This window comes from Phaseolus vulgaris, chromosome 9 (genome assembly GCF_000499845.2).
Source record: "Phaseolus vulgaris cultivar G19833 chromosome 9, P. vulgaris v2.0, whole genome shotgun sequence".
Classification (NCBI taxonomy): domain Eukaryota; kingdom Viridiplantae; phylum Streptophyta; class Magnoliopsida; order Fabales; family Fabaceae; genus Phaseolus; species Phaseolus vulgaris.
Window position 1 is genome coordinate 2112178 of NC_023751.2, and position 71804 is coordinate 2183981.

The window sequence follows — 71804 nt, forward strand, 5'->3', positions numbered from 1 at the left end:
ATTTAAAAATACCTTTGAAAATATGTGTCTTGTTGAACAACCTCAAAGCCTTACCTTTTGTAAAGGAACACTTGCAAGCCTAAGTGAAAAAGAAGAGTCTTTAAAAGAAGCTTGCATAGATAAAAATGAAATAGATTATTTCTCATATGTGCTAGGATATCACCAAGTGAATGTCAAGTTTTTTATAAGCATCTACAAAAACAATTTTTTATGTGAAGTAGTGCCTAAAGAAACTTGTCATGTCTTATTGAGACAACCATTGCAAAGTGTACAAATCCTTATAAACAATGGTTGTCACAACGAGACTATCCTTACACATAAGAGAAAAAGTCTTCATGAAGGAGAACTCATGGGACAAATTAGAGTTGATAAAACTCTAGAGCTTTTAAAAGGAAAACTTTTGTCCCCCATGAGAAAAGAAGTTCAAAGACATTACCTTAGGTACAATTCTTGTTTTCAAACTACGCCCAAGGCAATGTCTCATAAACTCTATACTCCTTCACCTTTTGCAAATGATCCTTGGGAAGATATAAATTTCATATTAAAACTCCCTAGGACAACAAAAGGTTGTGATTCAATCTTCATGGTTATGGATAAACTCTTCTCTAGAGAAGTCATACATCTTCATGGTTTATCTTCAAGCATAGTGTTGAATAGAGTTCCAAATTTCGCAAACCATGATTTGAGGATTTCCTTTGGAAAACTTCCAACTAAATTGCACACTTTAAATTCTTATCATCCTCAAACGCATGGTCAAAATATATTTGAAAATCTAGCTCTTTCTACTATGCCTAGAATAATCATGAAGTGCACACACAACTCTAGAGGTGAGCAAACATACCATAAAGTAGTTCACAAAACTACTTATATTTCTACTTTTAAAGTTATGTGTGGGTTCAATCATCTTTCTCCTTTTAAGTTGTTACCATCTTCTATAGGATTTATGCCTAAAGAGAAAGTAACCACAAATGAACATTTTAAAATACATAAGATGATTAGACACCACACACAACCATTAAAAGAGAAACTTTGTCCAAGGTTTCCAAAACCAAAAGAAAAGCAAAAATGGCAACCTAGTAATATTAATTTGCAAACTAACACCTATGCCTTATTTGATTATTTCTATAGGTGGACGTTTGATCCAGGAGGACAAGCTTTGGCGAAGCAAAAGGTTGCTATCCGAGATCAAGTCTGTAGATATGAGGATAGATCTTCTCAAGAAGGAGGAGATGATGGACACCATCCAGCCACAACCATCCCTTAGCCATGAAGAAGAAGAAGCAATGGATTTGAGGACAAATCCTTTTCAAGAGGGAGGGGATGATGGAAGAGGCCCAAGCACAAGCCCACATGCAAGCCCACCAAAGGGTAGATTTGGGCCAACCATAGAGTTATGGCCAAGAGGATCCAAGAAGACGTTCTTTTACATGTTCAAATGCCATAAACTCTAGTGTAGAGTAGACTTTAATTTCTTGTCAAAATTAGCATAGGAACTTTATTTGTAATTTTCTTAGAATTAATTTTGGCACCTAAAACACCAACCTAGGTAAACTTAGAGTTTCTAAAAAAACCTCTAAATTTACCAAGGCCGGTCTAGAAAGCCCATGGAGGGGGTGAGCATAAAAACTAGACACACCCCTCCCCATGTGCTCATTTGTGCACCCATGTGCCATGTGCACCCATGTGCTTCACATTTACATTTCATTTGGCTAGCATTAGGGTTGCATTATGGTCCTCCTTAGCCTATAAAAGGAGGAGCCTACACCTTGTATTTTCAAGTTTATTGTGAGTAAAGTTACGCTGCCATTTTGTGCCAAGCTTTGCTTCTCCCTAGAATTCTAGGCTCTAAACTTCATCTCCTTCACCTCTCCTTGGGTTGGCCGAACCTCCCTAGCTTCATACATATCATGCACCTTCAAGATCAACACCACTCTTAGGAGGATCTTGCTCACACACCTTCATAGCTTCCGCACCACTTTTTCTTACATGATTCAAGAAGACCTTCATGAAATGTCATCAGAGAGTGTGTTTCTTGAGGTGTTCAAGGTCATTCTCTTGGTTGTGGTGTAAGTGATCAAGGTGTGATTGCTTAGTGGATATCCTCAGGGTTTCTGAGAAGACTGGATGTAGCTCTAGTTTTGAGTGAACCAGTATAAACAACTGTGTACAATATCTCTATCCCTATCTCTTTAAATTCAGTTTGTTTGTTGTTTGCTGGTATAAACAACCGATTGTTTCGAAGAAACAACCGATTGTTTTTCCTGGTATTATAGTTTTGCTTGCTGTTTTGGCTAACTGAATTGTTGAATCAATTGATTTCTGAAATAAGTTCATTCTAGCTTTGAAAATTTTGCGAAAACCCCTTTAAACCATTCACTCCCCCCCCCTCTAGTTTAAAGCCATCTTTTCTAACATTTCTTTCCATTGTTGAGAACGAAACAGCTACAGCCAAAAACTCTGAGATGATTGATGTTAGGCTTCCTTCCATTGAAGAGTTCATATGGAGTCTTCTTCAGAATAGGCCTAATAAGCACTCTATTCATCACATAACAAGAAGTACTCACTGCATCAGCCCAAAAGTACTTAGGAAGAGATGATTCACTAAGCATTGTCCTTGCTAGCTCTTGAAGAGACTGTTCTTCCTCTCTACCACACCATTCTGTTGTGGAGTTCTTGGAGCAGAGAAATTATGCAGAATCTCCATCTTTTCACAGAACTTGTTGAACTTCTCATTTTGGAATTCTCCTCCATGATCACTTCTAATAGAGCCTATGTTGCTTTTCTTTGTATTTTGCAACCTTCTTGCTAACTTCTTGAATGCAGAAAAGGCATCACTCTTTCATTCCAAGAAAAGAGTCCAAGTGAACCTAGAAAAGTCATCAAAAATAACAAGAGCATAGTAATTTCCACCAAGGCTCATAGTTCTTGATGGTCCAAAGAGATCCATGTGAAGAAGCTCAAGGGGTTTTAAAAAAGAAACAACGTTTTTTATTTTAAAAGAACTTTTCACTTGTTTCTCTTTTTGGCAAGCTTCACAAATATGGTCCCTCTCAAACTTGAGCTTTGGTAGCCCAATCACAAGATCCCTTGAAATTAACTTGTTCAAGTGATTCATGTGAATATGAGCAACTCTTCTATGTCAAAGCCAAGATTCATCTTGCTTGGATAGAAGACAACCAATTGAACATGGTGAAGAGATATCTAGAAGATACACATTATTGACTCTCTTACCTACCAACATTACCTCTTTGGTGTTGGGTAGACAGATTTCACATGTGTTTGTCTTGAACATCACTTGATATCCCTTGTCTCATAGTTGGCTAATGCTCAGCAGATTGTGCTTTAGTCATTCAACATAGAGCACATCATAGATGACCAAGATGTCTTTGTCTCCTATGGATCTTCTCCCAAGAATCCTTCCCTTGTTGTTGTCCTCATAGGTGACATGCCCTTCTTGCTTAAAGGAGATGCTCAGGAACTTTGATTTGTCCCTAGTCATGTGCTTAGAGCATCCACTATCCAAGTACCATTGTTGCTTGCTCTCCTCCAAGTTTTCCTACAAAGAAGATTTTCAAGTACAAAGATTTGGTCCCCTTATGAATGTGGGTCCATTTGGTTTACATTTATTAATTGAACCTTTACTGCACTTAGGAATCCACTTCATAAAGCCCCAAGGAACAACATATTTTCTGATTTTACAGAACCTCACAGAATGACCTCTTTTCATGCAATAGAAGCATGTAACAATCGGTTGTTTCGATGGTCCAATCGATTGTTTTTCTGAAATTTTCGAAAATGATTTTGAAAATCTATCTTGTTTGTTTTGTGGGCTAACACCCAATCCAGCTTTGCCAAAGACACAGTTTTGAGACGCCAAGACATTCTCAAAGTTGGATTGACCTTTAGAAAGCTTATCCACAGTTTTAACAAGATAGTGGACCTTTTTTTCAAGATTTTCGCAATTTTCACAAACAAGAGTATCACACTTGCAAGAGGAGTTTTTGTAAACAATTTCAAGGTTTTCAAAATCTATTTTTGAATTTTCTAATTCCTCTTCCAGTGATTTTACTCTGTTTTCAAGCCAGCTATTCATTCCCTTTAACCGATCGTTCAAGAGAGTCAATCGGTTGGCTTCTTCATGCGTTTCTTGAAAGGCTTGAAGCAATTGACTATAATTTTCAGAGTTTGAGGAGTTAGATGAACTTACACTACTTGAGTCATCTTCCTTTCTGGCCATGAAGCAGAGGTTGAGGCTTTTCTTGTTTTGCCTTCTTTTCCTTCTTGCTTGACTCTTTGACCTTGCCTCCTTTGGTTCATTATTTCCATGAGCAGCCTTGAGTGTGTCTCACATCTCTTTAGCAGTTTTGCATTTTGATACCCTGAAAAACTCATTAGTATCTAGTGCAGAAGCTATTATGTTTTGAGCAGAACAATCAAGCTTGGCCATTTTACATTCATCATTGGTCCATTGAGACCAAGGTTTTGCAATTAAAGAACCATTCTTTTTAAACTTTGGAATGAAAGGACCATTCTCAATTGAATCCCAAATTCCTTGATCAATAGATTCCACAAAGATTTTCATTTTGGCTTCCCAATACTTGTAGTTCAATCCACAGAATAAAGGTGGTTTGTAGATTGAAGCACCTTCCTCAAAAGATTGTTTTCGAGCCATAGAAAAAAAGATTTTTGGATCAACTTGAATAACTTTCAAGAACCAAGCTCTTGATGCCAATTATTAGAATATATGACCTTAAACGAGAAGGGGAGTGAATTGTTTAAGAGGGATTTTCGCAAACTTTGAAGGTATAATGAAAATCAATGCTGAATTACAGAGAAAAGAATCAAGGAAACAAATACCCAAAACTGTTTTAAGATGATATCAAAAAAATAATTTTTCTTTTAAAAAGATAGAGAGAGCTTATGCTTTGGATTCAATCAAGAGTGGATTACATATTAAATCTACCCCAGATCCTATCTAAAGACAACATAGCAACAACAAGCACAGCCTAGCCTTCATCATCCTTCAAAGGGTCTGGATTCTTCAAAGCTTGAACACCACTTGGTTCAACAATTAGTTCCCTTTATATAGGTTGAAACTAGGGTTTTCCTTTGTTCTGTTACACGTATCTAGGGTTCCTTGAAGAATGTCCCTGCGCCGCTATTACGCAATCTTAGCATAATCTAGCACATAAGACTTCCGTTAACTGGAGTGCAACGACTAACAGAATGGCCGCCTGGGTACCAACTTGTGCATCAAATCTCTGGGGCCATCTGTTTTGTGGGTGCCCTAAGTATTCACATGCCATGCATGCAGCTTCCCTTGGAAACTCTAACCCTCACGAGCCTTAGCGCCTTCAAGGACTATTTACTCGTGTCGCGCCTGAATGCGCTATACACACCACCTGCATGGATCCCTCGTGTCTTAGGGCTTCCTCTTATATCTGATGTTTTAGCTGGTAACTAGTATAACTCTAGGGCCCACCTTACGTGGCCAATCATAACTTCTCAAAACACCGACGTTCGATCTCTCCCTCTATTGGCGAGGTCCGATGTCGATCCCTAACGTTGATGTCTGAGGACTGGTCGGTACATATAACATAAAATAAGTTAGGATTTGTGTTTATTTAGGATTTTGGATATTCTAGAAAAAAATTATTTCAAATTTTCATTTAGGTATGACATTAAATAATTTAGGATTTGTATTTAATTAGGATTTTGAATAATTTAGGAATTTAATTTATTTCAAATTTGTATTTAATTAAAATATTAAATTATTTAAATTTTGTATATATTTAGGATTTTGAAAATTTTAGAAATATTATTTATGTAGCAAATAAAGTAATTTGAAATTTGTATATATTTAGAACTTTGAATGACATAGAAATTTAATTAATTTAGATTTTTATTTAGGAATAACATTAAATAATTTAAGAATTTTATTAATTTTCAATTTATATTTAAGAATGACATTAAATTTTTTGGACTTATATATTTATTTAGGATTTTGAAAAACTTAGAAAATTTTTATTTATTTGATATTTTTATTTAAGAATAATATTGAATTATTTAGGATATATATTTATTTAGAATTTTGAATAATTTAGGAAAATTTTTTTTAATTAAAAGTGACATTAAAATTTAGTGAATTTATATTTATCTAGCATTTTGAAAAACTTATTTATTTTATTTATTTTAGATTTTTATTTAAGAATAATATTGAATTATTTAGGATATATATTTATTTAGAATTTTGAATAATTTAGGAATTTTTTTTAAATTAAAAGTGACATTAAAATTTAGTGAATTTATATTTATCTAGCATTTTGAAAAACTTATTTATTTTATTTATTTTAGATTTTTATTTAAGTAAGAAAAAAAATAATTTAAGATTTTGAAATGACAATTTTTTTATATTTTATTTAAGTATGACATATAATAAGTTAGCATTTGTTTATTTAGGATTTTGAACAGTTTAAAAAACTATTTATTTTAGATTTTCATTTAAGTAGGACATAAAATAATTTTGGATTTATGTTTATTTAGGATTTTGAATAATTTAGAAATTTAATTTATTTAATATTTTTATTTAAGTAGGACATTATATAATTTAGATTTTGTATTTATATAGGATTTTGAAAATTTTAAAAATATTATTTATTTTGGATTAGTATTTAAGTAGGAAATAACATCATTTAAGAATGACATTAAATTATTTAGAATATGTATTTATTTAAGATTTTGAATAATTTAGGAATTTTAATAATTTTTAAGAATGATATTAAATTATTTAGAATATGTATTTATTTAAGATTTTAAATAATTTAAAAATATTAATAATTTTTTTATTTAAGAATAACATTAAATGTGCTCTTTACATGATGATTTTTTCTTTCTTGTACTCAAGAACTGGTCCATTGACAAACCCTTCAATGGCAGTTTTCATTGTCATAGTAAGACCCTTCAGAATAAGCCACCCAGAATAAGCCCCCAGTTTCCTTAAAATATATTGTAGGTCAAATTTTCTATGTTTTCCAAACTGCCACCGTAATAAAGATTAGAATTTGATTCTTGTAAATGATAAGAGGAATGAACACCACCACCACATGTAGAGTCAATGATAGTGCCAACACTCCTTTGGGAATTTTTTTTCCTACAGATAATTACTTTTCAATAGCTCCAATACCTCAATTTTCATGTTTCTGATAAGAACTTCATCAAAAACAATAAATGATGGAACCATAAACATAAACATATTGAGAAAAAAAAAAACACTTCCAAAGTTGGATAAGAAGTCCAAATTAGTTGCAAAAGAGATGAACATAATATTGTGAAAAGATAAAGTAAGATGAACCCTAAATATAGATAACCAAAAAGATTTAAAAAAATGGAGCAAAGAAACTATAAAAAAATATGAAGAGGATCGACCGAAACATCAAAATCAAGAACTTTCATAAAAAAAACTCAAAAAAATCATGTTTATGGTGCGAAAAAACATAACAAACAGAGAAACAACAATATCAAGAACATGAAGCAAAGAAATCGTAAAAGATATGAAGAGAAACAGCAGAAACATCAAAAGCAAATGAACGTTCATATAAAAACCCCCAGAAAAATAAATTTTTATTGGCACAAAAAACATAACAAACAGAGAAGCACCAATATGAAGAAACACCAATATGAAAAACACTGAAGCAAAGAAACCGTAAAAGAGATGAAGAGAATATGCAGAAACATTAAAAGCAAGGAACTTTAATAACAAAACCCAAAAGATATGAAGAGAATCGACCGAAACATCAAAATCAAGAACTTTCATAAAAAAAACCCCAAAAAATCATTTTTATGGTGCGAAAAAACGTAACAAACATAGAAGCAACAATATCAAGAACATGAAGCAAAGAAACCGTAAAAGATATGAAGAGAATCGGCAGAAACATCAAAAGCAAATGAACGTTCATATAAAAACCTCCAGAAAAATTAAATTTTATCGGCAAAAAATATAACAAATAGAGAAACACCAATATGAAGAACACTAAAGCAAAGAAAACGAAAAATAGACAAAGAGAATCGGCAGAAACATCAAAAGCAAGGATCTTTCCTAAGAAAACTGAAAAAAAAAAACATTTTTATAGTGCGAAAAACGTAACAAACAGAGAAGCAACAATATCAAGAACACCGAAGTAAAAAAAAAACTTAAAGGAGATGAAGACAATAAACAGAAACATCAAACAATCTAAAAAAATGATTAAATAATTATATGTTCTTTGAAAAAGTTAAAAGTTGAGAGTTTTTCTCAGAAACCCGAATATCAGAGAAGAAGATAAGAAACATAAAATGAAGAACATCAAAGTAACTGCAAAAAAAACACAAAATATCTCAAAAAAATAATTAAATAATTACATGTTCTTTGGAAAAGTTAAAAGTTGAGAGTTTTCCTCATAAACCCAAAGAACAAAGAAAAAGATAAGAATCAGAAGACGAAGAACATCAAAATAACTGCAGAAAATGCAAAATATCTCAAAAAATGTGTTTAATAATTACATGTTCTTTGAAAAAGTTAAAAGTTGTGAGTTTTCCTCATAAACCCGAAGAACAGAAAAGAAGATAAGAAACAAAAAACAAAGAACATCAAATAACTGCAGAAAACACATCAAAAAATGATTTAATAATTACCTATTCTTTGAAAAAGTTAAAAGTTATGAGCTTTCTTCAAAATTCCAAAGAACAGAGAAGAAGATGGGAAAAAGAAAACCAAGAACATCAAAATAACCGTAGAAAAAGTAAAAAAGAAAAACATTTTGCAGAAAAATATGAAGAGGTATGATATGGATGCACCAAAAATGAAAAGAAATGATAAAAGACTAACCTTTTATTCGGAAGAATGAAAGACGAAATGAGAAATGAAGATTTTCTGTTTATAGGAACTTATATAACCTCAAAAAGTCATTTTCAAATTCAAAAATCGCGCCATAAGAAACATACCTAAAAGAAGATATTTACGGTGATGGTAAGGCAACGAACAGAACGTGCGTAAGAGTGGTCAAATCGATGAAAATAGAGGATAGTAAGCTGAGATTTTTGGAAGGAATGGAGAAGAGAAGTGTTTTAGGAAAGTAGGAACTAAAGGATTGAGGGGAAGAGGGTGTATATCACACAAATTGTGCCATTTGTTATCCTTTTCATTAGTTCCTTCCTTGAGATATTTCTACATTTGGTAAATTTTGTTTTTTTATTTTTTGTTGGTTGATTTACGTATGATTGACAAGTGGCTAATATTACCTGTGAGTGATTCATAAGTATCAATAATTTTATAAGCATTTGAAAGATTTAACATCAGACGACAGAGGGAGACATATATGCAAACAAGAAAGAGTAGTTGGCGGCAATGTACAAGGTGTGCCAGAATGCACTCTTCAAAAATCGCCACATGAATGTGCTGTCACTTTTTCACTGAATCGCAGATAACTCAAACACTTTATCACAAAATAATTTATTTATCACTATATTTTACAGAACGTAATAAATATAGAACAGATTGCTTGAAACTAACACAAACTTCACGCACACCGTTGTTAAAATATATTCCTTCTGACACAAATAATTCAAAATGCATGATTGATTCAAGGATAAAAAAAATTAATTAGTTTAGCCATATATAATAATATTATTTAAAAATTCTTCATTCTTTTTCATTATATTATTTTTTAATGAAAATGTTTTAACCAAGATTAATAAAGTTAAGTAATGTTAACTGATTTTTGCTTACATTGACTTCGTTTACAAAAAGTTCATTGGAATGATATATATTTCCAAAATTAACCAGTAACAAGCCATTCAAATTTAAAAATAATAGTTGCATAATAAATGGGGAAAATCTAGGAAAAAGAAAGTGAGTGACAGTTCAACTAAAGAAAACTAGTATCAGTGTCAAGGAAAAATAAGAACACCATTAAAAAATGCATTTAAGAGAATCCCAAATCTGACACAAATAATTAATAAAGTAGCAGAACAAGGGGTAGGGGGGTGTGAAGTGTGAAGTGTGAAGTGGAACTTCTTTCCAGTAGTAGAATCCATAGTTGCTGGTGGTGGAGAGTGTTTCAGATCATAGATTACACCGAAGAAGAGAACCTCAACCAACGGCTAAACCTTGCTCTTTTTTATAACATTTCCCTCCACTCAGCTAGCTAAAGCCTAAGCCTAAAGACATGGAAACCATTACCATTTCAGTTTCCAAGTTACTGACATTGTTTTTCACTCTCTTGTTTGTGGGGTCTCAGCTGATACACTGCAATGTCACCTACGACAGAAAGTCTCTTCTCATCAAAGGCCAAAGGAGAATCCTCATTTCTGGCTCCATCCACTATCCCAGAAGCACCCCTGATGTATGTCTCTCATTTTCTATACTCTTTTATGTGTTTCAAATGCTTTGTTTGCTTCAAATGTATGTGGTTTCAGATGTGGGAGGATCTAATTAGGAAAGCCAAACATGGAGGCCTTGATGTCATAGACACTTATGTCTTCTGGGATGTCCATGAACCATCTCCTGGCAATGTACTACTCTGGATCTTCCTTTCTCCCCATTAATCAACCTTAATTTAAAAAAAAATAACATTTTTTTGGTTCTTTGTGAATTTTTTATATGTTGGGTTGCAGTATAATTTTGAAGGAAGGTATGATCTAGTACGGTTTATTAAGACGGTGCAGAAGGTGGGACTTTATGCCAACCTTCGAATTGGACCTTACGTGTGCGCTGAGTGGAACTTTGGGTACATTTTGTTTCCATAATCCATATCTCTCTATCTCTCTGTTAATGTGAGATTTGGTTGTGATTCATAATCTCGTTCTTTAATGGTGTACTTTAGAGGAATTCCTGTATGGTTGAAGTATGTTCCTGGTATAAGCTTTAGAACGGATAATGAGCCTTTCAAGGTTGGATTTGCATCTCATTCTCATGGCTTCTCTCCGTTGATTCATGTCTTGGATAATCTGACTTTGCTGTTTTTCATTCTTAGGCAGCAATGCAAGGTTTCACGCAGAAAATTGTCCAGATGATGAAGAGTGAGAAGTTGTTTCAGTCTCAGGGTGGTCCAATAATTCTCTCTCAGGTATGCGATTCACTTCATTGTGTGGTATAAGTGAAGAAATACTCAAAAAAACTGGCCTGGCACTCACGTGCATTCATACCAATGAATTGTTATTTCAGGAGACATCTTAAACTGTGTTTTTTTCTCCAATTCTCTCGTGTTTTTTAGATTGAGAATGAGTACGGACCAGAGAGCAGGGCAATGGGAGCTGCTGGTCGTGCATACTTAAACTGGGCTGCAAGCATGGCTGTTGGATTGGGGACAGGAGTGCCCTGGGTGATGTGCAAGCAAAATGATGCCCCAGATCCTGTGGTAAGTCCTCTCCCTCTCTTGCTTGTCTCGTTTGCTTTATTGTTAATTTGTTTGAGGGTTGAATATGATCTATCCAATTTTCCGTTACAGATCAATTCATGTAATGGTTTTTACTGTGATGATTTCACTCCAAATAAACCTTACAAGCCTAGCATGTGGACTGAGTCTTGGAGTGGCTGGTAAGCTGTACAGTGTAATTTGAAGTTGTTTCTGTAACTTAAGATTCGGTTGGGTGATTTTTTCCTATGATCACAAGGTTTACAGATTTTGGTGGCCCAATTCACCAGCGACCGGTTCAGGATCTATCATTTGCAGTTGCTCGTTTCATTCAACAGGGTGGCTCATATGTGAATTATTACATGGTTGGCCACCTTCTATGTTTTTCTTATTATTTTTATATAAAAAAATCTCTCAATTTCTTGGATAAGGCTCAGTTCTTTTTCCCTCTTGTGATGAAACATTGGCTGACTTACTTTAAAATCTGAATTTCGCCTATGTTCTTAATGAAAATTGATAGTATCATGGAGGAACTAACTTTGGACGATCAGCTGGAGGCCCATTCATTACTACAAGCTATGACTATGACGCTCCAATTGATGAATATGGTGAGAAAACTAAGCTTATATTGAGTTTTTTTATTTATTATTTGTTTGCTCCGTGATTCATTGCCACTTATAGATATAGTTACTGCTGGGCTGTGAATCGCAGTTCTTCTGTTGAAGTGTATTTTATAATGGCATCCCCCAGCCTATGAAGTAATGTATCATCATTCTTCAGTAAAAGCATTTATACATATGATCTTTAAATCAAATTATCTATTGTACTATTTCAGTATTTTCTTCTCTCATAGAGACATTTAAAATGCACGAACTGGCACTGGATTATGTTCCATAAGTTGCGGCCACAAAGATAGTTCAATATTATATTTTGTTGCATCCTGACCCAATGTACCTTGTTGTGTTTAGGTTTGATCAGGCAACCAAAATATAGTCACTTGAAGGAGCTTCATAGAGCTATCAAGCGGTGTGAACATGCTTTGGTTTCTTCGGATCCCACAGTTGCATCGTTAGGAAATCTACAGCAGGCAAGTTGCCTCTGTTGTGAAGCAATTGTTCTCTTGACATTTTGTGCTTGTTTATAGATAAGTTAGCCCTGTCTCTATGTGCTTGGAAATTTTCCAGGCTCATGTATACTCTTCAGGTACTGGAACGTGTGCAGCTTTTCTAGCAAACTATAATGCAAAGTCTGCTGCCACGGTGACATTCAATAACAGGAACTATGATTTACCTCCTTGGTCCATAAGCATCCTTCCTGATTGCAAAACTGATGTATTTAATACTGCAAAAGTAAGAATACTTCACGAGACCTTTTAAAGCTATGAAGTGTGATGAAAACATTTGTTGCCCGTCAGTACTATTTCTTGTCAGCCTTTCCCTATCTTCATAAAGAAATTGACTGGATTGTTATGTCTTCATGAAGGTGAAAGTTCAAACTTCACAGGTAAAAATGCTTCCTTACAATACTAAGTTGTTCTCATGGGAGAGCTATGATGAAGATCTATCTTCTCTGGCCGAGAGTTCAAGGATTACATCTCCTGGACTCTTAGAACAACTCAATGTTACCAGGGACAGCAGTGACTACCTATGGTACATAACCAGGTAAGTTGCTTGATTTTTAAAAAGCTACCAAATGAATTGAATTCTGGGGTTGTCTGCATAATGACAAAATAAATTATGCAATGCCTATAGTAACACGATGCTGATTTATGACGAAGAAATTGCTTTTTTATTTTTCAAGAAGTTCCTGAACTTAGCCACTTTTGGCATATTTCAGATTTAAATTACTTATCAGATAGATTCTGTTATCCTACCTTGTCAGCTTCAGCATTTAATCTTACTGTTTTTTTCTGGTTGGCATGCTGCAGCATTGACATAAGTTCATCAGAAACCTTTCTTCGAGATGGACAAAAACCCAGCATTAACGTGCAGTCTGCAGGACATGCTGTTCATGTGTTCGTTAATGGGCAATTTTCAGGTTTTTCCAATCGTAGTTGAATGTGAAGTTATTTTGTTAAGAAATCGCAATTTTGCATATTGAATGATTCCGAGTTAAGCTGTAGGTGAACGGTTTCCTTTACAGGGTCGGCTTTTGGGACAAGGGAGCAGAGAAGTTGCACATTTAATGGACCTGTAGATCTCCACGCTGGAACAAATAAAATTGCTCTTCTCAGCGTGACTGTTGGATTACCTGTTAGTACTTACTTAGTACCATGCTTGTAAATCCAACTTGCAGTGGACTATTATTTTCTAGTTAGTATTTTTAGTACATTGTTTTGCTTGACCATTATGTTACTGGTCATTGATTGATTTTCCGTTTTTTCATTGGAAGAATGTTGGTCGGCATTATGAAACATGGGAGACAGGGATCACTGGTCCAGTTATGCTACATGGTCTTGACCAGGGACAGAAAGATTTAACATGGAATAAGTGGTCATATAAGGTCTGAAGCACTCAAATTTGTTAGTCTGACATGTGTGTTTGTAAGTTTCAATTAATGGGACCAGAAAATGTTTTCTAATTACAATAGGTTGGCCTAAGAGGAGAGGATATGAATTTGGTGTCTCCCAATGGAGTCTCGTCTGTTGATTGGGTCCAAGAATCACAAGGTACACAAAGTCGGTCGCAATTGAAATGGTACAAGGTGAGAGAACAGTTACTGGTTTACATAATAAGATATGAGTTATTCATACAATACAACAGTTTATTTTCATGTGTATTTCTTTTTTCACGTCATTCATTACATTTCACATTTCTCTATCTTGGTTGTAAGACTTGTTCCTTTAAAACTTGATAGAAATAAAAACTGTTGCATGTGCTATAGTCTTCAACTAGAAGCTTACTATTAACTTGGGACCTCCAGGCATATTTTGATGCACCCGGCGGAAAGGAACCACTGGCTCTGGACCTAGAAAGCATGGGTAAGGGTCAAGTATGGATCAACAGGCAGAGCATAGGGAGATATTGGATGGCTTATGCAAAGGGTGATTGTAATTCTTGCACATATTCTGGGGCCTTTCGCCCTGTAAAGTGCCAACTTGGTTGTGGCCAACCCACTCAACGATGGTACTGCTTTTCTGTAAAGGATGATATCATATAAATTATTAACTTGCTTTACTTTGTCTTTAGCATTTTGCTACTGTTTAGAGCCGTTGAACTTGTGGAGTCTGACATATCAATGTCACGTGCAGAGTGAAAGAATAGTGCGCGGCCTTTTATCTTTTTGTGTGTTTATCTTTTGGTCGTGTCAGTATCATTACCCTCCAGATACGAGTAATGATAATGCCACAACATTTTTTTGTAGTGTGCCAGATCCAATGCTACTAAATATTATTTTGTGAGAGGTTAATGATTTGACCAGTTTTGTGTTTGGAATTTGGCAGGTATCACGTTCCAAGGTCCTGGCTGAAGCCAACGAAGAACTTGATAGTAGTGTTTGAAGAATTAGGCGGAAATCCATGGAAAATATCTTTGGTGAAGAGAATGGTACATACTCCGGCAGTTCATGGGCAGTGAACCCAATTCAGGGAATTAAAGAGCCTCTGTGAATTCTATGGCTTTCGTTGGGATTGGTTGAAACAATAAGTCATCTTGGGAATAAATCAGCTTCTGTTGGCAGTGGCATGGTTTTTCAACGCTACAATACAAGTGTTTATCGTTAGTTCTATGGTTCCCAACACCCACTTTTCTTGATCTTGCGTTGAAAAAGGAGCACCGTGATTCGTGCAAGCAAAAGATGTACTCGGATTATCTGTAATTTATTCTTTTCAACTACAACCTATGTATTTTCACTAAGTTATTGTTGTGTTTATTAAAAGGACCAATTGAATATGTTTATCGTGAATATATCAGGGGAATGAGTCAAATAAAAATGAGTCATATAATTAAGAAGAAACTGGTTATTATCCTCACTTTGCTTTGCATTTTGTGTTGGTTTAACTAGAATTTTTGTGTACTCCATGCTCCCAAATAGAGTTTAAGATTTGATGGTTCATTTTCCTATCAATTTGTTCGCATCCAAAATGAAAATAAAAATAAAGAGTGAAATAAAATTGAAAAAAACACCACATCATGCTTCACAATGATGCGGGAGTTTGCAATGATTCAGATCAATTTTAGTTAGCAAGCACTCTGTTGAATTCATACAAAGTATAAGTAGTCGTAAAATAAATACATATGTGAGAAGAATGCATGTTGTGATACAAAGTTCCATAAAAAATATTCTTACATTTATTGTATATAAGAACATTCTTCTAACGTTTTTTTTACTCCCCGCATGGTTTGAAGCAATCATATTGTAACAAGACAAACATATTGTAACAACTTCTAACTACAACTATGTCTTGTTGGTTCCCTATAGTTCATTGTAATTTGTAATTCCTTCTTAGTTATAAGTTGAATTGCATCACAATCTAATCTTTTACATATTAAGTCAACATCTAAAATTAAAATTATTACTATTAATGGTGACATTGCATCACAATCTATGCAGTTTCTCTTACTAGGTTACTAGGTTTCAGATCCGGATCTTCCTTCTCCTAGGTTCATTAGCTAAAAGAGTTTCAGATGGGACACTGCAACAATTTCATTCATTTACACATAACCCAGTTCATGTTTTACTAACTCCATATCCAAGCTGAAATCATCCAAACAGACTCAAAAACAGTAAAAGCACACTGACTCGAATAAATATAGTTATTATTATTCTCAACACATTCATTCATATGGAACTTTCTGCACCACCACCACTGGTTGCATGTTTGGCTATTGCCAGTTGCAGCTCATCTTTCTTGGCTCCCACAACCTTGTCCACCAGCTTTCCCTCTTTCAAGAACAAGAAGGTTGGCATAGCCTCCACCTTCCACTCTGTTGAAACAGACTGAAGAAACCAAAGTGATTGCAATATTAAGTTAAGGAAATTCCTCAAAGTACTTTAGGATTGATTCAGGGTAAAAAATAAGTAAAATCATGTTCTGTGGAAGATTTAGATATTCATATTCACCTCCAGTTCATCCACATCCACCTTGAGAAAGGTCACATGGGGAAGCTTTTTAGCAATCTCCGCCAGAATTGGAGCAATGAATCGGCATGGACCGCACCAAGAAGCAGTAAAGTCCACCACAATCTATTAACCAAATATCCTTTCAGTATTTTTAATAGTTTAAAATTGCTTATGAAAAGATAAACCATTTTAAAGAATCACAAATCATGCTAATAATGACACAGATCAAAGATAAATCATTTTAAAGAATCACAAATCATGCTAATGACACAGATCTTCAACAACCAAATAAATCACAAAGACAGCTAAAGATTTCACTAACAAAGGGCACCTTCAGGGGATCACCATCCTCTGCAGCTACTTTTAAACAGCAACAGCCCAGACTTATAAAGCACATGCAAATTCAAACTTCAATCACAGGCATTTCATTTTATTAAACATATCAATCAACACCTTTCAAAATACAAAATTCGAAAAATCAAAGTAGATTTAGTAACTTTTGGATAGACGACCACAGAAAAAGCTAATAAACAACAAATTATATTTCTAAAAAGCACACTCATGACAAGAATTCAAACAAAGGAGGCAATATGACAAAATTAAAAAAAAAAGAAAAAAAAGGGTGAAATACAATTATAAAAAAAAACAGGGAAACAGCTATGGAAGACACAATACAATGATCACTAACCAACCAATAGCGATTTCACAAAAACAGAAGAGATGTATAGTCCTTTAAGGCAAGAAAGACAAGGGAATTTTCTTATTGGAAAACCCTAATGTTCATTGTGCCTGTGCAAATTATCACATAACAAGGGGGGAATGAAACTAGAGAAGAAGTTAAGAGTAAAAATTAACCAGTTTTTTAGATTCTTCTCCCTTCTTGAGATGTTCATTCCACGCACTAACGGTGTGGACACCAATAACTTGTCCCTCTTCAGCCATTCTTCTTTTTCTCTTCCTCTTTCTTCACAATCACCACACTTTGGATTCCTTTTTCTTTTATAGAGCAGTAGAGAAGAAGAACCTGCATCTTTATATTTATATATAATAGTTATCGTATTATTAAAATGTTAGTAAAACTCCGTGTTCACGCGCTTGTGGCGAGTTCACATTTGAGTGACGCATGTACCCATGTCAAGGGCTACCTAGTAATTTGTTGTGTGACTCAGAGGTGACATCATCCATTAAGGCACGGACAAGAGATAATTACAAAAGGCCAACTCAAATTCTTACACCTATTTCTTTGTGATTCTGATTATTTTATTCATATTATTTATTACTGAAACGTGTGTCAGATTTTAATCTCAAACTATCTCTATATCCTATTAATGGCCCTGCAAAAATAAATATAAAAAAAATATTATTTTTATTTTAATATAATACTTATTTACTTTTATTGTATCTATATCATATTATAAACTTTCTCTGTTGAGAACTTTGTGTTGAAACATTTAGTATCTCTTTTATTAACAATACTCTCTTAGTTTAAATAACTATATGCTGATACATAACTAACAACAACCTACTTAACAAAATAAAGTCAAATGGTAACTTGATTATGAATAAAGGATAACATAAATAAGAAAAAATAACTAATGAAAATAAATGTTCTTGAAGTTTAACCCTTAAATAAGTTAGGTTGTGTTTTTAAAAGAAGATAAATACTATCTTTTTTTTTATTTCTCAAACTAAATGTTATTGTTATTGCACGGATAAGAGGTGAGTATTAGAATAATTGTAGATGTTAACTCTAATGACTTTGGGTATGCTAGTAGGTTTTCTTGGGTTAGTTGTGAGTCGAGTGTCGAGTCGAGGGTTCAGTTGGAGTTGTCGACTCTTAAGTTCTCGATCCTTGCAAAAAATGTGAGTGGTAATGGTTTGAGTATGCGTGGGTGGATAGTTGGATTCGGGATTTTTTCGACATGTCTCTCATTTGAGTCATTTGCGTTAAGTGTGTTTCAGATGAGATACTATCCTTGTAAGTGCAAGACTTTGAACGTCGTCTGTCTTGGTTGAGAAAATTTGGCCTTTGATTTCTTTTATTTTTATTATTGCTTAACAAGAGATATATATATGTTGTTTCCCTACAAATTTGTTGATGTTCATGATATGTCTCTTTTCGTCTTGGTTTGTTATTTTAATGTTGATGTGAGTTGACTTGTTTTTTGTGTAGGTATAATGGTGGGCATGGGTCTTGACGAGTAGAGGAATTGTAGGTCTTGTTGAGAATAAGAATTATTTTAAAGAGTTGAGGATGTGGAGGTAGGCGAAGACGGTCAAAAAGGATGGAAGGGTGATTGTTCTCGAGGTTGCGAAGCCGATTACTATGGTGTTGGCTATTGAGGTTCGACGTCTCCCTACAAATCCAAAGAAGAACGAGAAAAAGAGAAGGTCTCTAAAAGTCAATGCATCGTAATTTGTCCTGCTCATCTTCGGATATAACAAGGTTAACAAATTAGCATACAGGACATAATAAAGTTATAAAAAGTTAAAATTGGTTTTAATCCTTGAACTTTATGCTGACGTGGATAATGAATCATCATTACTATGAACGTTCCAATATTATAATATACTTCACATTCATACTGAAGTCTTATGCAAGGTCAAAAAAAAGTTAATCGCGGTTAATAATTATTTTCAATAATTTTTCGTACTATAAAAATCTAGAAAGTCTAAAATTTCAATTAATGAAATAAATAATTTTTTATAATAATATGAAAAAAATATATTTAATTCTAATTTAAAATATTTACTCAACGAAGGTCAAATTACAATTCTTTTAATAAGTCTTTGTAAATGGTACAACTTTTTATCAAAAAAAACAAAGTATCATTTCCCTGATCTATCGTGTCTACATTATAAAAAACAATGAAAAACTGAATTTAATTTCAACTAATATTATAGATAATAAAAAATGAAAAAAAATTAGAAACTAAATATTTTATGTGAAAGAAAACTTGAAAAATTGACTCAAAACGAAATATAATTCATTGCGTTGTTTTATTTCAAACCGACCGTATATTATGCTATAGGATGATAGATTACTGTGATTTTTTTTCTCATTTTAAAGTTAGTTTGTAATAATAATAATAACAACATCACAAATAATATTAATATTAAAAATATAAATTTAAAATTAAATACTCTAAAAATACTTTTATCTTATTTTTCAACTAATTCACGATTGTTTTCATACACTTCTCTCTTATTTATGTGTTAACTGGAACAGAAGAATTTCAATTAGTTGAAAATGTCAAAATAGCATTAATAAAATTATAATTGGAGTATTAAAAATGATGTAATAATAGATGAGTATGTAAGAAAAGAATGCATATGTTGAAGGCTGGCATTAGAATTCAAGTATAGAATGTTACGTGTGAATAGATGAAATCAGTTAATTATATATGATTTTATTTTATTCATTAAAATATTGACATGACACTTCAACATCCAATCTTGTTTAACTTATTTTTGTATGAAAATATTATAATTCATTAAAGAAGGCTTCCACCCCTACGTTTTACTTCAAATAGTCACAATTTTCTAAATTTCGAAACTGATATTGACCTTTTATATAAAAAGACACTGTGGTTATCGGAAGTAGGGATATGAGAGTGTGCTATGGATTCATCAATTCGAAACTGAATCATTTTTTTTTTCAGATGAGAGGGTGTTCTGGAAGCAATTTTTACATAAATTATTGATTTTCGAATTATTGAATTTGGAAGCCTAATTCTGTTACGGATTGGTGGATCAGAATGTTTTTTTTTTTAATTATGAATTTCTGAATCCGGAATGCATATTTCTGTTATGGATTGGTGGATCAGAATGTTTTTTTTTAATGATGGATTTTTTAATGTGAAATGCATATTTTAAATTACGGATTGGTGGATCCGAAATTTTACCGGAAGTTTCAATCTGAAGTTTTTTCAGATTCCATAATCCATAATACAAAAAAATAAATACAGTTCAAATGCATTTTAGGATTTTTTAAAAAATAATAGGGACAGTTTGGTCTTTGCATAACATTGTGGGGGTGTATAAAACGAATGTACGGGTGCAGGAAGAAACTGCCTTCATTAAAAGGTTGAGGAGATTTTAAATTAAAGTAGTGGGCCGAAGCATTAGATTAGGCCCAATCTAATATCTGGGGCCTGATTTGCCTTGATCTAATATGGCACGTGGAATATACAGAACCACAAAAAGAAATCTTGTGTCATCTGCTTAATCTTCATTATTATGTCATCCACATAATCTCACATTGAGCAGCTATAGCAAAATCTAACTCCAGCACTGTGAAGTTCAGAACAGATTTATAACAGAAAAGAGTAATAATAAAATTAGAGAAGGTCCAATAATAACCACACAACAAAACCTTTTGTGTACATTCACTTCCACTTCTGCGTTTTCTTCTCTTATATTCTATTCTAAATTTCTCATTGGAAGAAATGGCATTCCCGCAGCTTATCCCTTCTCCTTCTTCTTATTCTTTACCTCACAAACCCTCCTTAAACCCTATAACACTCTCCCTAAACCCTAAATCCCCAACCTCTCCGCACCATCTCAATCTCGCCGTTCTCCGCCACCGCTGCCGGAAGCCTAATTCCACTCTCCGCTGCTCCGCGTCTTCCTTCTCCGAGAAGCACCACACGAACTCCCCCAACTCCGATGATGTCGTTGAGCTTCCTCTCTTCCCTCTCCCTCTGGTCCTTTTCCCCGGTGCCATCCTCCCCTTGCAGATCTTCGAGTTCCGCTACCGCATCATGATGCACACACTCCTCCACACAGACCTCCGCTTCGGCGTCATCTATACCGACGCTGTCTCCGGTACCGCCGCCGTCGGTTGCGTCGGCGAAGTCATCAAGCATGAGAGCCTCGTGGATGACCGTTTCTTCCTCATCTGCAAGGGCCAGGAGCGCTTCCGCGTGAACAGTTTGGTCCGTACGAAACCGTATCTGGTCGCGCAGGTGACGTGGCTCGAGGACCGGCCATCTCCCTCCACCGACCTTGATCTGGACGGTCTCGCCACCGAGGTGGAGACCTACATGAGGGACGTTATCCGGTTATCCAACCGGTTGGGAGGGAAACCGGAGAAGGAGGTTGGGGATTTGAGAAGAAACCTGTTTCCAACGCCGTTCTCGTTCTTCGTTGGGAGCACCTTCGAGGGCGCGCCAAGGGAGCAACAAGCCCTGCTTGAATTGGAGGACACCGCGGCCAGATTGACGAGGGAGAAGGAAACATTGAAGAACACTCTCAATTACCTCACTGCTGCTTCTGCTGTTAAAGATGTTTTTCCCTCTTCTTCCAGTTCTTCTTGATTGGTGACTTATACTCTATACCCAATGTATTGTTGCTTTTAAGTGTAACTTCGTGGCAACATATTGAGAAAATAGTTGTAAATTGTTTTCGTGCGTAAAGTCTGCTTGCTTTTTTGTTCTTTACTGTCATACCTATTATATTGCTTGAGTAGATAAAGATAGTAGATACCATCTGATATGCGCGATTCAGTACAAGTAGTGCTGCTGGCTAATAGAATATTTAATCCTTTTCATTTCGCGACCTGATGCAGACAGTTAGAAGCATATTCTGTTTTAGAAAAAAAATGCACACCACATGATTTGATGTTCTTCTGTGTTGATGATGTTTTAGTAATGTTTTTTTGATAACTTGTTCTTCAGTGAATGTGAATTGCTGTGACTGTTCATTGGCTTTAATTGTTTCTTTGGATTTGCAGTTTTGCAATTATTGGTGTTGAAACAATTTAGTTTGTAACTAGAGTTTTGTTGAACATGTTTAATGATTAGTTTCAAAGTTTATATCTGAAGGCTGAGGTTTGAGTTGTGCAAACTGAAACCAGAGCATGAATAATCCAAATGAATACAATAGGTTACCCGATTTTCACTATCCTGCAAACGAAAACAAACATCTACATTGGCAGAACTTGCACTGATGGAGGATTGAGGGTGGTTTCTTCTGTCAATATCTGTCACCTCCCTCTCTTAACTCCTTTTGTTTTGACCTTAAAAAAATAATTCTTCCATTTTTTAAAGAAAACAAAGGCACGTTTTAGTTTTAACGTAATTTTATAACCGAAGTTGATTTTATTCTGATCATATATTTAATCTGTTACAGTTCATAATCAATTTCAAGCACATGTGAAACGCATGCATCATGATGTAAAAGCCACACAAGTTAGCATTAGTAACATTTATTTTGATAGGAAAATCACATGCGAGATCCATTCTCAAACACGCACTTCTGACAACTTTGAAATGGACAAACTCCAAATGTAGTTATGCAAAACTTTAGAAGCTAGCGATTGTAGCAAAAACATACATGTTTACTCTATAGTATAACGATATGCTATTCGGGTTGTACACGCATTCCCTACTGGCTTATCCAATCAATATCCTTACACAATATCGAATATAATCCATTTGTCAAAACTTGTGATTCCTTTTGAGCGCTAATAGGCTACTATTGATAAAATAGCCCATTAACACAAATAGGATGGCAACTAGAAGAACTGAATCATACAGATGGATGGGGTTGAAAAACCTCAATTAGATTTCCAACCTCTTGGCTTGTTGGAGATATCTTTATTTCCGGATGTGATCGTTGTCGTCCCATTTGTAATCTGCAAGTATAGAGAAAGTCACTAAGGATATTTGTTTTTATTAAAAATCCAATGCTCATGACACAATTTTCTTAATACATCTTTTATTTGTATGAATACAACGTGTTAGTATTTCTTAGCAAAGAATTGCAGCAAACATGGCAATGAACTAAAAATTGTTGAATTGAAATTTGACGTCGTGCATATTGAAATATATTTTATTGGAACATAAATGTCAAAAAAATTCATCACCCAAGTTTTGGGCATCATTTACTTGTGATGAGCATAGGTCAGAAGGAGTTCATACTAACCTTTAAACATTGGCTTTTTTCTGTATCACAAATTGGATAATCACGGGGGCAACAATGCCGCTTGTCTTTGCAACACACAGCAGAAGTTAAGCCACAGCATTTCCAAGAAAAGCATATTCCAAGAAAGCTCTTGGCACAACAACATGTTTCTCCTTCTGAACAGTGAGTGAACAGATTACATCTTACAGGAGCTGGGGGAGGAGGAGGATTGGGCTTGGTCTTGATAGGATATGAAGCTAATGTGTTGATTCCACATATCCCTTTGGGATCGCCGGTGTTCCGTATCATGTGTATGTAACCTTCCATTCCCCAATATTTTCCCCACGAGTTCTTTACAATCCAATAATCAACTCCATTTTCCGAACCATATCCTACGATCAGTACTGCATGATCCAAAGAAGTTGAACATGGTCCGGAGAAGATACCCTAATACATCAATAATTTGTAGCCACTGTTAATTTTAAGATAGATAATACAGACATATGTGGTAGTAATTACAAATAGGTCAGTGTTAATATTGATCGCTGGACTACCAACCTGTGAGTACAACTGGAAAGCTCTTTCACTACCACATATGCCTACACTTACAGGCTGTGAAGCAACAGCCTTTAGTAGCTCTTCCTCGTTCGGAGGCAAATCAACATAATCATCAATTGTAACAATGTGCCTTTTTAACTGTAGATTAAATGCAGGAAGAAAGGGTGAAAACAGATAATAAACTTACTAATCTCAGTAAAACAAATAAACACAGAAGAAAGAAAGGAAAGACTTGGTTGACTCATTATCATTGATACCTGAAGTCACATTAAACAGCGATTAATTTGATGGTGGACTCATTAACAATTTTTTATCTTTCTTTTCTTTTCACTTGATCTCAAGAACTACTTACAGAGAAATCATGTTCCATGGTGCTTGGACCAACAAATTTGGGTATACAAGCATTCTGATAGACGATGAAACATAACAATTCAACATTTTGGAGGGAAAGTGGGATGAAGCAAATACCTTGTCCTTATTGCAGGGCCGTTGCCGAGCTTGGTATGGATAATCATCTTCAGTATCAATCCCTTTGTTGTCAATGACAAATTGGTACGCATAATCCATTAGTCCACCTTCACAACCACTGTTGTAGGATGTATCACAATCTACCAATTCTTGTTCAGAAAGGCTTTCAAGAGACCCAGTAACAATCTTATTTATACCTTCAATTGCACCAGTAGCCGAGAACGCCCAACATGCACCTAGATAACACATCTTAAGTTGTCACTGAATTCTATCATGAAAGCTCTCTACCAGTACAAATCACAGTGACAACCAAAGTCCAAGAAGAACAAATAGCATGTCACCAAAAATGATGAATTCAAAATCAACTACTGAATTTTTTGTACAGCATACAAGAGAGATGAGTAGCTTTTTCGTATCAAAAGTTTTTGAACTAAACAGGATTTCCCTGAAAGTCTTATGCCACGAATTGGCAAAATCGTAAAACCAGCTGACCATGGAATAGTTGTTTGTCAAATTGGAGGCGAACTAAACACCTAACAATAGTCTATCAATGCCTATTAAACGTTTGGAAAAAATAATTATTCCTTTGAAATAACTTACTAATTATAAATATTAATCTTGGAATTTGGATTTGAGATTAACATACTCCCAAAAGCTAATTCATCAAGCGAAGATTGTTTCTCACTTATGTACACTATTTACCTAGTATGCCAGAATCTCTACCACACCCATAAGCATAAAATTTGTAGGATTCCATATTCACAACAAATGGTTGGCATAAAACACCCAACATTTACATTCACAAGCATCTTAAAATTGACCAAACTTCATAATGAGATGGCTCTCCTCCCCCAAATATTACATATAACTAGTTAGTGTAAAATCTCTTAGGCGAAGGATTAAGTATCTCCAATATGATATTTGCAGAACTAAGGGTTATAATAGACGGTCCAATGAAGGCAACGACAACTACTAAGCTACTGCTATAGTGTATAATTTTAACTTCCTTTTTATTTTTCGTTCCAGAAAGTACTTACAAGAAGAAATTTGCGGCTGTCTAATCCAACTTAAAAATTGAGCTCATGGAGTGAGAGTTAAGTACTACTACCCCTAGTTATACGCACTATGAATGAGGGATGATAAACGATTAAGAAGTAAGAGTATTTGATCATTTTTGAAAAGGGCGTATAAAGAAGAAACAGGGAGTACCGCAGCTTGCTTGGTCTTTGACGGGTGTAACAGCGCCGCTCTGTCTCCAATCGATCTGAGAAGGATTGTGTAGAAGGTGACGGGGTTGTTGATTCTGAACACGCTTGAATCGAAGCAAGGAAGGGGAAAAACCAAGGCGTGAGGTTTTAAATTCATGGTGGGTGAGATCGGCGAAAGCGTTGAGGGAGAGGGTGTAGGTGGAATTGTTATCATTCGCGTTGCGGTTGTGTTGGGAGACAAAGGCATAGTTGTCCTCGAACACATGGAACCTGTAGCGTTTCTCTTCCTCGGAAGAATAGGTTTTGGCGTGTTCCTTGCACCACCTTTCGAACAGATCGGAGGTGTCGGAGGCAGAGGCGAAAGGCAAGTAAAGCGTGAATAGGATGATGAGAGAGAAGAACAATTTCATCGGACCTTTCGTAGAAAACCAGAATTAACAGCGCTGAGTTGAGTTGGGATTCCTAGAAAAGAGGAACGTACGAGGGAGAAAGGTTGAGGTAGCCACTTTTGGATCGATTCTGGACATCCAATGATCCACACGCTCCTAACTCTCAACTTCAAACCCACACTCAATATGTGTTCTATCCACTTATAATTAACTATATTTTATTTCAAAAATAAACAAACAAACATCTTTGTCTCAAAATTTAACTACCAAAGTCTACCTGCGCATAAAATTTGTTTTAAAGGCACTGTGTATATATTTTTGCAGCGTGTGTGGACTGAACACTATTTTTTTTTTCGCCAATAACACATTCTCTACGAACTCGATTTTACTTAAATTGGATAAGATTATCACCCAACACTTGAAAAAATCATGGACAATATTTTTTGTAACTGGAGAATAGTTATTCGTTCTTCAAACACTAAGTGTAGACTTCAAATTATGAAGTAATTAAAATCAATCACTACATTATTCACTTTACACTTTAGAGTAAATTAATTATTATATGCTCAGCTATTTATATAAAATAAAAGATAAAATTGGATAAGATTATCACCCAACACTTTAAAAAATCATGGACAATAATTTTTGTAGGTATTTAATTTCGTTCTTCAATCACTAACTGCCGACTTCAAATTATGAAGTAATTAAAATCAATCACTATATTATTCACTTTACACTTTAGAACTCCGTAAATTAATATTTTCTAGTTTGTGTAAGATATGTTTATAATGAAAGAAATAAATTTTATGTAAAGATTGTATGTAAGAGTTTATAGAAAATATACATAAAATTAATCGTATAAACTTATAGATATAAAACAGAACATTATAATTTAGTTTAAAAAATGTATTTTTTTCGCATTTTATAAGTAATTATTTTAATAAGCTCACAAAATAAGCAAAATTGAAGAAAAAAATAATAAATAAATATTTTGTATTTTGAAAAAGAAATGATAATTGTGCTTTGCTTTTTTATTTTTCAATTTTTTTTTACTATAATTTTATTTTAGTGTTGTAGAGGTTACCTAACCATTATGGGTGGGCTTGAATTGGATTTTCCAATCTAGATCCAATCCAAATTCAAATAAATGGATTGGATTTAAAATCCATATCCACTTCAACTAGATCAAATATATTTGGATTTTTTTAAAATCCATTTAAAATTAAATCCACTTTGTTAATTATATTAAATCTACTTTGTCAATTACATTAAATCCATTTTGATATAGACAGAGACTAACTTGGCTTGAACTAGGCCTAAGCCGACTCAACCTGGACGCAGACCAACTCGGCTCTACATCGGCCCCGACCCAGACGACTCAACATCGGTCCGGGCCCGGACGACTCGACATCGGCTTGGGCCTGGACAACTCAACATCGGCCCCGACCCGGACGACTCGACATCGGCCCCGGCCCGTCGACATCGGCTCGGGCCCGTTTGGCTCGACATCAGCTTGAGCCTGCTCGACTCGGGCCCGGTCAGCTCAAAATCGGCCCTGGCCCGGTCAACCCGATAGTGGCCCGAGCCCGCTCGCCTCGACATCGGTTCAGGCTCAATCGTCTCGACATCGATCGGGCCCGCTCGCTTCGACATCGATTTGGGTTCGCTCGACTCGACATCGGCCTGGGCCCGAACGACTCGACATCGGCCCGAGCCCGCTCGACTCGACATCGGCCCGGGCCCGCTCAACTCGACATTGGCCCCGACCTGCTCGACTCGAAAGCAGCCCGGGCTCAGTTTGCTCGAAATCGGCCCGGGCCCGCTCGCCTCAAAATCGACCCGGGCCCGCTCGCCTCGACATCGACCAAAGCCGCTCGCTTCGACATCGATTTGGATTCGCTCGGCTCGACACCGGCCCGGACCTAAACGAATCATAATCGGGTTGAGCCCGCACGACTAGACATCGGTCTGGGCTCGCACAACTCAACATTGGCCCAAGCTCGAATGACTAGATATCGGCTCTGACCCCCTCGGCTCGACATTAGCTTGGACCCGCTTGGCTCGACATCAGTCCGAGTCCGCTCGGGTTGACATCGGCCCGAGCCCGCTCGGCTCGACGTGGACTTGGGTCAACTTTGCTCAACCTGCGCTTGAATTGTCTTTGCTCAACCTGGATCGGGCCAATTCAAAATCTAACCCAAAATACAATTTAGATAATCCAAAAATGTATCCAATCCATATCCAATTAATTGGATTGGATTTAAAATCCAAAAATATAGATTTGGATTTGAAATAAATCCATTTAAATGGATCAAAACTAATATGAATTTGGATAATTATGGATTGGATTTTGTAATTTGGATTTTTTGTCCACCCTTACTAACCATAATCCACTTTATGCGAAGACTTCAAGAGCTAGAGTTTTTTTCAACAAATTCATTGGGTGTGTCATCAAAAATAACTTAATTTAAAATTGGATCGGAGTTGATTTATGGATCATGGGTGAAATTAACGAGTTTGCATCTAATGTCATTTATAAACACACATTATGAAATAAACCATAGTTGAATATGACTGTTTATATTTTGAATTGGTACTATAGGTCCTTTTAGGTTGAGTGGTGAGGAAAGAAAAAAATATGAAAAAAATATAATGCATATCGAGAGTGAAAAATAATCTTTAAAACGATGGAATTGTATTTTTTTCAATATAACTTTTAAATTATACTTTTTTGTATACTCATGTTCTAATAACTTTCTATTACCTATTTTTCTTATTATGTTATATAAAACACTTATATTTAATAATTCTATCGATAATTTCGGATCATAGAAAAATGTGTTTGCGTATTTAGTATTTTTTATATTTAAAATTTTGATAGTTTTATTATGAATTAAGTTAAGTTAGAATAAAGGAGGATTCTCCATTGTTATACATAAATAGTAGTGTTCGTGAAAATCATTGTGTTAGTTGACGATTACATATACTCTAAAAAACAACAAGTATATGCAAAATTTCAAAAATAGAAATAAAAACAAAATTCTTCATTACTCGGGGCAAGACTGCATTAATGAGTCTCTTTAGACTTATAAAGAAAATCAAATTAATTCATAACATACTTTTAACCATTTAAATGTTTGATTTGAGCCTTATGTATACTAACCACAACAACAATATTTTTCGTCGTATTTCAACTTTGTCCTCAAAGTTGAAATATTGGTTTGACATTAATGTTGGAATAATGAGTTAAACTAGTAAATGAGTTGTAGGAAAATTGTTAAGTGGTGTGAGATGGATTAAGAAGGGTAAATGATATGTAAGAATATTAATAGAATTTGTGACAAAACGTGATAAATTTTATGTCAAACAGATGAATATTATGTTTGAAAAAAAAAATCAAATAATTTTACACAGAGAAACAAATCTTCCTTCCAGCTCGGATGAATAAAAAATATTTAGTGCAAATCTTGTAGGACGAATTTGGGGCTCAAATTTTAGCCACAACTCAATACACACAATAAAGAATGTTCGGTAAACATTTTAGATCAACACTCAGGGAATAAGGCATAAGTTCCAGACCGAGAGCAAATAAAACTAAAAAACTTGTTTTTTCGAAAACAAAATGTCTTGATTTTTCTTCCCTATATCTTTTTTTGTGTTTTGTTTTTGGAGATGCCTCTTTAAGTGCATGCAAACAACATATAATGAAAGTACTTTGTGAATTTTTTCGGATTTTTTTAATGTGATATGGACCCATAATAAAATTGTAGAAAGTATGACGAAAGTTCACGAATTTGGAAGAAAGAAAGCCTTTGAGTGCGCCAAATTTTTGAATTTTTTTTCCAAAACAATTTTTTCTTGAAATTCTATGTAAGAATCCCAACAACATTTGGGACAAAATACGATAAATTTCAAGTCAAACGGATGAGTATTCAGTTAGAAAAAATATCAAACAGTTTCACACATGGAAACAAATCTCCCTTCCATCCCTGACAATGATGAATAAAAAATTTATTGCAAATTTTGTGGCACGAATTTGAGACTCAAATCTCAGTCACATCACAAAACAAACAATAAGGAATGTTTGGTAAAAACTTCATATTTAAAACACCCAATGAATAAGGCTTAATAAGTCCAAGACCGACAACAAACAAAACTGGAAAACTTGTTTTTCCGAAAATAAAACGTCCTGGATTTTCTTTCCTATATCTTTTTTTTTGTTTTATTTTCGGACGTGATTCCTTAACTATGTGAAAACAACATATGAAAGTACTTGTGTGAATTGTTTTAGAATTTTTCAATGTAATATGGACCTAGAATAAAATTGAGAAAGTAAGGCCAAATTTAGAGAGTTTGGAAAGAGGAAAGCCTTAGAGATGCACAAAATTTTTGAAATTTTTTCCTCAAAACAACTTTTTGTTAAAATTCCATGTAAGAATCCCCACAAAATTTGGGACAAAACGCGATAAATTTCAGATCAAACGAATGAGTATTCAATTAGAAACAAAATCAAACAGTTTCACACACAGAAACGAACCTTCCTTCCAATCCTGACATTGATGCATAAAAATGTATTGCAAATCTTGTGGATGAATTTGAGGTTCAAATCTCAGCCACAACTCAATACACACAATAAAGAGTGTCTGGTAAAAATTTCAAATCAAAACACCAAGGGAATAAGGCGTAATAAGTCTTAGACTGAGAGCAGAGAGAACTGGAAAAAAAAAATCCGACAAGAAAACGTCTTCACTTTCTTCCCTATATTTTTTTTTGTGTTTTGTTTTTTGACGTGTCTTCTTAACTGAGTGTAAAAAAACATATGAAAGTACTTGTGTAAATTTTTTCGGAATTTTTCAACGTAATATGGACACAGAATAAAATTTTAGAAAGTATGGTGAAATTTTTTTAGTCGGTCTAGGACTTATTGATGACTTTGAGCTCTTCTCCTTGCGGTTTTTGTGGTGGTTTTGGTGGAAGCATTCACAGATTGAGGTGGAACAAGGCTCTCCTAAGAGTTATGGTAGCCTTGGAGGTGCATGAAGAGTAGGAGAGTGAGAGAGGTTCGGCCAACTCTCTTTGTAGGTGAAAGGTTTGAAGATTAGAGACCTAAATCTTAAGAGATTTTAGGCAAGAGAGTAAGAATGACACATTTTAGCAGCATTTCATTACTCAAATTAATCTTACAAAATGAGAGCCAAGCACCTCAATTTATAGTGTTTAGAGGGCTGGAAATTCAAAAGAAAGTGGAGGGAAATTCAAATGAATTCCCTCCCAAAAATGGAGCCTAAATGAGCACATGGAGATGGGTGTGTCTAGTTTGTATGCTCACCCCCTCCATGTGCTTTCTAGACCGGCCTTGGTAAATTTAGAGGTTTTTTTAGAAACTCTAAGTTTACCTAGGTTGGTGTTTTAGGTGCCAAAATTAATTCTAAGAAAAATTACAAATAAAGTTCCTATGCTAATTTTGACAAAAAATTAAAGTCTACTCTACACTAGAGTTTATGACATTTGAACATGTAAAATAACGTCTTCTTGGATCCTCTTGGCCATAACTCTAGGGTTGGCCAAAATCTACCATTTGGTGGGCTTGCATGTGGGCTTGTGCTTGGGCCTCTTCCGTCACTTATTATGCCTTATTCATGAGGTATTTTGATCTAAATTTTTTACTAGACATTTCTTATTGTGTGTATTGAGTTGTGGCTGAGATTTGAGACTCAAATTTCTTCCACAAGATTTGCAATAAATTTTTTATTCATCATTGCCGAGCTGAGGGAAATGTTCGTTTATGTGTGTGAAATTGTTTGATTTTTTTTCAAACTGAATACTCAACTGTTTGACCTAAAATTTGTCGCGTTTTGTCCCAATTTTTTTTAGATTCTTACATAGAATTTCACCAAAAAGTTCTCACGAAAAAGTTTTGAGAAATTTTTACACTCAAATACTCTCTTGCCTTATTTGTGAAATTTTGTCATATTTCAATGATTTTATCATGAGTTCCCAGTCCGCTTTTTATTTCTCTTTATCAAATTGATATTTCTTTTTCATTTTTTTATTTATTCATTCCATTAAATTGAGATCTATTAATAAAAATAAAATATTATAAAAAAATGAGAGATTTTATTTCACCCCTTACATTGATGTGTGTGCCTAATAATATAAATACTATACACCTTTCAAGAATTTGTTCAGATATTAACTATTTATTAAAATGTAAGTTATAATAATATTATATTTTGGTAAATCTAGGAGTCCACACTTATGACCTCTCAGTTGTTATTAACATAGATGAATCTCATGAAGCCTGTTTCACCTACCACATGCCTATAGTGCTAACGGTCATGGTTCTTGAGTCTAAAAATAAACCTTGTAAAACATTAACTTCTTAAAACATGGATTATACAATCTAAAACTTATTTAAATGTATAAAAGTATAGCGTCATACTAGGGTTAGTTGGGAGAATAAAAACAAAGAAACAGATTTTTTGGGAAAGAGAATCGTAATTGGTTGATTTGGGTTCAGTGGGTCGCTCGCTCACGTGCACCAGGCAGACTCATCACGAGTTGAGAATCACTCACGTGTTTGATCTGAGAAAACACACACCCACTACGCAGTGCTATCATCACGAACACGAACGGTTTGAATTGGAATCGGATCGTTTAGTAGCCACCGCAACGCAGTCGTGTCGTAACCGGCGCCTTCTTTCACTGTTTGGTTCTCACGTTGTTGTCTACCGAACCATGGACCTCGATCCTCGTCAATACGAAAACGTTGTATGTTTCTTTTTCCCTTTCCGTGCGCTATTGCTACTACTTCACTCTCTTCTTTTATGACTTTATTTTCTGGGACTGTGTTGTCAATTTCTCATATCCCGATCCCTTCTCGGGCCACTATTCGCATCTGTGCTCATTTAACGCTTCGTTGTTTTTTCTAACAAAATTTTGTTGAGTCCTATTTCCCTGTAGAACACGTAGTTGTTTATTGAGGTATCGACTAAAATGGAGACCCTTGTGAGTAGTTGGCCTGTGGATATTAATAATATGTTGCTTTCGCGATAAATGATTTCTTAGTCTTAGGGAAAAACTTCGATTAATTATTTCCTGAAAGATATTCCCAACCCTAATTTCTCATGGCAAAAAATTGAACATAAGAGGGATTGGAAACATGAAATAGAATATTTCTCCTGTCCTGTGTACTCGATGTTGCTCTCACATGAATCGCTTCGCTACAATTATGCGTTTTGGTTCCGATGATTAAAATTTTTGCCCTCAAATTTATGTTTGAAAGAGAATGTAATTAAATCCCTGGGAGGTTAGTTGAGTGGATAAGAGATGGTTTTGTATTTCAGTGTGCATATGAACTTGTCATTCATTTCTCTGGGATGAAGTAAAATTAAGTTTCTCTCTAAGTGGTCTTTGAGTTTGTCTTGGATTGGGCGTCATCCCCTCCTCCTAATTTTTATCTACCAAAGAAATAGAGTTGAGCTGAGATTGAATCCTTGTAGTATGCTTTGTTGGTTTTCTATTTTTGAATTGTTGATTTTCTGGTTCCATTGATTCTCTTGCTGTAATTAATCCATAATTTTTTCTTGGTTACTTGAATTTACAGGCTATAAATGATAATGACATCCACAGTATTGTACTGTCATATCTTATACACAATTGCTACAAAGAATCGGTGGAATCATTCATTACTAGCACTGGGACAAAGCAGCCATCAGATTATTTAGAGGACATGGACAAAAGGAAAAGTAGGTTTATGGTTATTTTTGGTGTACAAAGCTAATTCAAGACTTTTTGGTGTTTTCTGGTTATATTTTATTTGCTTGCTTAGCCTAGAAATTATACACTAAGTTCATTCATAACAGCTCTTGAGAACTTTTCAAATATAAAATTCACGTTGTCAACCCCAACTCGAGGGATGCTGAACTGTTGTTCGCGTTAATACTACTTGAAACATCTGTGGTTCTTTTATTTGAAATTGAAATGACCCGACTTTTGTATTTGAATTGTGATTAGACTGTTTTTGTTTAGTTGTGGTGTTAGTTCCTGAAACTTGGAGTGAATCTGGTTTTGGTCCCTTAAATTTGAAAAAGTTAGTTTTAGTCTCTCAAATTTAGAAAAATGTGGTTTTAGTCCCTAACACTAAATTAGAGGGACTAAAAAACAACTTTAAACAAACATTTTATGCCCTTCAAATTTAGTATTTAGGGATACAACTATATTTTTGAAAAGTTGAGGGTCTAAAAGAACTTCTGTAAGTTTGGAGGATTAAAATGACATTTATCCTAAAGTTTAGAGACTAAAAACATATTTAAGCCTACTTTTTTTCTAGCAGATCTTTTTTACTATGTTAAGATATCTCTACCGGGCTTCTCTTGACATTTTAAGATATCTTATTGTGCCACAAAGGGTGCTGGGAAATCCTCCACACTCCTATGAAGATAATTTGGCTTTATATTGGATCTTATTATTAGTAATGAAAACATTTCATGATGATAAATTTCACTTTTCTTTAGGAATCTTTCACTTTGCACTTGAGGGAAATGCACTCAAGGCTATTGAGCTTACTGAGCAGCTAGCACAGGATATTTTAGAGAAGAATAAGGATTTGCAGTTTGATCTACTAAGCCTTCATTTTGTTGAGCTCGTCTGCTCAAGGAAATGGTAAGCAGAATTTAATTTTGTCTCTAAAAGAATCCGTAGACTTCCCACTTTCATATAATTTCATTTTATTGCCAGCACAGAAGCTTTGGAGTTTGCTCAGACCAAGTTGGGCCCTTTTGGAAAGGAGCCCAAATATATGGAAAAACTTGAAGTATGTTTTGAATTTCGCATAGTTTTTGTGTGATGTACGCGTGTGCTTAAGATTGAATTTTTGCTATGCTACTGTTGTTGCAGGACTTTATGGCCCTTCTTGCTTATAAGGAGCCAGAGAAATCCCCAATGTTTCATCTCCTTAGCTTAGAGTATCGGCAACAGGTTGCAGATAGTTTGAATCGAGCTATTCTTGGTTGGTTAACATGTTATCTGCATCTTTCTTTAATATATTTTGTGGCAAATCATGGTGCTTTTTTCTATCCATGTTTAATGTGATTTTTTCTGTGATGGTGGGTAATTGGCAGCACACTTGAATCTTCCCAGATACACAGCAATGGAGAGGCTAATACAGCAGACTACAGTTGTTAGACAATGCTTAAGTCAAGAACCTGGCAAGGTAATGGGTATAGCTTATGAAATTTAAGATTTGATGCGAAGTTCTGTCTGACCTGGAAAACCTTGAATGCTCAGCTCATCTTGGACCAGTAAAAGGGAGATGTAGCTACTATAGTATGCACAATTGGTGTTCAAGCTGATTCTTTCATTATCTTTGCAGGATGGGCCTCCGCCATTTTCCTTAAAGGATTTTCTCAAAAGTTGATGGAGAGTCAATTGGGAAATGAAACACGTTTACCTTCATGTCACATATTGGATTTGTTAATGGTCTTATCATAGGTGTAAATTTTTTGAATACCTTTTCATCTATAAATTGTTTGCTGCCAAGCGATCTTGATCTTTTTGGTCTTGGTGCACTTGTGTGAACATGAGTAAACCATGCTTACCAATGTTAAAAAATGCAACCGGTACCGGATTGAGATGATCCTTCCTGTCTGAGGCATTTAGTTGGTTTCATTTATGGCCTAATTTCAACTGCCTTAATTTCTACTAATTTAAGTTATTTTCTATCCATTACAAGTTTGAACAGACAAGAATAATTATCACAATTCTCTAAATTTAGATGATTTTTAATCCATTAAGGTGAGCTGAAGGATATATATATATATATATATATATATATATATATATATATATATATGTGTGTGTGTGTGTGTGTGTGTATATTACTTTTTTCTTTTAATATTTGACGTAAAATGCTTAGGCTTCTTCTGGTTACATGTATGTGAATATTAGAAGGAAGATTGAAGACTAATAGTCTATGATATTATCTTTTCTCCAGGTTTGTAAGTATCAGCATTTTGTTATATATTAATATCTTAAGAGAGTACGAAAAGGCGCGTGGCTGGATTAAATTTCCGTTTGGGTGGTTATTATTGTATGAATTTTTAATTTTATTTTAGCTACATTCTTATTATTTTGGTGTGAGTATCAATATTTGTTTAATGATGCACAATAATCCATGCAGTGCCATTGTTCCACTCAACTTCTCTTTCTGTAAATCATTTGATTCAATAATATGATGGTGAGGATTAGGCTGTTTCTTCCTGCACTTCCTTATATTCTTCTCTTACCTTCATACATTTTCATATTTTCAAAAATATTCCTCTTTAATATTCTGGATTACGTAATCTGGAAGTTTTTATTTAAAATTGTAATTAGCTTCTGGATTATATAATCGAAAATCTTTTTTCAGATGCATGATTAGTTTCTGGATTATATAATCTGGAAATCTTTTTCTCAAATGTGTGTCCGGATTACATAATCCGAAAGTTACTCTATTGGGGTAGCATAAGAAGGATAAAAATGTGATAAAAATGTATTTTCATGTTGTGTAGGGGTGATAGAAGAATTTATGGAGGTGGAGGAAGAAACAGGAGGATTAATCTTCCATATCCAAAGACACCAATTTCCTCAAAACACTATGGCCGTTACACTTTGCACCCCTATTATTTTGAAGTTGCACCCCATGGAGGTGGTGAATGACTAAACTGCCCATGCTTCATATTTATAAGAATGTAATTTGGAATGTACAATTGCATATTAATGCATTTTAGATTTTTTATTTTGAAATATTTGTTTTGTATTTTGAAATGTATATTTCTATTCTGGATTGTATTTTTGTATTTTGAAATATACATTATAGAATACAAATTTATCTGTACATTTTGGAATAGAAATATATACATTTTAAAATAGAATATAAAATATATATTTTAGATTATACATTCTTAATATATATTTTGTATTTTGAATTATATATTTTAAAATATTTTTTTTATAGTGTATATTTTGAGATATAAATTTAATTTTTAAAATATTAGAATGTAGAATCCAAAAACTACATAAATAAAATTTCAAAAACAAAAATAAACACTCACCAAAGTCATTTCACCAACCACAGCGGAGTAGGACTAGTCACCACTAAAAACCTCCAAGCACTGGCAACATCTTCCCAAAGTATCCAAAAACTCCAACAAAAACACATTGAATGTCCACAGCTAATGATTTATTTTTAAAAATGTAAAATTATAATTTTCAATTTTATGGAGATTCAATTTCAAAACATGTGAGGGTGGTTGTTTCTTCATGCACCTCAATAGATTCTTCTAGAACTCCATACTTTTTACAATATAAAAAATACCATTGATATCTTTTTATTTTAAAATGAATCCAGAAAAACTCCAGAATACAGGATTCGTAAGGTATTTTCTGATCCAAATACCTTTCAGAATTTATAATCACGAATAAGTTTCTTAAAAAAATATAATCCATAAGGTTTTTTAAATATGGAAATACCTTTTTTGAATTTTGTAATCCAAAATATCTTTTTTAAGAAAAAATATTTTGAGTTATAAAATTTAAAAGATATTTAAGAATCTAAAAATATTTTCTAAATTCTACAGGAGGAAAATTTAAAAAAAAACTATTATAAATTATAGAATTATGTAGCACAAACACGGACAGTGATACGACACGAATACGAATACGAAGATACATATAATCTCTAAAATGTAGGATACGAGGACACATATCTATATATTATATAATTATGAATTATATAAATTGTCAATAAAGACTTATGTACACAAGTATGTTCCAGATTTTTTTTAGTAGAAATATGTTTTTCATAACTGGTTCAAAAGTATTTGTTTTTTACTTTTATATATACAATAAATTTGAGTTTTTAGAAAATTAATGTATTTTTTCATTTTAAAATTATGTTAGAACCGTGCTAGAATTTTCAGAAATCCAACAAATATTTTTTTAATTGAACATTTCATGAATACGTGTCCTACAAGTGTCGGTGTCCGATATGTGTATCCGATACCGACACGTCATTTAAGAGAAGTATCCGAGTTTTCATAGTTATAGAATGTAGAAAGTATTTATAGATTCAAATATATAGTTTAAAAAAAATATCTTTTAAAGAAGGAAATAGTCTTTTTACCTAACTTATGGGTGTGAGGAGAAACTATAAAGGTGCAGGAAGACAAAACACCATTTATGTAAAAATAGAGGCCCGGAAAAGCAATCTTAAGGGCTTTGTCCACTGTTTCTAACCTTTCGCATAAGCCATTAGTTTAAGACTGTTTCTTCCTGCACCTCCATATCTTCTTCTGCCACCTCCATACACAACATGAAAATACACTTTTATCCTTCTTGTGTCACCCCATACAATAGTTTTCGGATTATTTAATCCAGAAACTCATTTGAAAAAAGACTTCCGGATTACATAATCCAGAAGCTAAATAAGACTTCCGGATGTAATCCAGAAAGTGATCATGCATCTGAAAATAGACTTCCGGATTATGTAATCTAGAAACTAATTACAAGTTTGAAAAATGACTTTCGAATTATGTAATCTGGAAGGGGTATTTTTGGAATTTCGAAAATTTATGGAGGTGAGAGAAGAAAGTATGGAGTTGCAGGAAGAAACAGTCTTAGTTTAATTATGAAGTGTGTTGTCAATGTTGATGCATGATTAATTTTGGTCTCTCAATTGCATTATTAACACAACCTTGCAAGTTCTTATGTCGTGTACTTTTGATTATTAATTTGTGGGTTTACTTAAAAATATATGTAATTTTAAGACAAATTTTTATGGAAGCCAAATTTAACATACATTACAATTTTTTTATCAGATAATACTGTAATTCTTTTTTATATTAATGAATAAATGAATTTTTCCTTAATTTTTAATATTAATTGTGTATTACACTGAAGAGACTCTTTTTTTTTTCATCTGAAGAACTGGAAAACTTTTGTATTAAACTCGAATCTTAAACGTTGTGCTCTCCAGCTGTGGGGGGATTGTTATCCAATATTATTTGACGGTGAGAATATAATATTCGGAAAATGCAATGAGAGATTGAGGTTGGTGTGTAAAAAAAATACGATAAATAAAGTAAAATCATTAAGAAGGAATTAAAAATTAATACTATTTAGTTTTATGATAAATAGATTATTAATAAAATATTTATTTACTTTACTTTTTTAATTGTTTAGATACAACTTTTATTTTTAACAATATATTGTGATGGACCCAATGATCCTAACATTCTCCTAAAATAGACTCACATCACAAAATTAAAACTTTGTCATAGCCATTATTACTATTCGTGGATGTTGGTGCTATATTTTTTATTGCTTGGTATGTATCACCCTCATCAATAATTATAATCGAGATAAATAATGATTTGAATATGTGTATTTACTCTTTTTATTTCAAAGTCAACTCCAATAACTATGTATATATTATAATGAAACTTTAGGCTTCAAAAAATATATAAAGTATCCCTCCTCTTCACACAAATATTTCAAATCAAATAATTAGAATATTATCTACCCATAATAAAACCTCTTACTATACCATATCGTTTGAATAGCTAAGGACGAAAGATTGTTTAATTGAATGAACTATTCACCTAGTACATTAAGTATATTCACTTGTTTCTTAACATAAAAAGTTAAGAGATCTATAATTATATTTGTTGTTTAATTTTATAATGAATAAAAAAACTCACATTTACAACAACCACTTCAACAAACGTCTCATTTACATCTTATATTACTATTAAGGAAAAGGGTATTTGAGACTAATTTCATTAATATTTCTCATTTATTAAATGATTATCATTAATATGTAGTTGTTAACTTTAAAAATCAGTCATTTTGCATCTTAAAACGAAGATACACGTATATTCATAAATGCTTATAAAAAGGTATAATAAATGCTAACTTTTATTTAGAGAACTAATGAAAAGATAGACATATTTTTCATTGGCGTGAAGATAAATATATATTCTTTTATGATTTTTTAATGCGTTCTAATATTTGTTAATTTTTTAGTTAGTGTCATAAGTAAGGGTTAAAATAGACTAGATTATAGAAAAATCTTTTGGAATTAATTGATTTAAATCTATATAAAGAAGATTTTTCATTACAACCGGTTTTTGGTATACACAATTTTCTTCTAATTCTACCGTATTTAATATATTTCATTTTATTAATACAATGAAATATTTTGTCATTTCAGATGAGTTATTTAAAAAATAAAATTATTTTTTAAAATAATATTAATGTACAATTTTTATATGACTCTCCCACTTTTTTCTTAATTTTTATTTTAAGGCAACAACACTAAGAAAGAGAAAACATACATTCACACATTTCTACACCAAATCTTACCTATCAAATAAAATAACTTTAATTTTTAATTATTTTTAGCATTTTATTTTTTCTTTTCATTTTTTACTCATCTAAAATTATTTCTATATGTATATTAAATTAAAAATTGAGTAAAAATGAAAAATGCGAATAAAACGTGTATGTGTATTTTCGCTAGTAATATTTTTTCATATTCTTTGTTGTTTTAATTATTAAACTTGTTAATTTATATAAAAAATTATTTAAAGATAAATTCAAATCTCATTTAAATATTTTATTACAATATATCATTATTATATTATATTATATTAACATAAACATATTTAATATAAGAAAATCATAATTATTCATTCACTTATATAAATTAATACTACAGTAACTTTGTTAGTATTTGAAAGATTTTTACCAATGAAACAAATTTGTTAATAATTTTTTCTGCAACTCAGGCTGGTTGTTAAAATAAAAAACTGAAGAAAATAAAGAAATCAGTTTATTTATTTATTTGAATAAAAAAGAAGATTATCCTGATCTGACCTGAGCAGAGATATTTTGTCTGTAATAAGGACAAATGCGAGGAAAATGGTAATTAAAATAATAAGGTGTTTTGGTCACGTGTCTAAATGCATTGTACGCATGTCTTTCTAGAAATAAACTGAGATGCAACAACAGCTTCTACGTGTTTAAAGAAACGCACGTCATTTCAACTCTTTCATATGTGTGTCGAAATACAAACGAATCACGTGTTTAGATCACCGTTCGCCTACGTGTCAATACCTGCGCACCTCAGAGATCACACAAAGCGAGGTTCATTTTTTTTTTCTTTTTTCTTTTTAAATGATCATTTTTCATTCACAGACAGCGTGTAACAGATATAATCTATAGTTCATCAAAATTAAAAAAAAAAAAAATCTTAAATGCAAAAGATAGCATAAAAAAGTCTTCAATTTTTATAATTCAGCATCAAATTAATCTCACAAAATGTAATTTAACATCGAGCTGATCTTTAAATATTAGGAAACGTTCTCTTGCATGTTAAAAAATGGAATAAAAAACAATTTTTTTCTGAAACCAAATTCACATCTTCGAGGGATGAGAATGATATTTTTTCTTCCTTCATTTGACATTGGCATTATTAATATTGTCTCTGTCGTGATTGTGAATCGATGTTGCGAAACTGCTTCGGGAGTTGAACGTGTCTAATGTAGACAAAGGCTTGAAATATTGCATCATGATGTGTGAGAATTCCAACCTAGGAAATACTTCAAATAAAAATAAAAGTTTTATTTGCTGCCAAAATGGTGAAGCTTCATCATATTGTGTCAGAACAAGTTCATCCTAAACGATCTCTTTCTGCTTTCTCTGCTTCTTAACCTTTTAACTTCAACACTTGCATCTTCTTGTTACATCAATTTCATTAACATTGCATATGTAAATGACAAAATTTCCTTGTGTCTACATTATCATATAAATCTTATGCAAGGAAAAAAAAACACTTATGGGATGCAGTTGGTTGAATAAAGTGTGATGATTACAAGCTTTCTAAGTTTTTAATTTTTATGAATAAAAAACTTATACAAGAAAAAGAAGATTGCTTTGAGAACAAACATACTGAAAAGTAGTGCTTCTTGGTTTTTCTTTTTCTTTGTATAACGGCTGCACTTGAATATTTCCAGTGCAGTCTTCACTTCAAAGTCAACTGTAATTTGTTATTGAATGGTTATGAGTATACTTTGAGTGAGGTGCTTTAAAGAAAATTTTCAATAAAACTAATATTTTTTATTTTTCTTCTGAAAATGTTATTTATAAGTGTTTATGATAAAGTTTCTTTAAACAGATTCTATGTTGTTTAACTTTCTAAAGTTGTGCACAACTTGATTCTAACATTTGATCTATTTTATCTCTAATCTTTTCAATTGTTTTGATCCTACGAAATGTTGATGACTTTGATCTAGAGAACCTGTAACAATTAATTAATGGTTTAGAATACAACATGCCTCTTATAAGCCTTGAGACTTTCTGAATATTGCAGGCACTTGCAATAATACCAACGCCCATATGATGAGATGTTGAGATGCTTACTGTTTTACTTCTGACCTTATTGTAAAAACTTAACACCAGTTAAGGATTAGCATATATAAAACACTTGGATGACAGGTACGGTTACAAATTAGGTGATTAACAAAACTTATGGGGTAAAACATTGATTTGAAGGAAAGTGAAATTCATAATGACTTTGCTTCTGCCCCTTTGGATGGTATTCTCAACCAGCTGCTAGTTGAATTTGTGTTTTGGTAATAAGTTGGTGATTGAATTTGAAGTGAGTCACAGTGAAGTGTGAGACAAATAATGACATGCACATCAGCTGCATATATGAATCTCGAATCCCGCAATTGATGAAGAAGTAAACATTAAAGACTGCTTATCTCTCGGTTTGTGTTACTCCTTATCTAGTCCCTTCGATCCACCGCTAGCTTTGTTGTTAATGCTATGGGGCAAAATATATTATATATATATATATATATATATATATATATATATATATATATATATATATATATATATATATATATATATATATATGCCATAATAGTAACGGTCCTCTTTTGTGTTGACAACCCCCTAGTATTTGCTATATTTACACTCGTGATGGAGTGTCACCAGACGACAAAAAAGGCAAATGCAGTAGCTAGTGTAGGAGTATGAAGATGTAGAATTATAAGTAAGGGGGAGTGCAATGCAAATGCATATCGACCAATTTCTGTAAACTCTTAATCCGTGTCCCATTTGCTATGTGTGGTGTCACACTCCATTGGATCTCTTTCACTATTCACTGATTTCCAAGTCCTTCCCATAGCATGAAACACAAACACCTGGGATTGTTTTCATTACACGTCTGAATGCATTGTTGCTAATTTTCATGTGCGCAGTTTTGGAACCCCCGCAAGCACTTATCTTCAACCGTTTCGTTCCAATATGACACCGATCTCACACAATGGTAAATGACTTATTCGAATCAGAATTATCTATACATGCCATAAATCCCATTATTCACACAACCGCATCCTCTCACCCACACCTTTAATTTTCTTTTACACTTTGCTCTATTTTTTTATTGCTTTTTTATTCTTCCTCCATCTTATCCATCACAAAAATTCCTTGACAGATAAAAAATACAAAAAGAAACTATAAATTAAGTAATAATCTTAATTTATTTGGTGCTGTTTGCCACATGATGATGAGATTCAGTATGCCAGTAAAAGGGAAGGCCAAGTGTGTATAAGAGAAATCAACAGTGAGGCTCGTCGTGGACACGGTCTGTCTAGCTCACATTGCCAAGTAGCGTCATGGGCCCACTCTGGGGCCACGTTTCATGAACTTTTAATCTCTTGAACATAGATAGTATTTACTCTCTTGTTCTTGCAATATAAATAGCCCCATCAACCTCACTCCATCTAAAAGCAAGCCCTTGAGCTTATCTCTACTTTTGTATCTCTCTCATCATCTCAATCCTCCAAATCCTAACATGTCCACAATGCTAAAATCAGGCATGAAAATTGATGAGAAAAAGCAGGTGAAGAAAACAGCACAGGCCAGCTCCAGAAAGGGGTGTATGAGAGGTAAAGGAGGTCCTGAGAATGCCAGTTGCACCTACAAAGGTGTGAGACAGAGGACCTGGGGGAAATGGGTTGCTGAAATCCGTGAACCCAATCGTGGTGCAAGACTCTGGCTCGGGACATTCGAAACCTCTCATGACGCTGCTTTGGCTTATGATGCTGCAGCACGTAAGCTTTACGGCCCTGATGCCAAACTCAATTTACCAGACCTCACTGTGCCCCCAATGAAACCACCTCAGTGTCCACCACCACATCCTGATATCAACACTCAAACTCCTGAAATGGAGAACCTGCAACAGCCTCTGATGCAAAACAACATAGACATGGCAACTTGTTCTAATTTCAATTTCAATCCTGCAGTTTCCATGGCCTCTCAGGAAGTTGGAGTTACTCCAATTTACACAAGTGATTGCATAGTGTCTCTCCCCTTAGACACCAATCCTGAGCCAATTGAAACCTACACAAAGCCTGGGGGGATCGAGGGGGAGTTTTGCCCTTCTTGGGAGACAATGAACGAGAGTTTACCGGTTTTTGATGATTCTATCTGGGCTGAAGCTGCTATGTCTCTGGATTTTCCTCTAATTGCAGCAGAGACTGAGATTTACACACCGGAGAACACCTTGGCAGATGTGGATATGTGGGACCCTCAAGCTCCATGGTGCATGTAACATGTTCATAAGGTCATAAGGGCAAGTAGCTACTATTCCTTATAGTAGCTGCTATCTGGTGTTTTCTATATATATACATATACCGTGTATAGAGGGGTAAAGAGATATATGTTGCCAATGGTTGGGTAATAATAAGATATTATATATACATATACTACTATTATATATATAGTATGTGTTTTTTAAGTTACCACATATATGAATGTAAATATTACTTAATAGTGTTGGATGGTGGTCGCGTGTCCTATATCGTCCTCTTTAACCCCTAAATCGTATCCTATTGTGCCCTAGTACGAAATAAATAAGTTATTTAGGTTTTGCCTAAGTTATTTAGGTTTTGCATTCGATAGTGTATTTTCGTTGGTGTATGTTTTGTCTTAAATAATGTATTTTGTGTAGTGTCGCCTTAGATGTATCTAAGTGTGTTTTGTTGGTAAAGTTACCAAAGTCCTCTAGGCATGGTTGTTTTTCGATGAATTATATTTGTAGAGATAATCTATCTATAAGGTTAGAGATAATCCATGTATAAGGATGTATAAGGTTGGAGTGTCCCATTTATTTTAATTTACATATATTCATTGTTGATTAAAAAAAAGGTTAGATTATTAGGTTTCGCTTGGAATCAATAAGTTGTTTAGGTTTTGTTTCCCATCACATTTTGTGACCTATTTTCTTCATATCAATTTAGGATTTGTGTCTTATAGGTACAATAATTTTTTAGGTTTAGGTTCTGTAAGGTTTTGCCCCTATCCTATATGGTTTTGCGCCCTCGATTGGGTTTTGCCCTCCCCTAGGTTTTGCGTCCTACGTGTTTGGTCGATTGGGTTATGTTATGTGTTTTCAGTGTCCTACGTGTTTGGTCGATTGGGTTATGTTATGTGTTTTCAGTTGTAATATGTCTTATTGTTTAGGTTTTATGCTATTTTGTACAGTGTGAATCTGTCTTCTATGTCAATAAGTACTATATCAACAGGTCTCAGGTCTTGCCACTCTTGTGTAGTGGACGAGGTATCTGTAAGCAGGAGGACATGTTGCTTTTGTGCGGTCAGTGAGATATATGTAAGAAGCTGGGGACTTGAATGTCAAAAAATATTATATTAATAGATCATGTGCAAAGTGAGATATATATGCAAGCAGTGATTTATATGTCAATAAATATGTAAGTAGTGAGATGTGTTCGTAAGCAGCTTATGTGTTATATGAGATACGTGAGAGCAGCTTGTGGATTATGTGAAATTTTATCTCTTTAACATAAAACCTTAGACAACTAATTTTTTGAGATCAATGACGATTTTTAACTATAATAACTACCTTAATGAAGTTGATTTGTAAAATCTTGTACTTTAAATTATTGGTAATCTTATTAATACCAAACCAATAAACAACTTATCTAAGATAAGCATCAGTGTCTAAAGCAAATATGGTGAGAAGAGGTATTAGTATGGTTAATAGTATTTGTGGTTTGTGTGGAGAAGAAGAGGAAACCACGTCCCACCTCTTATGTACTTACAGAGTAGTCTGACTAGTATGGTCTAAGTATTACAATGGATGGGGTGGCATCGACGGAGCATTGTGAGTAAAATATATGAAAAAAAGTGTTAATCAGATTTGAGGTTGTGTGTGGATAGCGATGGTAGCTGAATTGTAGAAATATAGGAATAAGAAGATCTTTAAAAGCGACAGGATAAATCATATTGAAATTTTTACCATGGTGCAATTGAAGGTATGGTAATGGGTGAATTCCAAAGCCTCCTAGGTAAGTTTTTTGTATTTTGATTGGTGTCTCGAGCCTTTGATATGTATGAGATTTGTTACAATGATAGGTGTTTTTTTTTTATAATGTGGAGAGTTCTTTACGATTGTCAGATTTGCTCCTCTGTTTTATGTGTTATGGTTTGTGTAAGAAGTTTTGAGAAATGGTTTTGATTGACTTTGTATAAGGGTTGTGATATCCTGAAATACTTCTATTTTATTTATTTATTTTTGTCGATATAAAAAACTTGACAGACTAAAAATATGGTATAATTTCTATCTGTTTAATTTCATCCCTTCACATAAACTTATTTATATATATTTAATGTATATTTTATGGGATGTTACTATTTTTAAATACATTTTTTGGGTCCAAATAACAAAAACCCTTAATACAAAATTTAATTTTTGAGAGTTTATGTAAGAAAATTTTGACGAATGTCGTATCATGAGTCAAGTCTTATTATGTCATGAACATATGTCAATCAGTGTTATGTCATCAACATATGTCAATCGGTGTAATAAAAGACATTAATACTGTATAGAGGCAAATATATAGTAAAATTAGCCTAAATAAAGGTATATTGTTTAATGATGAAAAAAACCAGAAATAAGATTAGATACAGAGTAAGACAGAGGATTTAGCATAAGGAAGAATGTATCATGGAGACAGACAAATAACAAGGAATACACGTATTTCTAATAAACCTAATACTCTAAGATGAGATTCTCTTTAAATTTGACTTGAACAAAAATATATTAATTTTTTTGATAATATTTGTCACAAACTTTTTTATTTCTTGAAAAGATATAATTAATTACATTTTTTACTTTGTCAATTATTAATATTTAATATCACCAGTTATGCTAAAATTTACAGATTTTTGTCTTATTATAGTTCATGTTAAATTTTGTTTTATTTATTTATTTTGAATGTATTTTAAAAATGACAGAAATTACACTATCAATAAAATCTTAAACAGAAAAGAGAGGACTATGTCAAGCTTGTACAATAGAGTGTTCTTTCAGAAATGATTGAAAGGATTTTTTCTCTTGGTTTAGTTCATTCTCCGATCATATAGTTAAATATGCAACCAGTATAATAGTATATCTAATTCATAAAATATATCATAGTTTTAATAAATATAAAAAGTGTTTTTAAGTAACTTTTTTTTTTTTATATTGAAATCATTTTCACTAATACTACCGATAATAATCAGGGTATTCAAATGATTGGCTAATAAATTGGATTGGTGAAATAATTGATTTTGAAAAAAAATGTTGATGAAGAAAAAAAAGTTCAATATCAAAGACATTGTTGGGATCAAACTTTAAGTATTTCACTTTCAATCCATATATTTATTTGTAATTGTTATAAATCACCAACTATTAATTCTTTAATAAATAGATCCTAAGTTTAGTTATTAGTAGATCAATTTTGCAAAAAATATAATAAAATAGAGTTATGAAAGAAAAATTCTCACCAGTGAAATAAAAACATTTATTTTAAGAATTACAATTTAAAAATAAATATGGCAAATCAAATTTTATTCCTAGAAGCATTAAGTGATCTATTTCCAATCAATAAGATTTTATAAGTTATTATTCATCCAGAAGCAGCAACTATTTAATGGCAAGAGTTGTGATTTCAGAAATGCTTAAACTTTATCTACATTTCTCCATTCAAACTTGCTTGTCTAGTTTTAATGATGTTTTAGGTCTATCTTGTAAGTTGTTTTCTGTTGAACAACTTCTCCTACTTTTTTTTCAAAAATTCTTACCTAGATTTCTCTACCTCAATTTTGTTGAGCATATTCAAATTCGTTGAACCCAAAACAGAGTTCCATTATTCTGTCTAATTTTTGTTTTAGTGATTTGGATTTAAGGTTTTTCTTTCTAAGCGAAGAATATATAGAATATATGAATAGTCTCATCATCTAACATTTAATTCAGAGTCCAGCAACAGATCTACTCTAGTATACCATAGTGCAGAATTGTGCAGAACTAAGCTTGCATAACTTTGCTGCTGTCAACAGATCTACACTAGTATACCATAGTGCAGAATTGTGCAGAACTAAGCTTGTATAACTTTGCTGCAGTGAAGACTTTCCTAATACAGCTTGCTAAGAACCCAGCTACAAACAACCTCCTAGAGAGTAATAAATAAATTTATGCAGCGTATAAATACAATCCCATAAGGTTATTAACACTTATCTACATCTCAACTAAAACCAAGTACACAGCTTCCCCTCTGACAACCCTTTGAATTTAAGGTAGTGACTTCAAAACCTTATTGGTTAAAGTTCCAAAATCACTAGGAAGTCTCAAAAACACATTACCATTTTGATGGGATGAATATGAAACTATATAAGGTTGAATTCTTCCAAACTTATCAATGAAATGTAATTTAGTTATTAAATCAAATTCTATTAATAATATAAAATACTGTAAAACATGAGATGAATAGGAAAGACAGAAACCACCTCCAATGAACTAGTTTAATAAAAAGTTAGAAAAAAAAAAGATGGTTCAAGCATTTGGACTCACCAGGCTAATAATGTGGGGGCTGTTGGTGCATCAGCCCGATGCCCTTCGACTCGGTCCTTGGAGTGGGAAAACACCAACCTCTAACAACAACAGCCCAACCAGAGCAAGTCCCCCTAAAATCGGTTCCATCAGCCTCACCCTCTAACATGAGTTAGAAGCTTGGAGAAACCCAATTCTACAAACTTGACCAATGATCATATGGTACATAACTCTTTCCATGTTTAATTTTCTGGTCAGTGTGGGACTTATAAAGGGGAAATCAGTTTAAGTTAACATGTTCAGTCAATCCATTGTCCCTACATCAGTTCTCAACCAAAGTACTGAACTATTTTTGGGAAGTTAAGGTTTTGGTTGGCCAAGTGTGTTTGAGAATTTGCTGAACAACTAATAACAGATCTTTGGGGGTGAAGTAAATTAACTAACCATTCCCTCCTATGGGTTGTGTTGTGTCTCAAAAGGAAATCTCACTCATTGTTAGCATGGAACTCACTGATTTAAGAAATATTTTGAATTACACATCAATGTGTTGTCCTTTTGTTGGGACTAATTTCCCGTCCAATTTTTCTAATAACAACCTAATCTCATCATTGTTAAGTCTACATAATAATACAATTAAAATGATAGATATTTTAATAGATTTTCTCTTAGTAATAATAATAGACACGGCAAATAAAAACAAAAATCGGATTTTTTCGTCTCAGAAAGAATCTTATACTTGTAATCTTAAGATTATATTTTTAATTATATTTTATTATTTTTAATATTTAATTTGTTTAGGACGAGTAGGATTGCATGCCCAAATAAATTCCTCGTGTTTGTCTTGCTTGGTATTGATCTAGTAAGGAAACTTTGATTAACTCAAATATTGAAAGAGAGTTGGAATTACATTAAGGAATAACAATGTCCCTCTCGTAAAGTTTTAGAAAAACTGTACATGAAATTTCCTTTAAAATTTGTAATTTAATAGTACAAGGAATGAGATGTGTTTTCTAGACATATGATTATAAAGAGTCTCAGAAGTATATAATTTTAAACATTTTAAAAAATTAATGACTTTCTTATAAAACAATGACTTTCTTAACTGGATGAAATCATATATATGTTATTCGCATTACATAAATGATATGATTACACTAAGAGATGAAAAACAAATAAATTGAATATATCCACTTTAAAATAAAAATAAAAAATCTTGAAAAAGCTTAACAACTTTCATGTTTTTTTTTTAGAAAAAAAAAATAACTAAGAGAGGTATTTAAGAGACTCCTATACAAAGAACACAATCCAAGTCCTTTCAAAACAATTCACCCCTATAACTGCAGCATGCCAAACCAGCTGCTATAAATACACAAAAATTCAAGTACTTCCATGTATAACAGAGGTTCTTATACTAAAAATGACATCTTCATTTCTCAAAGGAACATGTAATTTTAGATAGAGAAAATCAAAAGTTTCTATTGAACATAATCATAAAATGGAAAGTAAAGAGAGTTGTCCTGTTAAAAAAATCCAACATTATAAATATTACACATTACTTGTACACTTTGTGATAAGTCAATTTATATATGAATATTGTATGTTTTTGGAAAAAGAACTCAGATAAAGTGGAGATGCCTAAATGAAATAATACATTATCACTTTGAAAATAAAGATTGACATTCTTGTGCAATTGCTTTGTTATAACAAATTGGCCTCATTTTTTACAAGATTTCAAATAAAAATTATTTTTATTACGAGACTTCCTCAAAACATATTTTAAGATAATGTAGGCAAGTTAAGAATGATATGTATTCATTTATCAATTTAAGGAGTATTGTTCAATAGAAAAAGTATTTTAATGATAAAGATGTATATAATGTACATTTTCTCGTTTTAGTTATCCAATTGTTGCTAGGTGGTTTGAAGATGAGTATTTCAGTCAAATTTTTGTATAAGGGTTGAGGTATCCTGAAATACCTTGTATTATTTCATTCGTTTTTTGCTGATAAAAAAATAGAGAATATATACAAAATTTACTTGCTACTTTTAATATTTTTATTATCTTATTTTAAAGAATTTGATATGATAAAGAATATAATTGTTTGATCGGGTTTATTATTTCTTTGTACATTCTAAGTTTCTATTTAATCTGGATTGAATGTGTTTCACAATAGTATATTCTGAAATGTGAAATTTACAGGGGAAAGAATACAAAATGGTTGTCACTTTTCGTAGTAGTATGTTACAGTGAAATATTTGGATCCACTAAGAGTTCTAGATAAATGTACTCCCACTAGTGCAAAATACGTAATTGACGACTGCTTATAAAGACGGTTCGTAAAAAACAGTCGTTATAAGGGAGGCGGTGACATTTTTGTTATTTTTTTCATTTTTTTGACATTTACCACGACGGTTCTCTTTAGAACCGTCTTTATATGTATCCCGTGAGTGTTTACAAAGACGGTTCTGCCTAGAACCGTCCTTATATGTGTGGCGCGTCAGCTTACAAAGACAGTTCTCCTTGGAACCGTCCTTATATGTTAGTGTGATTGTAAGTTCTCGGGCCCTCTCTTTTTCCTCACTCACATTCCACACTTTGATTTTCTTTTTTCACTCACCATCGCTGCAGTTTCCCTCTCACTATTCCTCTCACGAGTTTGCGCTGCCCTCTCACTCACCGCCGCGACATATCTCGCTGTCATCCACCACGCTGCCACACCAACTTCTTCTCCGCGAGCCAGCAGAATGGCAACGCTGCGACACCGCGAGCCAGCAGATCGGCGATGCTGCGACACCGTGAGCCAACCCCACCGCCAACACGCCACCGCGAGCCAACCCCTTCGCAAGGGCATGCCACCGCGAGCCAACCCTACCGTGAGCGAGCGCACCCCACCATGAGCGAGCGCCACCGCGAGCAAACCCTACCGTGAGCGAGCGCACCCCACCGCAAGCCAACCCTACCTTGAGCGAGCGCACCCCACTGTGAGTGAGTGCGCACCACCGCAACCCAACCCCATCGTGAGCGAGCACACCCCACCGTGACCCAACCCCATCGTGAGTGAGCGCCACCGCGAGCGTCTTCGCGTGCGAGCGCCACTGCGAGCAAGCTGCGCAACGTGTCGTCACCGCGCCGCCATGACCAGCAAGCTGCGCACCGCGTTGTCTCTACGCTGATAACGCCCTCGCGCCTCCCACCATGCCGCTTCTGCAACTGTGAATGAAGATGTTCATATTTCTAAGAGCATGCTGGTGAGAAGTTTATTACTTTTAATATATGATTATCTTCTAATATCTTGGTTGATTGTGTATTTCGTTTTCAATATGATTATTTGGAGATTGTGATTTTGACCCATCCAGAAAGAAGCACATCCAAAGAATTGCTCAGTATTAAGTAAATTCTGGTGAATGATTAAAATAATTCCTTAGAGGAATGGTAAGGTATTTTTGTGTATAATGATGAATAAATTATCTTGTTGATTTTGCTTGCCAAATTTTAGAAAAGTCAAAGCAAGAACAAATGTGATCAAATGGTAATATATTTGAAAACTAGTCTTAATTATAGATATTTGAATGGAGTAGAAAACAATCTTAAATTAGTGTGAATATTATGATCAGTACACGTATTATACTAACTTTCCATCCGATGATGGATTTTGTGGTGAATATATCTCATTCCTCATCAAACAAATGTTTTAATTATTGTGATTCAATTTTTCATTTGTCTTTTAGCTGTTTTTTAATACAAATTTATTGATAATATGCATGCATTATATACAACTTTTTTTTTCCAGGTTTATATACTCAATCCAAAGCAAGATGTGCACGGATTTATTAGGTTTTGATCCTTACAAGCATGCTCCAGAATTTAGAGGTAAACTTTTTCTTGTTCTATATGTGGCCAATGCTGATTCTCTATTCCATTAAACATTATCATTGATATAGATTTTATAATAATTATTGTAAGAGAAATGATCGTATATAAAATATTTCTTATATTTCTTACTTTTGTGATAAAAACTTAAACATTAAAAAGATAGAACGAATAAAATATTTTAATTGATTTCTCTCTTTTTTTTTACTTTATTTTTCTCTCAAGCTTTTTTCCTTTCAACAACACACTAAATACTAAGCTGGAAAAAAATCAATTATGGTTATTTGATTAAAAAATGTTTTTTAAATATACTTTTTTTCAATTAAATATACTGATCACTTAAATTTTGTTTGATAAAAGTAATTAATTTTTTTTCTATTCAATGGCACTGTGTTAAAGAAACCTATTATACTTTTTATAATTTTTTATTTATTTTTTTTATAAAGTTTTCGTGTTAGGCATCACTATGCAACTTGACATCTCAGCTAAGCTGACACCTCAAGTAACGACAATCATATGCCATCACATGAAAAAAAATATTATTAAAAAAAAGAAAAAAAGAAAGAAAGTACAAAAATATGGGGGGACTAGACCAAAACCCATATGTTAACACAAACGATACATAGGTAGATTATACCTATTCATAAAAAATTCTAAGAACAGACTAGCTGAGAGTCTATTATACCAATGAAATGATTCTCTATGAATAAATCCTAAATTAGCCAACTTATCAGCACACGCATTCCCTTCACGAAAAATATGAGTTACCCTAAACCTGATTGTCCCACAAAATCTATACTTTTTATAATGCCACAGAGAAACATGTTATAATTTTTTTATTTCATTTTAAATACATGTATCCATATAATTAAATTTACAACTTAATGTCAGATTAGTTCTCAAAAATACAATCTAATGTCAACTTGATTATTTTGTACAGTTTAATGACAAAATCTATTTTTTACAGTTTAATCAGTTTTAGAAATTCATATTTAATTGTTGTATCTTCTTTTTTACAGAGAAAAAAAGATCACGCCTATCCAACAAAGGGGGACTTGGGTTCTCTAGAGATAGTCTATTTGGTTTAAAGTGTAAGATACTTAAAAACTGAGAATATAAAATAATCAAAGAATAGAAATAGTGACGAATTGGAGAGAGTTTTATTTTCAGCACTCACTCTTTGCACCATATTCTTTGTATCATATTTGGGCATTAGAGGTGATGATGATTAGTTAAATAAAAGCACCAAATAAAAGTTATATTTTATTTAATTTGTTGTATGTATATTTTTCATCTTTGTGTATGATTTTAAATTTTTGATTTTCTGAAATTGAATTTTTTATGCAGGAGGTTTGAGATTTATTAAAAACCAATTTTTTTTAAAAAAAAATCCACATACAACGACGGTTCCCAACCGTCTTTAAAAGTTCTTTTAATTTTTTTTATTTAAAATCCACTTATGACCTCGGTTAAAGGAACCGTCGTTATAAACGTTTATAACGACGGTTGACCAACCGTCGTTAAAAATGCCTACTTTATAACGACGCCTGCAACAACAACGGTTTAAAGACCGTCTTTAAATGTTCTTTTTAACCGTCTTTAATGTACCTTTTTGCACTAGTGTCCACCTTCTAAGTGGATTCAGTACATATTATATGTAGTTATTCTATCGAAATGCAGAGGAGTGTATTAACCTTGAAAAGTAAATGAAAATCTGTGTCTTCACAAATTTATATAAATACGCTATACGTGCATGCATCATTGTTCAGTTTATCCATGTCTAACATTTTTTCATAGTAACATACGAAAAGACTAGTTCACTATTTATATATAGTGCATAGTGCATAATTATGCAACAATTGAAACATAATTTTACAAGGAACATTGGTACTGATGTCACAAGAGTCTACAAGCACCAAACAATCGGACAATCAATAAAGAGTGGAAGCATACTGTCTTGAATTTACATTGTTGTACAATGTATAATATACAATTTTTGACCATTAGAAAATGTTGAATTATTGTGTAGGGAACTATGTGTATCTATTTATGTTTTGAATGTTTGTAGTGTTTATGCGATTGATAATTAGATGGAGAGACAAAGAGATTGAAGTCATTTGTATAAAGATTAGAACACTTCTGAAATGTTCTCTTTTAATTTAATTTATTTATTTTTTGTTGAAAAGAAAAACCAAAAAGCTAATTCATTGATATTCATATCAAAAACCTAAAAGATGAGGTATGAAGATTCTTAGATATAATGTTAAATTCTAAACTCAATTTATGTAATTTTTACTAGTAATTATTATTGGTAGTCATATAAGAAACAAAAATGAGTAATTTCAAGACTAAATAGGTAGAAAAAACTTCCCAATTTCCAAACAGTTGACAACATATGAATCATGCAATCTGATAAAAAAAATGAAGTATTTAAATATCATTATTCAAAATTACATTTATATACAAACATCACACATTAGATATTGAAAAGTTACCAGCAAGTTTTGAAAACAAAAAAGATATGTTAACAAAAGCTTAGTAAGAAGACATGACAATGATGTATGTTGTTCTTAATAGAGTACCACAAGGGATATGTACCATTTGATGCTTTGTATGGCACATTATAACAAAATAATATAAGGTTTGAATGGTTTGGTTTCACCCTGCAGTACAACTCTGCAGTCTTAAATTGTAAGTTTTAGTAACACATGCATAAATGTTAAGATTTTGTTGTTATAAACTTCATAATAAGAATTGAAATTTACATTTTTCTAATATGAGACTGAAAATGAGAACATTACTTAGACCAAGTGAATAATTTTTCTTTATATTTTATTTACAATGACTTCTGCAAGAGAAAAAATGAATACAAGTCCTTGTAGAAGTCTACATGGGTGCCAGTAGGAGGAGGAGGAGTATCAGAACTATCCAGTGGTATCTATTCCCGCCTCATTGTAATATTTGGTGTCAAACTGTATATATTTGAAATCACAAGAGATAAGTATAAAGAATATTAACTGACTAAGAATACAATGAAGAAAAGTATTTTTTAGGTAATGGTTTGTCAAGATTAGATCAAATTTATTAGATTGATTTTTTTTTCTTCAATAATTTCACTTTTGAATCTTTCTTTCTTTCTTTTTTTTGTCTTTTTTCTTTCATTCTCCTTTCTTGACCTTTTCTTCCCTTATAATTGTATAAAGAAACAAGAGCATGCATTTTGTAGATTTTATTCAATCTTTACTAACCAATTATTTTGATTAAAATAACATATTTTCTTTTAGTCATTGTTCTAATATATGAAAACATTCCACATGGTACATGACTAATAAATATGATTTTCAATAAACTTAGGGTTTGATAATTAGATAAAAAAATTATTTTATCGATAAAAAAATAAATATGAAAATACTTGAGGTAATCTAATTTATGTACAAAAATATTTACAAATATACAGACCAAAAGATGAAACTATAAGCATACAAATTCTAGCAGTAACAAAAACCTTCAAGTTGCTTTGTATGCAATGATAAAAATTAATATGTACAACTATGAGAGTAGTGAAAAACTCAGTTGCATCAGAGCTTAAGTGTAAGAGGTAAAAAATATATTCCAATAGCTTTAACCACTCATTCCAAAGATATAACATTTGATAATATTTTATTAGAAATATATCTTCCATAGTAGACTTCCTCCACTGGTTATTTGTAATACACCTCTTATGACTAGTATTGATAATCTTGATTTAACTTCCCTCCTAAAGATGGTGAACATGGTCCGGGTGTTCTACCAAAATCTACTGAAGGACAATGTACATTTTAACTTTCCAGGAGTAGTTCTTGATAAAACTTTCCATTGACTCTAATAAACCTACAATATAGATCACAAAAACAAAGACATGTCCAAGGTAGCTTGAAAGAACTCGGATCCACTAGCATGTTTACTGTTATTTGGTAAAAAAAAAAAGGCCAATTGACATTCCCGTAGTAATTTGGTGTCACTTTATTATTTATTCATGCTCACACCTTAATTTACGAATTTATGTCAATATCAATGTCAATGTGAATACTTCTTCGCTTTATAATACTACTCCTTTAAAGTAACCTTTTTTCTATGAATCCATATCCTCAAATAAGAGCCACCACATGCACCTCCAAGCTTTATTGCCTCTACTATTTAAACATAGATCAAATTGGTAAATATATGGCAATCATATTATGATGAACAAAAGATCTTTCTATCCACAAGTCACACTTGTGTCATACCTTGGTAGCCATCTTGCAACAAAAAAAACAAATTATTTACACTTTCTTCGCATGACCCACATAAGAGACAAAATTCACTTTCCATCTCGACACCCTTATTTTATAGGTTACACAAGTGGTCACTTTCCCTATAACATAACATGACGTCATGTAAGGAATTACTACAAGAAAATTATTAAATAAAAACCAATTTTAGAGACAAAAAATAATTAGTTATTATATTGACAAAATTATATATTATTTCAGAGACTAAAAAAATTATTAATATCTAAATTAATTTCTATTATTGGTAAATAATTTCTAAATTAGTATAATTAGATACTAAGGTTTTAGATATCAACTTTAGAATGTAAATAATTGGTAGTTAAATCTTAGATAACTAATTAGATACCAATTTAGAAACTATTTATCAATAATAGAAACTAATTTAGATACCAATAATTTTTTTAGTCACTAAAATAGTATCTAATTTAGTCACTATAAAAACTAATAATTTTTTGTCTCTAAAATTGATTTCTATTTAATGATTTTCTAGTAGTAAATTAAGTTAAAGGTAGAGTTTTGATTTTTCAAAACACATCAAATCTATATATTATTATGACTACTTAACTATATAAATGCAGATTTCACACACATAATATATATATATATATATATATATAAATTTGTGATATGTCATCCCTATTAGAGGGTTGTTATCTAACTCCATCATTAATTCTTCCATCACACCTTTCTTCCACTAAAATCATCATCATCTTTTCCAGGCATCTTTCATTGTCATTGATTACCTTCCAAGTTTCATGTTTATCCAAAGTAGTTTCACGATTTTATTCTTTTTTTCTAGTATAGCCGATGTTCTTATCAAACCAATTATCTTTTCCACCTCCCCTCCAAATTTTTCTTATGTCCCTTGACTACCAAGATTCATAATTTGAGTCCTCATTATCATTCAACCCTCTCCATGATCCATATACTTGGAGACTAAGATTTGTTTCGCAAAAATGCATAGTTCCGACATGCAAAGGAGTAAGTCAAGGCAAAATCACATTCTTAGAATGTGAACTTGCCCTAATTGCTTTGGGTATGGGTGGAATCAAGTCTTGTGTGTCGTACTGATCAATTTGAAGAGCGAGACAAGAAAGATGTCCAGATGAAGTTCTTATTCTTCAAATGCTTCTTTTTCTTCATCAACATGAGTGTTATCAACATAAAGCCCAAAAAAAATTATATCAATGATTACAACTAAATAAATAGATTTCAAACAAAAGAAGAAAAAAATTGAAAAGTGGTAGACCTGTCCATCAACTTCCTATGATGGGACAAGTTATCAATATCAACCATATAATCTTGGTGGCCCAGCTTAACCCACTTTTGCCTTCGATAGTGTATTTCATTGGTGTATGTTTTGTTTTGTCTTAAATAATGTATTTTGTGTAGTGTCGCCTTAGATCGTGTCTTTTGTTGGTACAAGTAATTGTTTATTTTATGGTGTTGGTATCGTATGGTGCCCTAGGCTTTCAATAGCAATAAGTTAGGTTGTTAGGTTTCGTCTTGGAATCAATAAGTTGTTTCGGTTTTGTGCCCTGGTATCAATAAGTTGTTTTGGTTTTGTGCTCGGTATCAATAAGTTTTTTAGGTTTTGTGTCGTTGTTTAGGTTTTGTCTCCCATCGCATTTTGTGACCTATTTTCTTCATATCAATTTAGGATTTGTGCCCTATAGTCCTGTTCAATAACTTGTTTAGGTTTATGTTTTGTAAGGTTTTGTGCCCTCGATTAGGGCAGGTTTTGTGCCCTATGTTATGTGTTTTCAGTTGTAATATGTCCTATTGTTTAGGTTTTGTGCTATTATGTGCAATGTGCATCTGTCTTCTATGTCAATAAGTACTATAACAACATGTCTCAGGTCTTGCTGCTTTTGTGCAGTGGACGAGGTATATGTAAGCTGTAAGCAGGAGGACATGTTGCTTTTGTGTGGTCAGTGAGATATATGTAAGAAGCTGGGGACTTGAATGTCAAAAAGTATTATATTAATATATCATGTTTGTTCTGTGCAAAGTGAGATATATATGTAAGCCGTCTGTGATTTATATGTCAATAAATATGTCAGTAGTGAGATGTGTTCGTAAGCAACTTATGTGTTTTATGAGATATGTGAGAGCAACTTGTGACTAATGTCATGAAGTATGTATGCACTTTCTTATCTGCATAAATATTAAGATGTCTTATGGCAGTTTATGTTTCTCTGCATAAATGATGTGTTATGACAGTTCATATTTACTCTATGTTTAATTACTTTATTATCATATTTTATTTTAATTTCTCGTATATATGATATGAAGTCTTTATAGCAAATCAATCTGATGTGTTGACAAAAATAAAATAAAAAAATTTGATGCAATAAAAGATCTCACTAAAATTTTAAGATGCTAAGTGTCTTGTCCTGTAAAGTTTGAGAATTATGAAAGAATTTTATCTCTTAACACAAAACCTTGACAACTAATTTCTTGGGATCAATGACAGTTTTTAACTATAATAACTACCTTAATGAAGTTGATCGGTAGAGTCTTGTACTTTAAATTATTGGTAACCTTATTAATACCAAACCAATAAACAGTTTTCCTAAAACACTATTGGACTACCATTGCAATATATAGACTAAGATAGTGTCCATTGCATTAGTGTCTAAAGCGAACCTAAAACACTATTGGACTACTATTGCAATAGATAGACTAAGATAAGATAGTGTCCACTGCATTAGTGTCTAAAGCGAATCTGGTGAGAAGAGGTATTAGTATGGTTAATAGTATTTGTGGTTTGTGTGGAGAAGAAGAGGAAACCATGTCCCACCTCTTCTGTACTTATAGAGTAGTCTGACTAGTATGCTCTAAGTATTACGATGGATGGGGTGGCATCGACGAAGCATTGCAAGTCAAAAATATGAATAAAAGTGTTAATCAGATTTGAGGTTGTGTGCGGGTAGCAGTGGTAGCTAAATTGTAGAAATATAGGAATAAGAAGATCTTTAAAAGCGACAGGATAAATCATATTGAAATTTTTACTATGGTGCAATTGAAGGTATTGCAATGGGTGAATTCCAAAGCCTGTTGGGTAAGTCTTTCGTATTTTGATTGGTGTCTTGAGCCTTTGATATGTATGAGATTTGTTAGAATGATAGGTTTTCTTTTTTTAAATGTGAGTTCTTTACGGTTGCCAGATTTGCTCCTCTGTTTTATGTGTTATGGTTTGTGTAAGGAGCTTTGAGAAATGATTTTGATTGACTTTGTATAAGGGTTGTAATATCTTGAAATACCTCTAATTTTTTTTGTGCCCATAAAAAAAACTTGACAGACTAAAAATATGGTATAATTTCTATCTGTTTAATTTCATCCCTTCACATAAACTTATTTATATATTTTTAATGTATATTTTATGGGATGTTACTATTTTTTATATACATTTTTTGGGTCTAAATAACAAAAACCATTCATACAAAATTTAATTTTTCAGAGTTTATGTAGAAAAATTGTGGTGTCATAGGTCGAACCTGATTTCATGAACAAATCAGATGTTGATAGTGAAAATTTGACCTATTTTGAATTTAAGCTTAGTCTTATTGACATTTGCTTGAGGTTAGACGGGTGTCGTGTCATGAGTCGAGTCTTATAGAATGGAAATTACCTATACAATGGATGCTAAATTATGAAGTATACGGGTAAATGGAAATTCATTATTATAGGGCATTTTGGATCACCCAAAGGTTGATTAGTTGTCCTTATAATTGATGGATATGATTGTTGGTAGTGAGTATGTGTTATTACTAGCATATATCTTACCAAATAAAGTTAATACTATTAGCATCATTATGTTTTGTGTATTAATGGATCTCCCAAAGGAGAACATTAGTATACATATAATGTTTTCTGAATCTGTATAGTATGTTTAGTTTATGACTCGAAGTATTAATGTTAAGCATGTGTGATTGCAATATCTGTTCCTGTAGCCTTACATTCGCAAGTTACGTCTGTTCCAGTCTTTAATGGTCTAAATTTTTCTGACTGGAGTGAAAAAGTCCAATTTCACTTAGGTATATTGGATATTGATTTGGCCATTCGAATCGAGAAACCTGCTGCTATTACCGATGATAGTAGCAATAAGGAGAAAGCTCATTATAGGGCTTGGGAAAAGTCAAATAGACTCAGCCTGATGTTTATGCGAATGAGCATAGCAAACAATATTAAGTCTACTCTTCCCGAAACCGAAAATGCAAAAGAATTCATGAAGTTTGTGAAAGAGTGCTCCCAAACAGCTGATAAGTCTCTTGCTGGGACATTAATGACTATCTTAATCACCATGAAATTTGATGGTTCTCGTACTATGCACGAACATGTCATTGAAATGACTAATATTACGGCAAGACTTAAGTCTTTGGGAATGGCAGTGGATGATAATTTTCTCGTACAGTTCATTTTGAACTCTTTACCGTCTGAGTATGATCTTTTCCAGATGAACTATAACACTATGAAAGATAAGTGGAATATGCATGGATTGCATAGCATGTTAGTTCAGGAAGAGACTAGATTGAAGAATCGAGGAAACCACTCCATACATTATGTGAACAATCAAGGAGCTAGAAAGAAAGGTTTCAAGAAACAAGGAAAGGGTAAAAGACCACTGAAGATAAATGAGTCCTCTACTACGCTCCAGAAGAAGAATGACAAATGTCATTTCTGCAAGAAAGCTGGACATTTCCAAAAGGATTGTCTTAAACGTAAGGCTTGGTTCGAAAAGAAGGGGATTACTTTCAACCCGAACCATAAAGCCAAATGAAAAGTTTGTCTTCATGGGGAATAGAGAGAAGGTTCCAGTGAAAGCAGTCGGCTCGACACTGGATTTTATTTAGATTTAATGGATAGTTTTATTTTTATTTTATGTACCTAGGATATCTAGGAATTTAGTTTTATTGTCTAAACTTGATGATGCCGAATACTCTTTTATATTTGGGAATGTTTCAGTTTATATCACTGTACCTGTTTTATTGTGGATGTATGCTTTAAAAACTGCCATGTATATGTTGAACAGGGTTCCTAGTAAGGCAGTTCAAAAGACACCTTTTGAATTGTAGACAGGAAGGAAACCCAGTTTGAGACACCTGCATGTTTGGGGATGTCAGGCAGAAGTTAGAATATACAATCCGCAAGAGAAGAAATTGGATGCAAGAACAATCAGTGGATATTTCATTGGTTATCCAACAAAGTCAAAAGGGTATATGTTTTACTGTCCTACCCATAACACAAGAATTGTTGAATCTAGAAATGCACGGTTCATTGAAAATGGTGAAACCAGTGGGAGTGATACTTCACAAAATGTGGAGATTAAGAAAGTTAGAGTACATGTTCCTTTAACTAGTACCTCTACTCCAAGTATTGTTGTTCCTAATGTAGTTGAACCACTCAACAATGAAGAAGAACAACAAGTTAATGATCATGAAGTTAACAATGAACCTGTAGTAGAACAACCACAAGAAATAGTATAAAGAAGATCTACTATTTCGAATGATTATGTGGTTTATCTACAAGAGTCAGAAAATGACTTAAGTATTGATAATGATCCAGTTTCATTTTCAGACGCCATCAATGATGATAATTCTGATAATGGTTAGATGCTATGAAAGATGAGCTTAAATCAATGGCATAGAATGATGTATGGGGCCTTATAGAATTGCCAGAAGGATGCAAGAGAGTCGGGTGTAAATGGGTCTTTAAGACTATATGTGACTCTCATGGCAACTAATGATCTTGGTCTATTAAGTGAGATTAAGAAGTTTCTCTCTAATAACTTTGAGATGAAAGATATGGGTGAGGCATACTATGTGATAGGAATTGAAATATTCCGTGACAGATCACAAGGATTGTTAGGTTTGTCTCAGAAAGCATATATTAATAAAGTTTTAGAGAGATTCAGAATGGATAAATGTTCGACATCTCCTGTTCCAATATAGAAAGGAGACAAATTTAGTCTCATGCAATGTCCAAAGAATGACTTGGAACAGAAACAAATGAAGAATATACCTTATGCATCTATTGTTGGGAGTTTAATGTATGCTCAAACTTGTACACGACCAGATATTAGTTTTGCAGTTGGTATGCTTGGTAGATACCAGAGTAATCCAGGATTGGATCGTTGGAAAGCTGCAAAGAAAGTTTTAAGATACTTGCAAGGAACGAAGGATCACATGCTTACTTATAAAAGATCTGATCACCTTGAGGTGATTGGATATACAGATTCAGATTTTGCTGGCTGTGTGGATACACGAAAGTCTACATTTTGTTATGTGTATCTTTTAGCCGGAGGAGCGATTTCATGGAAAAGTGCGAAGCAGTCAGTCATTGCTGCGTCCACTATGGAAGCTGAATTTGTGGCATGCTTTGAGGCCACAGTTCAGGCTAATTGGTTGCGGAATTTTATTTCAGGACTTGGAATTGTTGACAGTATTGCCAAGCCGCTAAAAATTTATTGTGATAACTCCGCAACAGTCTTCTTTTCTAAAAACGACAAGTATTCCAAAGGTGCTAAACATATGGAATTGAAATACTTTGCCGTTAAAGAAGAAGTTCAGAAACATAAAGTGTCAATAGAACATATTAGCACTAATCTTATGATTGCTGACCCTTTAACAAAAGGGTTACCGCCCAAAACATTTACTGGTCATGTTGTAAATATGGGCATTATGTCTACTAGTGAATTATGAATGTTGTTAATGCTTATTTGACACTCTGAGCTCATTGATAAATAAAGTTTCTGAAATTTATGTTGTTTTCTACTTTATGTATATGCATGCAAATTATGTTATTATGGTGTGGAAAACAAATTATGTTGTTATTGATGACAATGACATTATGTTTGAACCTATTATGAATTTCTCACTATAAGGTCATATTAAGGAGAAAGAATGATATAGTAGTACATGGAAGGAAATGTGTTGATTCAAATGACATGTAACCGCCATGACTCTTATTATTTTTGTATTCTTGATTATGAATAATGATAGAGCCAATTTATGTAAGGCCTTTTAAATGCGCATTTATGTAATTATTAAATCATGAAAGTATTATAACTCATATGAGTCAAGTGGGAGAATGTAAGAAATTATGTAAATTAATTTTTATAAAGTGACTCACATGACTTAGAGTTTGGGCTTTGGGCCCAAATATGATTTAATAATAATAATAGAATTAAAGGCCCATTGGTTAATGTGAGAAATATATATCTGATGATATACCTAATGAAAACCTACATCTGATGGAGATTGGGTACTAAAGGCTATAGGGTTCTGTCTCTGCAAATAATAGTTGTCTCACTGTTAACCATCACGAAAGTGTGTGACAAGTACGAAATTGCTAAGAGATAGATTGGGATAAAGGAGATAAAATAACTGTTCAATTAGGATCACTCATGGATCAAGGTAAGTGCCTATTCCTTCTTCACTTTATGTTTTGTGTGAGAATCATGATATGATAAGATCTATTTGTGAACATAATTGTATGTGTTCAATTTACGTTTATTCATGTTTTAACTTACAATTAACACTGCTCTAAGACATTTATTCACGATTTTACCTCAATGTGAATACTTCCTCGGTTTATAATACTATTCCTTTAAATTAACTTTTTTTCTATGAATCCATACCCTCAAATATGAGCCACCACATGCACCTCCAGACTTTATTGCCTCTACTGTTTAAACTTAGATCAAATTGACTAAATATATGTGAATCATATTATGATGAACAAAGGATCTTTCTATCCACACTTGTGTCATACCTTGGTAGCCATTTTGCAAAAAAAAAAAACAAATTATTTACACTCTCTTCATATGACCCACATAAGACACAAAATTTACTTCCCATCTCGACATCCTTATTTTATAAGTTACACAAGTGGTGACTTTCTCAATAACATAACATGACGTCATCCAAAGAATCACTACAAGAAAATTATTAAATAAAAATCAATTTTAGAGATAAAAAATAATTAGTTGTTATATTAATAAAATTAGATACTATTTTAGAGACTAAAAAAAATATTAGTATCTAAATTAATTTTTATTATTGATAAATTGTTTCTAAATTAGTATCTAATTAGATACCAAGGTTTTAGATACCAACTTTAGAACCTAAATAATTGGTAGCTATAACTTAGGTAGCTAATTAGATATCAATTTAAAAACTATTTATCAATAATAGAAACAAATTTAGATACCAATAATTTAATTAGTCACTATAGAAACTAATAATTTTTTTTCTCTAAAATTGGTTTCTATTTAATGATTCTCTAATAGTAAATTAAGTTGAAAGTAGAATTTTGATTTTTCAAAAAACATCAAATCTGGATATTGTTGTGACTACTTAACTATATGCACGCAGATTCCACATATATATATATATATATACATTATTTTTATTTTTTTTATTGTGATATGTCATCCCTCCAAAATTACCCAACATCCATATTAGATATTATAGGGTTGTTATCAAACTCCATCATCAATTCTACCATCACACCTTTCTTTCATTAAAATCACCATCTTCTCCAAGGCATCCTTCATTGTCATTTGATTATCTTTCAAGTTCCATGTTTATTCTTTTTTTTCTAGTATAACCTATGTTCTTATCAAACCAGTTATCTTTTCCATCTCCCCTCCAAATTTTTCTTATGTCCCTCGACCACCAAGATTTATAATTTGAGTCCTCATTATCATCCAACCCTCTCCATGATCCATACTTAGAGACTAAGATTTGTTTCGCAAGAATGCATAATTCTGACATGCAAAGGAGTAAGTCAAGGCAGAATCACATTCTTAGAATGCAAACTTGCCCTAATTGCTTTGGGTATAGGTGAAATCAAGCCTTGTGTGTCATACTGATCAATTTGAAGAATGAGACAAGAAAGAAATTCATATGAAGTTCTTGTTCTTCAAATGCTTCTTTTTCGTCATCAACATGAGTGTTATCAACATAAAGTCCATAAAAAGTGATATCAATTATTACAACTAAATAAATAGATTTCAGAAGAAGAAAAAATTGAAAAGTGGTAGACGTGTCCACCAACTTCCTATGTCGGAACAAGTTATCAATATCAGTCATATAATCTTGGTGGTCCAGCTCAACCCACTTTTAACAAACCAGTCATAGATTAAGTCAAAATACAGAGTGACCCATTTTATCACCCTAAATCTTCATGGGATTAACTCATGAATGGGCTTGCTTTATAGCACATGCCTAGCCGGACAAAAGCTTATTGATGGTCTCCAAAAGTCTATTGGCCAGCCCGTTTCACAAATCTAGAAGTACGCCATTTTTTTTCTCAACTAATTTTATAATTGGTTTCATCGTTTACTAGTGGTTTATCATTTTTTAACTAATTTTGTAGAACTTGGGAATTATGTTAAGTTTGACAAAAAAAAAAGGAAATATTTAAAAATAGATAAATATTTTAAAGTTACAAAAGTACTTTATTATTGAATAGTTTTTTCAACCTATAAGCTTTTCAAGTTAAAAATTCTTAAATAACGTGAATATTTTGGTGTCATAAGTATCCTTGTGAAAAAGATAAAAATAACCACTTGAGATAAAAGATTTATGTAAGAAAACTGATATTTTTTAGTAAATATTTTTTTACACACACGAATCATGTTATAAAAGAAGAAAGTATATTTCAAATAACATAAAAGGAGAAGTAAAATTCAAAAAGCTCCATGAGGCTAAAATCCAACAACATTTTATCAATTCTATATGTTTGGTTTAAACAAGAAAGGAAATATGTTTTGGAAGATACGTGGGTTTTTATTTTCAAAAGTATTTGAGAGTATTTATAATTATTTTTATAAATAGAATATGGATACTTAATGAAATCTTTGGAACGGCACAATTAAAAGTATCTACATGGATCACCAATAAAATAATCAAAAGCAACATTTTTATATTTTGATTGGTATTTTAGTCTAAAGTCATGCCTTTAATCTATTATATATATATGTGAACTCTCTATAATATTTTTCCTGTAAGACAAAAAATAATTAGTTGTTGTTCTCGTCAATTCGAGGTCGGTCGAAATCTGAATGACCTCAGTTACTACAGTGACTAAATTAGATACCATTTTAGATACTGATTTTTTTTTTCTAAATTAGTTTCTATTATTGTTAAATGGTTTCTAAATTGGTATCTAACTAGCTACCAAGGTTTTTGACACCAAATTTAAAATATAAATATTTGGTAATTAAAACTTTGATAACTAATTAGATATCAATTTAGAAACTATTTAATAATAATATAAACTAATTTAGAATCCAAAATTTATTTTAGTTTCTAAAATAGTTTATAATTTAGTCATTATAGCAACTAATTATTTTTTTCTCTAAAATTAATTTATATTTGATGATTTTCTTATAATGCAATAACAATAATAAGTGTTTGATATGAATTTACAAGTTATCAGTTTTTTTTTTCACCTGAAAAAGAAAAAGTTTTAGGCTGCATTGTTATTTTCTTATCATATATGTCACACCTAATAAAAAAGCAGTCAAGGTTGTTTTTCTTCTTTTCTCCTTAGTGCAACATTATTTTTCAACTTGTAGGTGAGAGACCATGAAAGCTTACAAAAACACGGACGTTTGGATTGTAACAATGAAGCTACCAACAACTTTTGAAGCACTGTATGAATAGGAAATTATAGAACACCTCTTCCTGAGGCAGCCATGCTTTTGCATTCTTGTATTCACATGTATAGAACTATGACTAAAATATTATCTATCTCTCCTTATAAAAAAATTATTAAATAATAACTAAATTTATAAATTAAAAATAATTAATTACTATATTGACTAAATTATATACTAATTTAAAAATTAAAAAAATATTAATATCTAATATCTAAAGTGATTTCTATTATTAATAAAATTTATAAAATAATTTATAAATTGGTATATAAATTAGCTACTTGAGTTTTAGTTACTAATATTTTAGATTTTAAATTAGTTTCTAATAATTAGAGAATAATTTAGAATACAAAATAATAAGTATCTATAATCTTAATAATTAATAGTTAAATACCAATTTCAAAATAATTTTATAAATTTTTATTATTAATAGAAACTATAATAATTATTTTAGTTTATAAAATTATTTCTAATTTAATCAAATAATAATTAATTATTTTGGTTTCTCCAATTAATTTCTTTTAATGATTTTAACTAATTGTTTTGATCGTTACAATATTTAATGATATACTTTATAATATGTGTTTAATTCTTTAGGGGGAGGTTGGGGTTTTATGGTTTCAGGGAAAGATGGGGAATTCTTTATGGTTTTGGTGGATTTTCTGCACTTTATATCTTTTTGTTACTAAAGTAAACTTTAAAAAAAAAGGGAGATAGCTATATATATATATATGATTATGAATATTATATAGGAGCACAAGGTTTCATTCCCTTATTCTAATGCCAAACCTTCTGCTTTACAGATTCAAGCCCGGTGTAAAAAATGCTGTATCAATTTAGAACAGTATAAAAAAAACCAGAAACTTGAAAACAGCACCACAACAAACAGAAATAAACACATCAAAGGCAACCTAGAACAGACTGTGGTTGCAGCAACTCCATCAGCTTTTATCACCCGTACCCTGATGTTGAAAGTTTGACTCTCACAGATGATTATGGATATCTTAATGATTATTTCCCCACACACACACATACACACATATATATATATATATATATATATATATATATATATATATATATATATATATATATGCAGCTGGGGATATGCTAAATGAATATACGTGTGATTCCTGTCCATAAATTATGCCTAGAATTTTGTCAATTTGCCCGTGTCTTCACAAAAGTTAACGGTGAGATGTTGTTGGAATTTAGCCTCATGGATTCATCTTCTAAACACATTATTGTCTAAACACATTATTGTGTAAAATTCCTTGTCTTTGCTACTTGTCACGTTTCTACGTTTCTATGTCTTCTCATGTGCATGCTATCGACATAATAGAGACGATATAGAGTAGTGCCACAGTTTCCAACATGACATAATAATTATTTGATGCAAACTTAATTATCCATTTATGAACTTAACAAGATCAGGTGAATGATTAATGTTAATTAAGTTGCTACAAATTAGAAAATCAATCACGGACGGTCGGCCATTGGTAGTGATTTTTAGTTATTTGTGCTTGGGATTATGCCAGCATGCACCTCACTAAGAAATGGTGTTGCTAAACTTGCGCAATGATAAGAAATAGAAGATATTGATTAAACCCGACCGAAATCATGATTCCGTCTGAGTGTGACTATTATTATGGGTTATAGAAATGTTGATGCTTAGCCATCTTTTGAGACAAGGTGACGGAGAATCTCTCCCTTAGCTTTCTTTCCGTCTATGTCATGATCATCTCTAAGCATAGAGCTGAAATTAAAAATCTGCTTTGGTAAATCAAACCATTAATTAACATATAAAGCATATGGGATTTCAGTCTTTAAGGCTGCTTTTACGTGACATCCATCATTGTAATGATTCCCATGAAAAACCTCATTCTAAAAGTCCTAGAAAGAAAGCATGTGAATTAACCAAAAGAAAAGAAGAAAAAAGAAGGCCTTCGTACACACACAAGCTTCCTGACATAAAGTAGTAATAATGTATATAACTGGTATCATTTTCTTCCTTTTCTTTTTCCTTTCTCTCCCAGAAAATGGTTCATGAATCTCTTCATCACACGTTCTCCGTTGATGAAGGGAGAAGAAGAGGCTGAGCGAGTGATGTTTTGGCATGGCTTGCGGATCTGATGCCACTGTGCTCTGGGGTGGACGTGATCGCAGCCTGTTCCTTTGCAAACTTTCTTTCTTCGGTTTTGCCCCACAACACAAAGTACAGTCCCACAACGATCAACACTGCTCCAATGATCCTACACCACAAATTCCACCCACAGCCACTCAATCAAAACTCGAAGGGACTTTTCTTTTTTCGCAATAAAGTAGTCTGTGTATGCGTAAAAGATAAACCTAAAAGAGACACGGCACCTTCCATTCTATTAAAAATCTTAACACTTTTTTAACCTCGTCCGCGGAACTATGAAGCTCGGATACTCATTTTAAATGGTGTGTCGATGTCAGATACTCGTATTGGACACCAACACTCGTATGACACTTGTAGGACAGGTATCCATGAAGTGTTCAATTCAAAAAATAATTGTTAGATTTCTGACCATTATAATATGGTTCTAACACAATTTTAAAAAAGAAAAATACATTAATTGTATAAATTTTTATTATGATTATAAAAATAAGAAACAAATCTTTTTAACAAGTCATGAAAAACATTTTTCTGCTCAAAAAACAAACCTGGAATATACTTATGCACATAAATCTTTATTGTCAATTTATATAATTCATAATTAATATATATATATATATATATATATATATATATATATTCTCCGTGTCTTACATTTTAGAAATTATATGTATCTATGTATGTGTGTTCGTATCGTATCAGTGTCCGTGCTACATAGACGCTGAATCATTAAAACATGTTCCTTCGGATTTCTTAGCCTTTTCTAAGTTCAGTCAGTTCTCGTCCAAGCTTCAACCTCAATCGTACCTAAGCTCTACCTCACTTCTAGTTTAGTGTTTCCTTTGTCGGACTCAATATTAATCATTTTCTGTTATCTCATTCTTAATTTTATGTGCAAAATATGTTGATCATAAAGTTGTTAAGCACAGAAAAAGGTATGAATATTTATTTTAATTTTCGCATCTTACTTTTGTGTTACATTTCTCTCGATCCCTTTATTATAACACTCATCGCGTTTATTATTTTTCATTCTTAATCTAAACGCACACATTTAGCATGTGAAGTGGAATTTTCTTAAAAAGGCGAGTGTTAGAAAGTAAGGTGATAATTTAAAAAAGTGATTAAAAAAAGAAAAGAAAAGAGCAGAAGCATAGGACGAACCCTCCCAAGTAGAACTCTTCGCCTAAAGCAAGGGAAGCCATAATAGCGACAACAAGAGTTTGAACAGGTTGATACACTGCAACGAACACAGGGCCACCTCTGTCAATGCACCATATCTGAACAGCGAAGGCAATTCCAGATGCCACCACTCCCTGCAATGCATAATCCACTTTTTAATAACATTAAAATTATCTTCACACGCCTACCCTCAATTATATCTCAACAATTATTGCATAAATATCGTTTCACTACTCCATCATACAGACAGCTACGGATAAATTCTTTATTGCATAAAATTCAATGTAAGTTTTTATAATATTAAAGCCACCAACTTGTTCAGTTTCTATGAAATGAGTCTGGACCTACGTGGAGATACTTTTGCGTAGTGTTAATTCTTTACGCGCTTTAGATTAATTTAAAAGTAGAGAATTCATAAAAAAAAAATTATGGGATTTGCAATTTTTGAAAAGAAGATAGTTTATTAAAAAGTTATTACGAAGTGGACTTTAAGCCTAACTCAACCCCATAAAACCGGCTCATGAGTTTGAGGATTGCATCTACTTATATACAATGAAAGACTCTAACCTCTAGTAGAAGTTGGATCTCCACCACGTGGACTTTAAGACTAACTCAATCTCATAAAACCGACTCATGAGATTGAGGATTGTACCCACTTATATACAATAAAAGGCTTTAATCTCTAGTCAACGTGAAATCTCTAATAAAAAAAT

General features: G+C 32.7%; 7 protein-coding genes and 2 long non-coding RNA genes across 10 annotated transcripts in view; 5 read left to right on the plus strand and 4 right to left on the minus strand.

Annotated features, from left to right (window-relative positions):
* The first annotated feature begins 9829 nt into the window (after positions 1-9829).
* Positions 9830-15280, plus strand: LOC137821119 (beta-galactosidase 5-like). The gene is made up of 18 exons (XM_068625560.1): positions 9830-10379; positions 10453-10548; positions 10651-10763; positions 10860-10926; positions 11010-11102; positions 11250-11393; positions 11484-11572; positions 11650-11755; positions 11911-11998; positions 12359-12477; positions 12575-12739; positions 12873-13051; positions 13318-13427; positions 13533-13642; positions 13782-13892; positions 13980-14093; positions 14313-14515; positions 14833-15280. Exons 1-18 carry the CDS (start codon positions 10203-10205, stop codon positions 14963-14965), a joined length of 2217 nt encoding a protein of 738 aa, XP_068481661.1. The 5' UTR covers positions 9830-10202; the 3' UTR covers positions 14966-15280.
* A 736-nt stretch (positions 15281-16016) lies between these two features.
* LOC137821120 (thioredoxin H-type 2-like) lies at positions 16017-17559 on the minus strand. The gene is made up of 3 exons (XM_068625561.1): positions 17307-17559; positions 16452-16574; positions 16017-16328 (listed from the first exon to the last, which is right to left on the minus strand). Exons 1-3 carry the CDS (start codon positions 17391-17393, stop codon positions 16170-16172), a joined length of 369 nt encoding a protein of 122 aa, XP_068481662.1. The 5' UTR covers positions 17394-17559; the 3' UTR covers positions 16017-16169.
* A 3158-nt stretch (positions 17560-20717) lies between these two features.
* On the plus strand, positions 20718-21868 carry LOC137821122 (uncharacterized). The gene has a single exon (XM_068625564.1). It carries the CDS (start codon positions 20900-20902, stop codon positions 21767-21769), a length of 870 nt encoding a protein of 289 aa, XP_068481665.1. The 5' UTR covers positions 20718-20899; the 3' UTR covers positions 21770-21868.
* Positions 21869-22770: 902 nt separating this feature from the next.
* On the minus strand, positions 22771-26344 carry LOC137821121 (cysteine proteinase COT44). The gene is made up of 5 exons (XM_068625563.1): positions 25593-26344; positions 24384-24619; positions 23916-24053; positions 23379-23804; positions 22771-23088 (listed from the first exon to the last, which is right to left on the minus strand). Exons 1-5 carry the CDS (start codon positions 25999-26001, stop codon positions 23011-23013), a joined length of 1287 nt encoding a protein of 428 aa, XP_068481664.1. The 5' UTR covers positions 26002-26344; the 3' UTR covers positions 22771-23010.
* Positions 26345-32297: 5953 nt separating this feature from the next.
* On the plus strand, positions 32298-35617 carry LOC137821410 (uncharacterized). Its single transcript, XM_068625994.1, has 7 exons — positions 32298-32751; positions 33587-33728; positions 34497-34644; positions 34720-34795; positions 34879-34990; positions 35103-35194; positions 35354-35617. The coding sequence occupies exons 1-7, from the start codon at positions 32719-32721 to the stop codon at positions 35396-35398; spliced, it is 648 nt and encodes a 215-aa protein (XP_068482095.1). The 5' UTR covers positions 32298-32718; the 3' UTR covers positions 35399-35617.
* A 313-nt stretch (positions 35618-35930) lies between these two features.
* Positions 35931-36905, plus strand: LOC137821411 (uncharacterized). The gene is made up of 3 exons (XR_011082791.1): positions 35931-36070; positions 36161-36217; positions 36531-36905. It is a non-coding gene; the product is annotated as an uncharacterized lncRNA (long non-coding RNA).
* Positions 36906-41286: 4381 nt separating this feature from the next.
* Positions 41287-49114, minus strand: LOC137821577 (uncharacterized). The gene is made up of 2 exons (XR_011082843.1): positions 48944-49114; positions 41287-41621 (listed from the first exon to the last, which is right to left on the minus strand). It is a non-coding gene; the product is annotated as an uncharacterized lncRNA (long non-coding RNA).
* On the plus strand, positions 43635-45747 carry LOC137822873 (dehydration-responsive element-binding protein 2D-like). Of its 2 annotated transcripts, none has more exons than XM_068627886.1 (2): positions 43635-44656; positions 45618-45747. In XM_068627886.1, the coding sequence occupies exon 1, from the start codon at positions 43886-43888 to the stop codon at positions 44642-44644; it is 759 nt and encodes a 252-aa protein (XP_068483987.1). In that variant the 5' UTR covers positions 43635-43885; the 3' UTR covers positions 44645-44656; positions 45618-45747. The 2 variants fall into 2 exon arrangements, with proteins under 2 accessions (XP_068483987.1, XP_068483988.1); XM_068627887.1 differs by having other exon boundaries at positions 45645-45747.
* Positions 49115-69546: 20432 nt separating the features above from the next.
* Positions 69547-71804, minus strand: part of LOC137821123 (protein WALLS ARE THIN 1-like) — a 4331-nt gene continuing 2073 nt past the window's right edge. The window contains exons 5-6 of the mRNA XM_068625565.1: positions 71074-71225; positions 69547-70024 (exon numbers count right to left, since the gene is read on the minus strand). Coding sequence (XP_068481666.1) covers positions 69832-70024; positions 71074-71225 — 345 coding nt within the window. The 3' untranslated portion in view covers positions 69547-69831. The remainder of the gene's footprint in view (positions 70025-71073; positions 71226-71804) is intronic.

Coding starts and splice junctions, on each gene's coding strand:
- LOC137821121 (XM_068625563.1), bottom strand. CDS start 26,001: ATGAAATTGTTCTTCTCTCTCATCATCCTATTCACGCTTTACTTGCCT. Junction 24,620..25,592: donor CAAAGACCAAGCAAGCTGCG/GTACTCCCTGTT, acceptor TGTGTTATCTAG/GTGCATGTTGGGCGTTCTCG. Junction 23,805..23,915: donor CTTTCCAGTTGTACTCACAG/GTTGGTAGTCCA, acceptor TTGATGTATTAG/GGTATCTTCTCCGGACCATG.
- LOC137821122 (XM_068625564.1), top strand. CDS start 20,900: ATGGCATTCCCGCAGCTTATCCCTTCTCCTTCTTCTTATTCTTTACCT.
- LOC137822873 (XM_068627886.1), top strand. CDS start 43,886: ATGTCCACAATGCTAAAATCAGGCATGAAAATTGATGAGAAAAAGCAG.
- LOC137821120 (XM_068625561.1), bottom strand. CDS start 17,393: ATGGCTGAAGAGGGACAAGTTATTGGTGTCCACACCGTTAGTGCGTGG. Junction 16,575..17,306: donor GAGAAGAATCTAAAAAACTG/GTTAATTTTTAC, acceptor TTTGGTTAATAG/ATTGTGGTGGACTTTACTGC. Junction 16,329..16,451: donor TGGATGTGGATGAACTGGAG/GTGAATATGAAT, acceptor TGGTTTCTTCAG/TCTGTTTCAACAGAGTGGAA.
- LOC137821410 (XM_068625994.1), top strand. CDS start 32,719: ATGGACCTCGATCCTCGTCAATACGAAAACGTT. Junction 33,729..34,496: donor GGACATGGACAAAAGGAAAA/GTAGGTTTATGG, acceptor ACTTTTCTTTAG/GAATCTTTCACTTTGCACTT. Junction 34,991..35,102: donor TTTGAATCGAGCTATTCTTG/GTTGGTTAACAT, acceptor GGTAATTGGCAG/CACACTTGAATCTTCCCAGA.
- LOC137821119 (XM_068625560.1), top strand. CDS start 10,203: ATGGAAACCATTACCATTTCAGTTTCCAAGTTACTGACATTGTTTTTC. Junction 10,380..10,452: donor ATCCCAGAAGCACCCCTGAT/GTATGTCTCTCA, acceptor ATGTGGTTTCAG/ATGTGGGAGGATCTAATTAG. Junction 10,764..10,859: donor TGCGCTGAGTGGAACTTTGG/GTACATTTTGTT, acceptor GGTGTACTTTAG/AGGAATTCCTGTATGGTTGA.